At 32.3% G+C, this 62,449-nt stretch overlaps 2 protein-coding genes across 2 annotated transcripts; one reads left to right on the top strand and one right to left on the bottom strand.

The window, feature by feature from the left end:
• The first annotated feature begins 30,896 nt into the window (after positions 1-30,896).
• LOC113375774 lies at positions 30,897-34,021 on the top strand. The gene is made up of 5 exons (XM_026615721.1): positions 30,897-31,639; positions 31,712-31,956; positions 32,463-32,833; positions 32,947-33,454; positions 33,699-34,021. Exons 1-5 carry the CDS (start codon positions 30,897-30,899, stop codon positions 34,019-34,021), a joined length of 2,190 nt encoding a protein of 729 aa, XP_026471506.1.
• An 11,707-nt stretch (positions 34,022-45,728) lies between these two features.
• Positions 45,729-46,181, bottom strand: LOC113375775 (activity-regulated cytoskeleton associated protein 2). Its single transcript, XM_026615722.1, has one exon. The coding sequence runs from the start codon at positions 46,179-46,181 to the stop codon at positions 45,729-45,731; it is 453 nt and encodes a 150-aa protein (XP_026471507.1).
• Between the last annotated feature and the right edge of the window lie 16,268 nt (positions 46,182-62,449).

Here is a 62,449-nt window from a genome sequence, read left to right on the forward strand (position 1 = left end):
AGTGTAATATCTTGAAAATATTCTCTGAAGATTTCAACTTGACTACAAACACTAAAAACTAAACACAAAGGCCATTGGATGCTGCACGTGTGAAAGTGGTAGATCAGCGCGCCCACGAGATCAAGCGGGAGGGCAGAATGCTTCGTAGGCAACACCAAATAGAAATTTTGGAAACCTCCACAATTGCTGAAGAACTGTTATATGGCCCAGGAATAGATGACTCGGTGTAAGTAAATTAATAATTCGTATTTCTATACGTAATTCCAATGTATAACTTGAACGCGTTTTTCTCAAAACTATGTTTTTTGAAACGGTGACCACTGTAACTCAAAAACCGTTTAGTAGATTTCAACGAAATTTATACAGCTTTTAGAATACATAATAAACTCGGGCCTGATCAAAGGATTTTTATTTTTTCAAAAATTTGAATTTTTTAAGACCAATTAAGTGTTGATTTTTTACCCAAAAATCTAGAAATTTTTTATCAGATGCTGCTATTTTATTAATTTTTGCAAAAAAAGGAAAACTTTCGATCAGGCCCAGGATTAACTATTTATAAAACTATTTTTTTATTTGATTGATTTTAGATGAATCTACAAGGAGTTATGATGGTAACCGCCAGGACCGTTTTTCGGAACAGGGTCAACAAAAACAGCTATAACTTTGGGAATACTCTTTTTTTTCTGAAATTTTTGTTACTTCAAGTCAAAATATTGTATAATAATGTATTAATATTTTTGTAGAAAAACATAGTTTAATAATATAAAAAAATACTGAAAACACTCATTTTTTCGTGCCTCCAAGTACCCCTAACCCCATTTCCAACGTGCAAGATTTGAGTACGAAACAAAATTAATTGAACGAGCAGAATCAAACGCACTTTCAAATAAATGAGTGTAGAATCTTCAAAGCATTTTCTAGAATTCTGTACAAAATTAAGAGAAATGGGTAAGTAGCAGTTTTAGAATTTATATTTCGATTTGAATGATTCAAAAAACTTTCTTCTTGTTTTGACAATTTTTTTTCAAAAATTTTATTTTTTTGCAGAACGAAAATAATTTAGGTTTTAATTTTAATTCTGGCTTAAGTTTTAAAGCTCACTTATATACTTCAAATAAATAATTTTAACTTTGTGATTCAGTTTATATAACTCTTATAAATATAAACAAATGTTACAGTATTTATAATAATCTATATGAAAACACTAAATATTTTTCGAAAATATTTCGCTACGGTGCGGAAAGTTCCAGCAATTTGCCCTAAGGCACGATGCCATACACGACTAGTTGCAGTTTTAAATTCAATAAGTTTAGATGAAAATCTTTTGCTAAATACAATATGACATAATTGAAAGAATCTTGCATGTATTCTCTATAGAAAACAACAATACGAAAATAATTTTTATTTTATTTTATTGAAGAAAACAATTTTGACAATAAAAGAGTTAATTATTAAAAAATATGAGTAGGTAATGCGTTTTTTTTCTTCCATCATATAGGTGATGACTAATATAATACTCGCAAACTAACCAGTGCGGCACCCTGGGTTTACACTACACATGATATTATATCTCGTGCTATCATTGTAACGGATGACAAAATTAAGATAAAAATTGATAATAATCGATTAATTGATTTTGGATGTCATTTTGTATGCCATAAATCTTATTTCCATGCTTATTCAAATGCATTAAAATATATTGAATAGTAGCACAAGGCAAGAAAGCATGAAAGCAGAAGTTTGACAAGGAAAATTCATTTAAGTGAATAAAAAATGATTAGTGGAAATAAAACTGTAATGAAAATAATAAACAGAAAAAGGAAATGGAATCATTGATGATTTGTGGTGCCGCTGCTATGAAAACTACCATTTATTATTATTATATTGAATATGAAACATTAGAAACAGTAATAATTAATAAAAATATGACATTGATGAAATTTGTCCACGCCATACAAAAATTGCAGATTAACTATTTTGAACACATTTAAATAATTCTTTTGTGTTACTTTTGTTACTAGTTATATTTTATGTTAAATTTGTTGAATTATTAATTACATGTAACTGATATTACAGAAACTTAATTCCAAAAATAATATAACAAAATTGTTGTAATATAGTTATTTGTAATAATATTGTAATTATTGTAAAATTGTGATTTTGAATTTTAATATATTAATAAATAAATTTTGATATTTTATAATGACTATTTATTTCAATAAAATATAGCCTTAGTGGTACTACAAAGCGTAGAATATCATAATTTCAATATTAAACATTCTTCGAATCCTCGTGTTCTCGTAATATCACACCCGTCGAGGTGGTTTCATGATATTACACCCGACCGGTGTGTTTGTCAAAACACGCCAAAAATTAGATCAAAATGACTACATAGAAATATCACCCTTATCGAGTTTTAGTACACGACATACGTTTGCTGTGTAAATTCCTCAACATTATTTTGAGGAGATTTGAGGCAAAACGGTGGTAGTAATTTTTATAAAAATCTGTAACTTTATAGTATTATTATCAAATATTATTTTGATTTTTTTACTTCAATACATGCTTTTTTTCTGCACTATATACCTATTGTCACAAAACATCTCATATTTGGTCATGAGGCACTGATTTTAGTAGACATTTTTTTATTTTTTAACTTTCCGTAAGTTATTTTAATCGTCCAAAAATTAAAATTGAAAATTTTTGCATTTCTCGACGTTTTGAAGATTTCTCAACATTTTGGCATACCTCAGAAAAAATCGATGTAACATAATTCTTGGAGCTCTAGTGCGTCTGCCCAAATATGTGTTCCATAAGTGAGCACTTACACAACTACTGATGAAAGTGTAAGTCTTCTGCTCTGCTTTGGTCCGCCGATGTTAAGCATCAATCGTGCAATACAAAAACTACTGATGCTTTGTCACTTACTTGTATTATGCTGCTTGAAATTTAGTCGGGAGTCAAGCATCACTCCCAAGTATTGGATGTAAGATTGTGATATGATCTCTTGTTTACCGACTTTCAGTTTAATGGTCTTAATGTTTTTTCTGCTGGTGATGAGTACTGCTTCCGTCTTTTGTTTAGCTAGTTGAGGTCTAACAGTATTCATCTACCGATTTACTTTCTCGTAGGTAATGTCGAAAATATGACGTATTTCGTCTACATCACTACGGCTACATCGTCCGTATATGCCACTAGTTTGTCGCGTTCTTCGAATCTTTAATCTCAAAACTCCATCATACATAACATTCCACAGAAGTGATCCAAAGACTGAGCCTTGAGGAACACCTCCGATGATATTGTATTCTTTTGGACCGTTCATCGTGTCGAACTTCAGAACCCTATCCGTAAAATAGCTTGCCACTATTTTACATATGTAACCCGGTAAATTCTTTTCTTCAAGAGCTTGCATTATGCAGTCCCAATTTGCGCAGTTGAAAGCGTTCTTGATGTCTAGTGTGGCCACAAGGCAGTACTCTTTTGTATATCCCTTCCATTTTGTTCTATCGATTGTTTTTCTGGCCGTATCGACAACTAGTTTTATTGCGTCCAGGGTTGATCGTCCTTTCCGAAATCCATACTGTTTGTCCGCCAGAAGTGGGTCAATGACTGCCTCAATACTTTGGTGAATTATCCGTTCCAATATCTTACCAGCCGTATCTAGCATGCAGAGTGGACGGTAAGATGACGGCTCTTCGGGCGGCTTATTTTTCTTAGGAAGAAGTACAAGCAACTGTTGCTCCCACTTTCTGGGAAAAGTCCCTTCTTTCAGGCATGTGTTGTAAACGTCTAGAAATAGCGACGGCGCCGCCTTACTAATGGTTTTCAGTGCAATGTTAGGAATACCATATAATTCTGGCGCTTTATTATTTCCTATACGGTTACATGCCTCCATTAACTTTTCTTCAGTGACTAGTAGGATGCCATTTAGTTTACTTGATGCCAACTGGTAGCTGAAACTGCGTTGCTGTGGAAACAGCGCAGTTACATCTTTCTAAAGAAAGTGAGGACACGCAGGTGACTGCACTTGTTGCTTTTTCAGCAGTGTCATAGCCTACCCCAAACGTCTTTGTCTACCTCGTAAATGAGATCTTTCTAGCATCTTTGTTTACTTTTTTGATGGCCTTATTCAATTCTCGACGAGATTTTTTGTACTCTGCGATTAGTTCCACGCTGTTAGGTCTCTTATAGCCACGCTAAGCTATTCTTCTTTTTTGTGGCATTCTTTACGAAGGACACGGATGTTATCATTTCACCAATAGACGGAAGGTTTTAAATTTATGCCACCCTTTCTAGGCATACTGGCATCACAAGCCTGGGTCATTCTTTTCACCAGGGTTTCCGTGCATTCAGTGTTGATTGGGTTACCGTCAACGGCTATTAGCAATGCACCTCGGTCAAAAGATTTTGCTTTGCAACCAGCGCAGTTAACTTACTTGATAGGTCTTTCAAGATTCTGTTTGGATGATATTTGCCAAAGTATTGCATTGTGGTCGCTGGCTGTGTACATATTCATTACCCTTCAGTTACAGTTACCTCTGACGAGACTAGTGCTGACAAAAGTGAGGTCTATAATTGAGCTTGCGCCGCCTTTGTTGTAGGTCGGCGTATCGCCACTATTAAGCAGGACAATGTTTAGTTTACTAAAAGTTTCTAGTAATGCTTTTTCTCGTGCATTTGTGTACTTGTTGCCCCAGTCTACTGCCCAGGAGTTGAAGTCTCCAGCTATCGCAACTAGATGATATTGCTTAGCGTCCTCGGTCAGTCGATCCAGAAAGTCAGTAAATTCCACAAAGAAGAAGCTAGATGGTGCATAGCAGCTGTAGAAGCGGATGCCATCTTTTGTTGCTGATACAAATCCAACGCTGCGTTTGGTAATTGTGTCCTTGGAGGTAAGCTTGTTACTGGACCAAATAACAGCTTTAGTGGTTGTGTCCGTTTCCCATAGTTTGCCAGTTAGATGCTTGTATGGCTCTGCTAGAAACACAAGATCACGCTTCAGCTCTCGTACTGTCTGCATAAACAGATCATGTGCAGTTTCACAACGATTTAAATTTAGCTGCAGTATTTTCATGCCTTTTTAATTGATGCCTTCTCGAGTGCCTCATTATATACCGGACATCTGTAGGTTCCTGCATGGTGGGCAGCATCCTCTGCGCTTCGGTGTTTAGCGCATAGTGCACATTTTGCTGGGTTTGGACAACTGGCGATCTTGTGTCTTTCTTGTCCGCACCTAATGAAAAGTTTTTTTTTTTTTTTTATTGGCTTTTGATGTACATCATAAGGCCAGATGCCATTCTTACAATTGTTTAATATACATTCTTATTGTATCATCAACTTATAGATTAATTTTAGTATTATTAATAAAATTAAATATATATTTATAAATTTTTAAATTATTACTAGCTACTAATGATTGTACATTAATTGGGAAAATAACATTTTCTTTAACTAAGTTCAATATTAATGTTCTTCTTTCGTTTTGGAATAAGTTGCATTCCCAAAACAGGTGGTCTATTGTTTCCTCTCCGCTTCCGCAATCGCATGCTGAGTCCGTTATGATTCTAATTCTTTTCAAGTGGTTCTTGCAGAAGGTGTGTCCAAACCTCAGTCTACAGATGATCGAGATGAAAATTCTACTTTCTTCCACGTTTTCAAACCAAGTATTTTGCGATACCTTATTCTTTGTTAATGCGTATGTGATACCTTTTATTCTTGTCGATTCTGCAAAGAATGTTTGCCATCTTTCTACACACTGTTGTTTGATTACGTTATTTAATTCTAAGGATGGAATTTTGTCACAATCTTCGCCGCTATGGCAAGCTTCTTTTGCTAACGCATCTACTATCTCGTTTCCTTTTATATTGGCGTGTCCTTCAAGCCATACTAAGATCATTGACTTTTCTTCTACATTTTTTTCCTTGAGAATGTTTTAAATTTCATATATCAATATATTTGTATGCTTGCTTGGATTGTTTATTGCGATTAGACTCGATTTGCTATCACTGAAAATGATCAATTTATTTACATTTTTGTCTCTAACATAATTTGTTGCTACATGTAATGCCATCAGCTCCGCTATAAAAATGGAGGCAAACTTTTGGTAGTTTAATTTTTTTCCGATATTTGTGATTAGGTATATATATTGCACAACCAGTTCCATCTTCCATTTTTGAACCATCAGTATATATGTGAAGATGGTTGCGCCATTTTGAGTTTACTTTGTTTTCAAATTCCCAATTCTTTATTTGATTATTTTTAATAGATTCTTCTATTAAGTTAGCATCTGTTTTGGCATAGGTATTTTTATATGAACAATATTGTGGAAATTGGTAATAAGGTTTGATTTCGCAAAGTTTTACATGTTCCTCATACGGTTTAAGGTCATAAAAGCTCGTTATTAAAGGAGGAGTTGGTCTGTTTGTCCAATATGGTTTAGTTATATGTAATCTTGCCAATTCTTCTAGTTGCTTTGGAATGTTATGACAAGCATTATTCAATTTTTAAAATCTTATAGCCAATAATCGTCTTCTTATATCTAGCGGCGTTTCACCTGCTTCCGTCAGTAGAGCGTTAATTGGGGTCGAGCGGATGGCTCCTAGACAGGTCCTAATGGCCGAATATTGTATTTTGTCTAGTTGATATTTTTCTTTTTGCCTCAAAGCACCATAAATGAAGCATCCGTAATCTAGCTGTGACCTTATCATATTTTTATATAGTAACAGACATGCTCCTGGGTGAGCACCCCATTTGGTACTGGTTACTTTACGAATGATGTTTAGCCCTTTTTTGCATTTTGCATTTAGTTCCTGAATATAATGATTAAATGTCGTCTTTGTATCAAATGTTAAGCCCAAAATTTTAATTTTATTTTTTATCGTGATTTCTTTATTGTTTATTTTTATATTATTTGTACTACTAGGATAACGATGTCTTGTGAATATTGTAGCTGCACACTTGTTCTGAGATATATTTAAATTATTTAGGATTAACCATTTTTCAATGTCTTTAATTCCATCATTCATTTCTGCTATACACGATGTTAAAGTCGGTCTAGATATGTATATATAGATATCGTCTGCGTATTGCAATGTCTTAATGCTTGTGTGAAGAATATTATGAAAATCTGCGTTGTAAATGTTAAATAATATAGGACTAAGTATAGAGCCTTGAGCTATTCCTTTACATGCAACTCTTGGTCCTATCAATCCGTCAACCTGTCTTAAGTATACATGTCTTTGCGATATTGTTGTCAGAATTATATTAATTAGTTTTTGTGGAATATTTATATTTCTTAATTTTGTATGCAGTATATTATGGTCTATATTGAAATATGCTTTATCAATGTCTATTGATACTAATAATAGATAATGATTCATTGAGTTTGATATGTGTATGTCATTAGTCAGTGTGCTCAGTAAATCCACAGTTCCCATTCCTGCTCTGAATCCAAACATCGCGTCGTTAAAAATTCGTTTATTTTCTACATACCATTCTATACGTTCTTTCAACATTCTTTCAAAAGTTTTAAAAACACATGAAAGTAATGAAATTGGTCTATAGGAAATCGGTAATGTTGGATTTTTATTAGGTTTAAGACAAGGTACTAATATAACACTTCTCCATTCTTTAGGGATCCAATTGTTTGCAACTATATCATTAAATATGTTTATTAATTTGATCTTTAGGCAGATAGGAGACTCTTTAATCATTTTATAATATATTTGGTCAAAACCTGGAGCAGAGTTTTTTCTTTTTTTTTAGCGTCTTCTCCATTTCTTTTAAAGTAAAGGGTGCAATTAATTCGTTGTTCTCATCTGAAAAAAAAATTTTCTGTCTCTATTTGTTTATTAACTGCAAAATCTGGAGTGAAGTTTTTTAGAATATCTTGTCCCAAGTCTACTGATATGGGTTTTGCTGTATTTATCATGTTATTTTTATTATTTAGCATTTTAATCTTATTCCATTATAAAGTAGGATTTGAATTTTTATTTATTGAGCTAATGAATTCAATCCATTTTTGCTTTTTTTTATTTTTTAAAAGTCTTTTCGTCAGAGCGTTGGTTTTTTGAAAGTTGATGTAGTTTTTATAATTGTATTGCATGCGTAGTTTGCGGTATGCATCTTTCCTGCTAGATATGAGTGCGTCGCATTCTTGATCCCACCACACTGAGGGTTTGAATAACGTTCTTTTTGTGATCTTAAATTTTTTTATATTCTTTTCTGCCGCTTTTTCTATAATTCGGATTACATGTTCGTATTTAAAATTTTCCTTTTCCCTAAATATAGACATAACAATCGTGTTATGTCTTCAGCATATCCTTGCCAATTAGCTTTCTTAATGTTCCACTTTTTTGTGGGGATAATATTTATGTAAGTTGGGAATTCCACATCTATGTTTATAATGATTGGAAGATGGTCAGAACCCAATGCTTCTGTACTTATTTCCCATTTGATAGCATCCATGAAATTATTCGAACAAAACGATAAATCTATACTTGTAGCATTACAATGATTTTTTTTTCATAGTAGTCGGTTGAAAGTCATTTAGAATTATTAATGAATAGTCTTCTATCATTTCGTATAATTTTTTCCCAGTTTTGTTTGTCATGCTGCTTCCCCATGCCAAGTGGTGACTATTGAAGTCTCCTACAAGAAGGATTTTTTCTGAGAAATTTGTTATTATGTTTCTCAATTCAGAAAATTCTATCTCAGCTCTGGTTGAACAGTATACTGAAATTAAACAAAAAGGTATTTCTGTTTTTTTTTAACACGGCGCATATTTGCATGTTTTCATTTTGGTTTATAAGTTCATATTTTTCACATTCTATATTATTTTTTACTAATATAGCAGTGCCGCCGTATCCATCATTTCTGTCTTTCTTGAATATTTTGTATCCTTTGAATTTGTACTCTACATCGGGCTTGAACCACGTTGCAGAAAAAGCGGCTATGACGATGTTCTTTTCCCATAAGAAATATTCAATGCTTTCTTTATTAGCAACTAATGATCTACAATTATATTGAAGGATTTTCAATGTCCTTTATTTTTTCTGGTAGATGAATTTATTTTACTTTCGATGTCTTGGACTATATCCTTCAGAACTTGTAGAACATCACCTTTCTTCTCTCTAAATTTGTATTTTATGTTTGAAATAATTTTTTCCAATGGAAACTCTTCTTCGTCAGACTTTTTACGAGGTATTTGTTGATGTATTTTACTATTTGATTTGTTCATTTTGTCTCTTCTTATTTTCCCATTACTTATGAAGTCTTTTCTTGATTCTCGCTCAGTGATATTTTTCGATGTTGACTTAGTCGCAATATTAATTCTAGATTGTTTTTGATCAGTTGTTGTTCGATTATTAATTATTCCTGTCGGACTTGTTTCCGCAAGACATTCCGTTTGTTTTGCCGGAAGATCCGGGAATGTTGATTTGTCTCCGGAATCAAATCCCACATCATTGGCATATGATTTATTATTTAATAGATATTTAGCTTCCATGTAACTTAAGTTATTTTCCTCCATTGTCATTTTTATTTTGCAGTGTTCTTCATATTTAGGACATGTTTTATCCATGGCTTTATGATCCTCTTGACACAGAGCACAAGTCGGATTTTTTTGTTTGTTTGTACAGTCTTTATATTTATGTTCCTCTGAACAATGACTGCTCTGAACAATTGGTTAGTCACGTGACCATACCTTTGACAGTTAAAACACTGGATCATTCTGTTATAGGTAGCTACCCTGCATTTTACTGCAAATATTGATATCTTCTCAGGCAGTTTCTGTCCTCTAAATGTTACAATGCAAACCCGTGTTGATTTGCGTTCATTATCAATTTTTTATGAATTCTTTTTACCTCCAAAATGGGTACTTCCGAGTATAAATTGGTAATAATTTCTTCCTCTGTCAGGTCAGAGTCTACATCATATATGACCCCTTTCCTAATTAGCAAGTGTGTTGATATAAAAGTTTTTAAATTATTTTCAATATATATATTTATATCATTGTTAATTAAGTAGTTGGCTATTGTGTAGTCATTAACCGTTATTTTTATGCGATTCCTTCCTATTGCTTTAATGTCTAATATTGAATTTGTAAATTGAGGAATTTTTTTAAAAATTAGTCTTCCTATTGTCATTTGTTTTAAGTTACCACTGATACTGTTCATGGATTTCACATAAATGGAATATGGTCCGATATCATTTTCGGAATATTTAAAATTTTTATATTTATTTGGGGAAATTATCGTATTTGTTTCTCGAATACTAGCAGCATTCTGATTATTTTCGGACAATTGTTTACATTGCTCCATATTACTCGTATTTATTTTATTCACTATTTCATTATCAATTTCATTTAAATTAGAATTTTGATTTAATTCATCACTATCGTTCATAGAATTTGATTCTTCATCTGTGTCTGCTTCCATGCTTTCATGCCAATTTTTAACCTTTTTCTTCGAGATAAATTCATTATAATTATTTCTATAAGTATTTCTGAGTTAACTTTCTTCTTTCCGTCTGTTTTAGCATTTTTAATAACTTTACTTTTATTGACGATACTCTTTTTTACACTTAATGCTTTATTACATAAATCAATTTCTTGTTTATTATTAATAATTTCTTTAATTGCACTATTTTCACTACATTTTTGCTATGACTCAATGCCATCTGAAATGGATGCATTCATTGCATTTGCAATGCTCGCACCCGTATTATGCACTATTATGTCACTCCCATTGTTATCTTGCGATAACAATCTACCGTTCTGCCCGTACGGGCCCGATTGTATACAATGTATATCACTCACTATTATTTGTTTCTTTGATCTTACCTGCTCGACGATCTAAACTGTAATGAAAAGTTGGAACGGATCACTTTACTTTTGCACTGGAATCCGTGATGCCCAAAAAACCAACATTTGTAACACTGGGTTAGCCTATTAGTTGTTCTTATACAGCAAATTACCCAGCCAATTCGGATTTTTTCGATTTCTTCAAACAATTTCTGCGCCGTGACTGCTGGTAACGTTACTGTAGCAACCTGGGTGCCTCTGTAGGCTTTACGTAACTTGATTGCCTCCACCGGTGTTTCACTGGCTTCTTCAAGTGCATTTTTTAGGGAAGTGTGAATATCGGCCTTAGTTTTATCGTCATCAATATCTCTGATTTCAAATATTTCTTGTGGCCCTCTGCAAAACACTTTGGCGTCATCTTTAAGGATGTAATTGTAAGCAACATGGCTCCGGTCCTGGTCTTGTGAATCTAACCTACTTTCGTTCGGACCTGCTCGTCAGGTATGTCCTGTCTTAGGCGACGTAGTATTTCGGCATACTTTGCTTTTTCTGCTGGTCGAATTAGAACTACGTCTGGTTTGAGAAATTTTTGCGTTTTCTTCCTGCGTTTTGTTTGGCTCTAAGTTGTGCCACGGTCTTCGGTGGACTTGGTTTCATGTCTTTCTTTTTCACGACCGGACCGTACGTCGGGTCTGGGGAGTTCCGGTCTTTTCTCTTTCCAGTGCTCAATTTTTTTTTTATTTCTTCGGCTCCGGTGTCTCTCGCTTCATCAATTACCACAACAGTTTGGCTGTTTTTCTTTGGCGTGGGATGCCGTAGGTTCTCCAACCATCGATTATCGAGGTCAAGAAAACGCGTCATGGCAGTTGCAACACTACTCGTTTTTGTTTTATTCTCCATGTGAATGTTGGTTTTTGACTTATTCTCCTTGTGCAGGTCAGTTAGAAGTGTTTCGAGGCGTTTCAGTGCCTCCATCCTTTGATTTTCCACGCTCTTTTTTATACTCCCAATAGCATTTCTCGACAGCGAAGCCATGACGTTCACTTCGCTGTCCAAACGGTCGCATGATGACGACGACTTCGGGCCCGTTCGCAAACCCTCGGCCTCAGTACCGGACTGAGGTATCCCTTCTTCATAATCATTGACATTCTTTCGCTTTGCATGATCAGGTGATGTGACCAACCCTACCTACATGTAGGGGAGTTTTGTACGCGAGAGCTATTTTATTTTACTCTTACCCTATTCTGACACTCTTACCCTTTATTTCACTCTTACCCTATGTTCCTAACCGCTGGGAGGGTTTTCTCCTCAGCCCCGAGTCTGTTTGTGTGTGTGTGTGTGTGTGTGTTTTCTGTGTCCGCATGATCGTTCACGTTTTCGGGCGCACGGAACAACCAATTTGAATGGTTCAGAAAACATTCGACTCCTATTGATATGGAGATGTGCTGATTAGTTTTTGGCAAAGGCAGGTCCAGCAGTTACGGATAAACGGAGCAAAAAGTGCAGAAAATAGAAATCGAGTTTTTGAGAGAACGGAGCTTCCAGTTCCAGGAAAGTTCCAGCAATTTGCCTTAAGGTACAGTGCCATACACCCCACTAGTTTTCTTCAATTTTGGCGGTATAAATTAGTGCAACTACGATGCAATTTAGGATTAGTGCAATTTCCGTTTTATTTTACTTAAGTTCTTCTAAAACAAAAAGTGGTTTTGCTAGCTTAATATTAAAGCTAACAGCGCTACGTGTTTTTTATAAACGTCACGTGGTTTTTTGTATGAATTAGAACAAAATAATGCAGGTCCGGATGGATTTTACAAATTTAGCCTAATATAGGTTATTGCAAAAACCAAACCAATTGCATCAGGGCAAATAACACATATCAAACAAACAATTATCTCACTAAGTTCAGAAAAACTCCTAGCTATTTTATCATTGTAGTTTGTTCTGTGTTGTATTTTTGTTGAATTTCAAAAATTTGTTTTTACCCCATAGGAGGGGTAAAATTGTAAGTTAAAACTAGCGCCGACACGAGATAAGACACTTTTTTTACAAAATGATTAATTGTTAAATAATGAATATTAGTCATGCAGCAATTTTTACTTAAATACATAGAGCAATAGGTACAGCATCCATCTACTTTTATTTTGTAGAACAAGCAGTGAATCTCATGATATAATGATTTTATAAAATGTTACAACAATAATGATTTCAAAAAATATTACAAAAACCCCTAGCTCCTCTATATTTAAATTTTCAAACTTAAAGTCAAAATTGATGTTGTTTTATATTCCGATTAACTATTAATTTACTTATCTAATACGTATTTATTTAAAGAACAAAAAATTGCAATAGTTTGGCTTATGATACTTTGCATGCATCACTTGTTATTTATTAACTTCCCGAAGAAGAAGGTCATGTTTTCATAAAAAAATCTGATTGGCTAATCGACGTTTCAAGCCATGCTGAATCGAATGAGACCAAATTTTGAAAAAGTATGTGTGTGTGCGTGTGCGTGAACAGAATTTTTGCCTTGAATCGACGTTTTCTCAAAAGCAGCTGAACCGATTTCAAAAATTTAAAAACTATTCGATGCATCTCGATGAGGACTAGCGTTTATCAATTTTGCGCGACGATCAGTCAAGCCGATTATTTGTAAATAGCAGAAAAGTGAAAAACTTTTTAGCCCGTAATTCTGAATTGATTTTGAAAATTGAAAAAACCGTTCGAATGATATTGGTTGGGAAAGATACTGATTAGTTTTTGGTAAAGATCGGCCAGTCCCTTTTCTTGTAATAAAAAGTTGAAATTTTTTTTTCGACTGTAGATACCATAGTTCTGTAGAAGTTTGCTGAAATTGGTATCGTTTAGTTGGCGTTTGTCAAAATTAAAACTTTCATTAACATTTCCTCAAAAACGGCTAGACTGATTTCAAAAATTTAAAAACCAATCGATGTATTTCGCTGTGAATTATCTTTTCTCAGTTTTGTGCGACGATCAGCTGAGCCATTTTTTTGTAACTTAAAAAAAACTGTTAAACTTTTCACCCATATTTCAGCTCATACTACCGAATAGATTTAAAAAAATCAAAAACTGTTCGAAAAATATTAGCTGAGAATGATACTGATTAGTTTTAGGCGAAAATCTACCAAGCCGTTTCTTGTAATTAACTGTTGAAATAAAAATTTAATCCGATTTTTATGGAACTTTTCTTGACGATATATATCATGGTCTTATAAAACTTACTGAAATATTATGGCCTTACGAGAAGTATTTTAATTTTAAAACTTCATCAAAGATTGAGAAAATGAGTTAAAATTAAAATTAGACGATTTATTTGCTATAACTGGGAGTACTTGGTCTTAATAAACCTACCAAATCATTAAAGTCCTGCTGAAACTGGTTCAAGTATAAAAAATATTGATTTTTGGAAATTTGCTTTTAAAAAATACTCCGAGTTAACGTGTTCGTTTGTTTTCAATTATGTGTAATAAATTCACTCGGAATACTTTTAATCACTTATAAATTAATTTGTTTTTTCATTGATTAAGTCGTACATTTACACATATGGGGAAGTTTATGTAACTTGCCTCAAGGCAAAATACGAATGCAATACCGACAAAAAAATTCCGGTATTTTTATTATCTTAACAAAATTAAAAGTTACTAGTACAAATATAGAAAATTATATATACAATTACAACTATATTCAACTAAACAAATAAAAAGCAATAAGATTATTTTTTAACTTCGTGTAGGGCAAGTTATAGTAATCGCAAAACAGGTGGTCTATTGTTTCCTCTCCGCTTCCGCAATCGCATGCTGAGTCCGTTATGATTCTAATTCTTTTCAAGTGGTTCTTGCAGAAGGTGTGTCCAAACCTCAGTCTACAGATGATCGAGATGAAAATTCTACTTTCTTCCACGTTTTCAGACCAAGTATTTTGCGATACCTTATTCTTTGTTAATGCGTATGTGATACCTTTTATTCTTGTCGATTCTGCAAAGAATGTTTGCCATCTTTCTACACACTGTTGTTTGATTACGTTATTTAATTCTAAGGATGGAATTTTGTCACAATCTTCGCCGCTATGGCAAGCTTCTTTTGCTAACGCATCTACTATCTCGTTTCCTTTTATATTGGCGTGTCCTTCAAGCCATACTAAGATCATTGACTTTTCTCCTACATTTCTTTCCTTGAGAATGTTTTAAATTTCATATATCAATATATTTGTATGCTTGCTTGGATTGTTTATTGCGATTAGACTCGATTTGCTATCACTGAAAATGATCAATTTATTTACATTTTTGTCTCTAACATAATTTGTTGCTACATGTAATGCCATCAGCTCCGCTATAAAAATGGAGGCAAACTTTTAGTAGTTTAATTTTTTTCCGATATTTGTGATTAGGTATATATATTGCACAACCAGTTCCATCTTCCATTTTTGAACCATCAGTATATATGTGAAGATGGTTGCGCCATTTTGAGTTTACTTTGGTTTCAAATTCCCAATTCTTTATTTGATTATTTTTAATAGATTCTTCTATTAAGTTAGCATCTGTTTTGGCATAGGTATTTTTATATGAATAATATTGTGGAAATTGGTAATAAGGTTTGATTTCGCAAAGTTTTACATGTTCCTCATACGGTTTAAGGTCATAAAAGCTCGTTATTAAAGGAGGAGTTGGTCTGTCCAATATGGTTTAGTTATATGTAATCTTGCCAATTCTTCTAGTTGCTTTGGAATGTTATGACAAGCATTATTCAATTTTTTAACTAAAAATCTTATAGCCAATAATCGTCTTCTTATATCTAGCGGCGTTTCACCTGCTTCCGTCAGTAGAGCGTTAATTGGGGTCGAGCGGATGGCTCCTAGACAGGTCCTAATGGCCGAATATTGTATTTTGTCTAGTTGATATTTTTCTTTTTGCCTCAAAGCACCATAAATGAAGCATCCGTGATCTAGCTGTGACCTTATCATATTTTTATATAGTAACAGACATGCTCCTAGGTGAGCACCCCATTTGGTACTGGTTACTTTACGAATGATGTTTATCCCTTTTTTGCATGATGCATTTAGTTCCTGAATATGATGATTAAATGTCGTCTTTGTATCAAATGTTAAGCCCAAAATTTTAATTTTATTTTTTATCGTGATTTCTTTATTGTTTATTTTTATATTATTTGTACTACTAGGATAACGATGTCTTATGAATATTGTAGCTGCACACTTGTTCTGAGATATATTTAAATTATTTAGGATTAACCATTTTTCAACGTCTTTAATTCCATCATTCATTTCTGCTATACACGATGTTAAAGTCGGTCTAGATATGTATATATAGATATCGTCTGCGTATTGCAATGTTTTAATGCTTGTGTGAAGAATATTATGAAAATCTGCGGTGTAAATGTTAAATAATATAGGACTAAGTATAGAGCCTTGAGCTATTCCTTTACATGCAACTCTTGGTCCTATCAATCCGTCAACCTGTCTTAAGTATACATGTCTTTGCGATATTGTTGTCAGAATTATGTTAATTAGTTTTTGTGGAATATTTATATTTCTTAATTTTGTATGCAGTATATTATGGTCTATATTGTCATATGCTTTATCAATGTCTATTGATACTAATAATAGATAATGATTCATTGAGTTTGATATGTGTATGTCATTGGTCAGTGTGCTCAGTAAATCCACAGTTCCCATTCCTGCTCTGAATCCAAACATCGCGTCGTTAAAAATTCGTTTATTTTCTACATACCATTCTATACGTTCTTTCAACATTCTTTCAAAAGTTTTAAAAACACATGAAAGTAATGAAATTGGTCTATAGGAAATCGGTAATGTTGGATTTTTATTAGGTTTAAGACAAGGTACTAATATAACACTTCTCCATTCTTTAGGGATCCAATTGTTTGCAACTATATCATTAAATATGTTTATTAATTTGATCTTTAGGCAGATAGGAGACTCTTTAATCATTTTATAATATATTTGGTCAAAACCTGGAGCAGAGTTTTTTCTTTTTTTTTTAGCGTCTTCTCCATTTCTTTTAAAGTAAAGGGTGCAATTAATTCGTTGTTCTCATCTGAAATATTTTCTGTCTCTATTTGTTTATTAACTGCAAAATCTGGAGTGAAGTTTTTTAGAATATCTTGTCCCAAGTCTACTGATATGGGTTTTGCTGTATTTATTAGTGATGTGCCAAGTCGAATCAAGTGATTCGAATCATTCGAATCAAGCCTTTAACGACTTGATTCGAATCAGATTTTACATGATTCGAATCAACTCGCATCAAGCCGCAAAATATTTACTGTGATAAAATATGTATTAACACAAATTTTTTATAAATATAAAATTTTTCATAAATATAAATATAAAAAAATGTTTTGATTTAATTCAATATTATAATAATAATAATATAAAAAATAAATAATGAATTAAATCATGCGAGCCACCCGACTTTAATATGCTTAAATGTATCAGCCAACTCCAATCGTCTTTGTGTGACTTTAACCGCATTCATCGACTAACTATATCATCCGACTTCATATGACTCAAACCGAATCAAGCGGCGATATGAGTTATTCCGACTTCATGACTCAAACCGAATCAAGCGGCGATATGAGTTGTTCCGACTTCATATGAGCCAACTCGAATCAAGCGGCGATATGAGTTGTTCCGACTTCATATGAGCCAACTCGAATCAAGCGGCGTTATGAGTTGTTCCGACTTCATGAGCCAAACCGAATCAAGCGGCGTTACGAGTTATTCCGACTTCAATTCTGATTCGAATCATCCCGACTTCAAGCCGTTCGAGCGATATGAGTTAACCGTATGGGCGATACAATGCGTCGTCGTTCTTGCGTGTTTATTTATTTTACGGAGCGCTGAGAGCGATTTTGTTCGTGAAATATCAATACCCAATTTTGATAATAATTAAGTGTTTTAGATTTTAAATGTTATCAGAATAAACCACTCGAAATTATGAAACGAGTTTCGGGAATCTTTCAATATAATTCTCTTTTGAAACAATTACTAAACACCAGAAAGTCAGTAAATATGTTAACTTCTGATTATGTAAGTAATGGCAAATTCACATTAATGAAATTAACTTTCAGCTCTCAGTTTAGATGCGATCCTTTACTGATTACATAGTAAAATAAACAATCGACCCATGATTCCAAATATTATTTTATATGCTTTAGTGATGCACAATTGTTTGGTAATCTATTATTGTAAATTAATTTGAAGATATGTTTTAGCCGTCCTCAAAATTACATCATTTTCAATAATTTTCAGAATATACTTTTTGATAGTGATTTATGTTTACAATTTCTACTTTGTCGGTTATATTGGTTAAACTGATAATTTTGATTATAAATTTGGATCACTTTTACTAAATTAATACATCCATGATTTTTTTTTGTCCATATATATACTTGATTCGAGTTGATTCGAATCATGATTTGAATCAGGTTTTTTTCTGATTCGAATCATTCGAATCGGGAATTTTTCGAGTCGGCACATCACTAGTATTTATCATGTTATTTTTATTATTTAGCAATTTAATCTTATTCCATTTTAAAGTAGGATTTGAATTTTTATTTATTGAGCTAATGAATTCAATCCATTTTTGCTTTTTTTTATTTTTTAAAAGTCTTTTCGTCAGAGCGTTGGTTTTTTGAAAGTTGATGTAGTTTTCATAATTGTATTGCATGCGTAGTTTGCGGTATGCTTCTTTCCTGCTAGATATGAGTGCGTCGCATTCTTGATCTCACCACACTGAGGGTTTGAATAACGTTTTTTTTTGTGATCTTAAATTTTTTTATATTCTTTTCTGCCGCTATTTCTATAATTCGGATTACATGTTCGTATTTAAAATTCTCCTTTTCCCTAAATATAGGCGATTGTAACAATCGTGTTATGTCTTCAGCATATCCTTGCCAATTTGCTTTCTTAATGTTCCACTTTTTTGTGGGGATAATATTTATGTAAGTTGGGAATTCCACATCTATGTTTATAATGATTGGAAGATGGTCAGAACCCAATGCTTCTGTACTTATTTCCCATTTGATAGCATCCATGAAATTATTCGAACAAAACGATAAATCTATACTTGTAGCATTACAATGATTTTTTTTTCATAGTAGTCGGTTGAAAGTCATTTAGAATTATTAATGAATAGTCTTCTATCATTTCGTATAATTTTTTCCCAGTTTTGTTTGTCATGTTGCTTCCCCATGCCAAGTGGTGACTATTGAAGTCTCCTACAAGAAGGATTTTTCTGAGAAATTTGTTATTATGTTTCTCAATTCAGAAAATTCTATCTCAGCTCTGGTTGAACAGTATACTGAAATTAAACAAAAAGGTATTTCTGTTTTTTTTAACACGGCGCATATTTGCATGTTTTCATTTTGGTTTATAAGTTCATATTTTTCACATTCTATATTATTTTTTACTAATATAGCAGTGCCGCCGTATTCATCATTTCTGTCTTTCTTGAATATTTTGTATCCTTTGAATTTGTACTCTACATCGGGCTTGAACCACGTTTCAGAAAAAGCGGCTATGGCGATGTTCTTTTCCCATAAGAAATATTCAATGCTTTCTTTATTAGCAACTAATGATCTACAATTATATTGAAGGATTTTCAATGTCCTTTATTTTTTCTGGTAGATGAATTTATTTTACTTTCGATGTCTTGGACTATATCCTTCAGAACTTGTAGAACATCACCTTTCTTCTCTCTAAATTTGTATTTTATGTTTGATATAATTTTTTCCAATGGAAACTCTTCTTCGTCAGACTTTTTACGAGGTATTTGTTGATGTACTTTACTATTTGATTTGTTCATTTTGTCTCTTCTTATTTTCCCATTACTTATGAAGTCTTTTCTTGATTCTTGCTCAGTGATATTTTTCGATGTTGACTTAGTCGCAATATTAATTCTAGATTGTTTTTGATCAGATATTGTTCGATTATTAATTATTCCTGTCGGACTTGTTTCCGCAAGACATTCCGTTTGTTTTGCCGGAATATCCGGGAATGTTGATTTGTCTCCGGAATCAAATCCCACAGCATTGGCATATGATTTATTATTTAATAGATATTTAGCTTCCATGTAACTTAAGTTATTTTCCTCCATTGTCATTTTTATTTTGCAGTATTCTTCATATTTAGGACATGTTTTATCCATGGCTTTATGATCCTCTTGACACAGAGCACAAGTCGGATTTTTTTGTTTGTTTGTACAGTCTTTATATTTATGTTCCTCTGAACAATGACTGCATCTTGCTTTGCTTTTGCATTGGTTAGTCACGTGACCATACCTTTGACAGTTAAAACACTGGATCATTCTGTTATAGGTAGCTACCCTGCATTTTACTGCAAATATTGATATCTTCTCAGGCAGTTTCTGTCCTCTAAATGTTACAATGCAAACCCGTGTTGATTTGCGTTCATTATCAATTTTTTTATGAATTCTTTTTACCTCCAAAATGGGTACTTCCGAGTATAAATTGGTAATAATTTCTTCCTCTGTTAGGTCAGAGTCTACATCATATATGACTCCTTTCCTAAGTGTGTTGATATAAAAGTTTTTAAATTATTTTCAATAAATATATCATTATTAATTAAGTAGTTGGCTATTGTGTAGTCATTAACCGTTATTTTTATGCGATTCCTTCCTATTGCTTTAATGTCTAATATTGAATTTGTAAATTGAGGAATTTTTTTAAAAATTAGTCTTCCTATTGTCATTTGTTTTAAGTTACCACTGATACTGTTCATGGATTTCACATAAATGGAATATGGTCCGATATCATTTTCGGAATATTTTAAATTTTTATATTTATTTGGGGAAATTATCGTAACTTTTTCTTGAATACTAGCAGCATTCTGATTATTTTCGGACAATTGTTCACATTGCTCCATATTACTCGTATTTATTTTATTCACCATTTCATTATCAATTTCATTTAAATTAGAATTTTGATTTAATTCATCACTATCGTTCATAGAATTTGATTCTTCATCTGTATCTGCTTCCATGCTTTCATGCCAATTTTTAACCTTTTTCTTCGAGATAAATTCATTATAATTATTTATTATTTTAACATTTTCTGTCGTTTTAATCGATTTTTTTAGTATTTCTGAGTTAACTTTCTTCTTTCCGTCTGTTTTAGCATTTTTAATAACTTTACTTTTATTGACGATACTCTTTTTTACACTTAATGCTTTATTACATAAATCAATTTCTTGTTTATTATTAATAATTTCTTTAATTGCACTATTTTCACTACATTTTTGCGATGACTCAATGCCATCTGAAATGGATGCATTCATTGCATTTGCAATGCTCGCACCCGTATTATGCACTATTATGTCACTCCCATTGTTATCTTGCGATAACAATCTACCGCTCTGCCCGTACGGGCCCGATTGTATACAATGTATATCACTCACTATTATTTGTTTCTTTGATCTTACCTGCTCGACGATCTAAACTGTAATGAAAAGTTGGAACGGATCACTTTACTTTTGCACTGGAATCCGTGATGCCCAAAAAACCAACATTTGTAACACTGGGTTAGCCTATTAGTTGTTCTTATACAGCAAATTACCCAGCCAATTCAGATTTTTTCGATTTCTTCAAACAATTTCTGCGCCGTGACTGCTGGTAACGTTACTGTAGCAACCTGGGTGCCTCTGTAGGCTTTACGTAACTTGATTGCCTCCACCGGTGTTTCACTGGCTTCTTCAAGTGCATTTTTTAGGGAAGTGTGAATATCGGTCTTAGTTTTATCGTCATCAATATCTCTGATTTCAAATATTTCTTGTGGCCCTCTGCAAAACACTTTGGCGTCATCTTTAAGGATGTAATTGTAAGCAACATGGCTCCGGTCCTGGTCTTGTTAATCTAACCTACCTTCGTTCGGACCTGCTCGTCAGGTATGTCCTATCTTAGGCGACGTAGTATTTCGGCATACTTTGCTTTTTCTGCTGGTCGAATTAGAACTACGTCTGGTTTGAGAAATTTTTGCGTTTTCTTCCTCTTAGGTTCCGCTTGGCGCTCTTTTGGCTGCTGCTTTGCAAGCTGTTCTTTGGCTAGCCTTCTTTTTTATTTTTTGGATTGAACCTTATGCCAATCAGTCACTTCGTTTTGTTTGGCTCTCTGTTGTGCCACGGTCTTCGGTGGACTTGGTTTCATGTCTTTCTTTTTCACGACCGGACCGTACGTTGGGTCTGGGGAGTTCCGGTCTTTTCTCTTTCCAGTGCTCAATTTTTTTTTATTTCTTCGGCTCCGGTGTCTCTTGCTTCATCAATTACCACAACAGTTTGGCTGTTTTTCTTTGGCGTGGGATGCCGTAGGTTCTCCAACCATCGATTATCGAGGTCAAGAAAACGCGTCATGGCAGTTGCAACACTACTCGTTTTTGTTTTATTCTCCATGTGAATGTTGGTTTTTGACTTATTCTCCTTGTGCGGGTCAGTTAGAAGTGTTTCGAGGCGTTTCAGTGCCTCCATCCTTTGATTTTCCACGCTCTTTTTTATACTCCCAATAGCATTTCTCGACAGCGAAGCCATGACGTTCACTACGCTGTCCAAACGGTCGCATGATGACGACGACTTCGGGCCCGTTCGCAAACCCTCGGCCTCAGTACCGGACTGAGGTATCCCTTCTTCATAATCATTGACATTCTTTCGCTTTGCATGATCAGGTGAAGTGACCAACCCTACCTACATGTAGGGGAGTTTTGTACGCGAGAGCTATTTTATTTCACTCTTACCCTATTCTGACACTCTTACCCTTTATTTCACTCTAACCCTATGTTCCTAACCGCTGGGAGGGTTTTCTCCTCAGCCCCGAGTCTGTTTGTGTGTGTGTGTGTGTGTTTTCTGTGTCCGCATGATCGTTCACGTTTTCGGGCGCACGGAACAACCAATTTGAATGGTTCAGAAAACATTCGACTACTATTGATATGGAGATGTGCTGATTAGTTTTTGGCAAAGGCAGGTCCAGCAGTTGCGGATAAACGGAGCAAAAAGTGCAGAAAATAGAAATCGAGTTTTTGAGAGAACGGAGCTTCCAGTTCCAGGAAAGTTCCAACAATTTGCCTTAAGGTACAGTGCCATACACCCCACTAATTTTCTTCAATTTTGGCGGTATAAATTAGTGCAACTACGATGCAATTTAGGATTAGTGCAATTTCCGTTTTATTTTACTTAAGTTCTTATAAAACAAAAAGTGGTTTTGCTAGCTTAATATTAAAGCTAACAGCGCTACGTGTTTTTTATAAACGTCACGTGGTTTTTTGTATGAATTAGAACAAAATAATGCAGGTCCGGATGGATTTTACAAATTTAGCCTAATATAGGTTATTGCAAAAACCAAACCAATTGCATCAGGGCAAATAACACATATCAAACAAACAATTATCTCACTAAGTTCAGAAAAACTCCTAGCTATTTTATCATTGTAGTTTGTTCTGTGTTGTATTTTTGTTGAATTTCAAAAATTTGTTTTTACCCCATAGGAGGGGTAAAATTGTAAGTTAAAACTAGCGCCGACACGAGATAAGACACTTTTTTTACAAAATGATTAATTGTTAAATAATGAATATTAGTCATGCAGCAATTTTTACTTAAATACATAGAGCAATAGGTACAGCATCCATCTACTTTTATTTTGTAGAACAAGCAGTGAATCTCATGATATAATGATGTTATAAAATGTTACAACAATAATGATTTCAAAAAATATTACAAAAACCCCTAGCTCCTCTATATTTAAATTTTCAAACTTAAAGTCAAAATTGATGTTGTTTTATATTCCGATTAACTATTAATTTACTTATCTAATACGTATTTATTTAAAGAACAAAAAATTGCAATAGTTTGGCTTATGATACTTTGCATGCATCACTTGTTATTTATTAACTTCCCGAAGTAGAAGGTCATGTTTTCATAAAAAAATCCGATTGGCTAATCGACGTTTCAAGCCATTCTGAATCGAATGAGACCAAATTTTGAAAAAGTATGTGTGTGTGCGTGTGCGTGAACAGAATTTTTGCCTTGAATCGACGTTTTCTCAAAAGCAGCTGAACCGATTTCAAAAATTTAAAAACTATTCGATGCATCTCGATGACGACTAGCGTTTATCAATTTTGCGCGACGATCAGTCAAGCCGATTATTTGTAAATAGCAGAAAAGTAAAAAACTTTTTAGCCCGTAATTCTGAATTGATTTTGAAAATTCCAAAACCGTTCGAAAGATATTGGTTGGGAAAGATACTGATTAGTTTTTGGTAAAGATCGGCCAGTCCCTTTTCTTGTAATAAAGTGTTGAAATTTTTTTTTCGACTGTAGATACCATAGTTCTGTAGAAGTTTGCTGAAATTGGTATCGTTTAGTTGGCGTTTGTCAAAATTAGAACTTTCATTAACATTTCCTCAAAAATGGCTAGACTGATTTCAAAAATTTAAAAACCAATCGATGTATTTCGCTGTGAATTATCTTTTCTCAGTTTTGTGCGACGATCAGCTGAGCCATTTTTTTGTAACTTAAAAAAAACTGTTAAACTTTTCACCCATATTTCAGCTCATACTACCGAATAGATTTAAAAAAATCAAAAACTGTTCGAAAAATATTAGCTGAGAATGATACTGATTAGTTTTAGGCGAAAATCTACCAAGCCGTTTCTTGTAATTAACTGTTGAAATAAAAATTTAATCCGATTTTTATGGAACTTTTCTTGACGATATATATCATGGTCTTATAAAACTTACTGAAATATTATGGCCTTACGAGAAGTATTTTAATTTTAAAACTTCATCAAAGATTGAGAAAATGAGTTAAAATTAAAATTAGACGATTTACTTGGTATAACTGGAAGTACTTGGTCTTAATAAACCTACCAAATCATTAAAGTCCTGCTGAAACTGGTTCAATTATAAAAAATATTGATTTTTGGAAATTTGCTTTTAAAAAATACTCCGAGTTAACGTGTTCGTTCGTTTTCAATTATGTGTAATAAATTCACTCGGAATACTTTTAATCACTTATAAATTAATTTGTTTTTTTATTGATTAAGTCGAACATTTACACATGTGGGGAAGTTTATGTAACTTGCCTCAAGGCAAAATCGAATGCAATACCGACAAAAAAATTCCGGTATTTTTATTATCTTAACAAAATTAAAAGTTACTAGTACAAATATAGAAAATTATATATACAATTACAACTATATTCAACTAAACAAATAAAAAGCAATAAGATTATTTTTTAACTTCGTGTAGGGCAAGTTATAGTAATCGCAAAAAAATCGAAAATAAATTTTTTTATATATCTTTACGTTTCAAAGGTTTCTGAACATTCTGGCATACTTTAGAAAAAATGTATGTATGTGTGTGTGTGTGTTCGGATACAAATTTTCGTCGACGATTTTGGGAACACCGATTAACCGACTTAAATAATTCAAAAAGCATTAGATTCATATTGATAAGGAGACGTGCTGCATAGTTTTTGGCGAAGGCAGCTCTAGCCGTTCCCAAGATACGAGGCAAAAAGTGCCAAAAACGGTAAATCACTTTTTAAAAGAACGGAGCGTCCGATTTTAATAATTTAAAAAACATTTTACTTGACAAGATAAAGAATTGATCAAATTTTCATAAAGGCAGGTATAGCGGTTTCGGAGACCTAACAAAAAAAGTAAAAAAAAAATGCCATTTGGCGGTCAAAAATGATCATTAGACATATGCACATCAAATTATCAGATATTTTATAGAGATTTTAACAATAAGTAGACATTTTGTTTGCATTCCTATGGGTTCCGTACCAATATTTATTCTTTACACGGTGAAGCGGCGCTTACGCGCTTTGACATTTTGTGTCTAAAGCAGTACGATTGCTTTGAAAATAAGTTCAGAATTTCCAAAATATGTCAAAATAAAGAAAACATTTTTTTTCAAAAAAAGTGATTTTTTATCAAATTCCCAGTTTCTCAAAAATCTAATTTTTTCGAAGTAATTTTTTTTCAAAAATGTTAATCGTTTTTAAAAAAATAATAATATTAGGTACGGGAAGTTCCAGCAATTTGCCTTAAGGCCAGATGCCATGCGCCCCACTAATTTAATAATATTTTAACAAAATTATATCGAATTGAATTAACTCATCATCAGTATCAAGTATAATATATTAAGTACTTTTCACCAAAATTAAACGTATGAGTAAGAAAGACCGAAAACTCATAAAAGATCATATTACATTATTATAATAAACTGTATTGTTTGTATCCGATGTGTCAAATTAGCATAATTTCCAATATTTTAAAGACTTTAAAAAGTAATTTTGGTACTAATGTGAGATCCGATACTTTATCAAGATAATAACATACTATGATTGTTGAGTATTTTTATTCAAAACAATATAATGGATCTATTTTATTTTCAAACTGCGACACGTTTTAAATAAAATAATATTTTATAATTGTAATGAAAAGCAAAAATATTTAGTAAATATTCTCACTTCGAGCAGTCTGTTGTCAGGCTGCAGTGACAACGATTTTCACTTGGAAATATAGATAGCAATATGTTCCCAAGTGAAAATAGCCCTAATACGGCATTGCTGCATCAATAAAAAGTCATCACTATTACAATAATTGTAATAATAAAAATTCAGCACATAGAGATGAGACTAGAGCGGTCGCATGACACATGACACATGAGTAACAACATTCTAAGTCGCGCAACACACAGGCAACGCAACATGAAGTGTGCAACTAACGTTTGCAAGTCTGCAATACTACTAGAATATCAAATCTTGCAACCCTTTGCAAGAAGGGATGAAATTCGACTACTAAAAACCTCTCTCTTCTTCCCGCCTTCACCGAGTAAACATATCCAAGAAGAATTATTATTATCAATCAAATATTTTGTATTTCAAGTAACCAGTAAATTAGTGTATTTTCAAAGAGTTATTACTTTTTGATTATAAACAATTATATATTTTTATTTAGACGCACAACGTCTAAAGTAAAAATACGTGCTAAAAATAATAATATTAAACTCAAAAATGTCTACAGAAAAACTAGACTAATCACAAATTAACTTGGACGCAACAGAACTCGGGCTGAAGGAGCGCTACGGCGAAAAAACTCCAGAAATCAATTTGGGATATCTCTTCAACATGGGTAAGCAGATTCTTTTGCCGTTTATGGAAGATTCACTGGATCTATGGTTCCTCATCATTGAGTCGGAGTTTCAGGCTTGGAGAATAAAATCCGACGACATCAAGTACACATCGGTACTGAAAGCATCAGACAGGACGACACTGAACACGATTGCCGATGTTCTTCGTGACACATCGGCAAAAGAAATGTAATATATTAATGTAATAGAAAATATTAAAAAAGTAATAATAAACTGCTTATCTAAGTTCAGGTCATAAGAACTTGACAAATTGCTAAAAAGCTTGTCATTAGATAGTAAAAAACGTTCCCAACTACTGAGAGAGATGACGGTATTGGTCAAGAAAGAGATTAGCTATGATATTATACACAAGTTAAGGCTGGAACGATTACCACACAACATCAGAACGCATTTTGTAATAACAGAAAAGTCAGACTTGGACACAATTGCTAAACTTGTTGACAAACCTCAAACAACGTATGTGGTTCCAACTACGTCATGGCAACCAGCAAGGACTCCACAGACAGTAAATTAGACGAATTAAATAATATTCTCATATCTGCTCTTAAAGATATACGGGAACTAAAAGATGTGCAACTAGCACAGCAATAAGAAATAGAGCAGCTGATGTCCCAACCCAGTCAATACAATCGGTCCACCCAATATCACAGGAGATCGAGATCAAGAAAACCATCAAAAAGTCATGTTTGCTACTACCACATAAGGTTTGGTGCCAAGAGCAAAAAGTGCACTCAACCATGCCTGTTCAGCAGCAAAATAAATTCGAAAAACTAAACCCACCATCCAGCACAGGAGCGTGTAAAGATGGTGACATATATTTTTTAAACACCAAGCTCTGATTGAACATAATTTGTAAAAAAAAACTCACAATTTTTTCTTATAGACTCAGGATCCATTCTATCAATTTTACCAGCAAGCAAGTATCGATGTGGACAACAAAGGGACGATCTGGTACTGTTTGCAGCAAATTCGAGTCCAATACACACATAGAAAAAAAAAACATGTGAAACTCGATATCTCATTAGGACGGAGTTTCACATGGCCCTTCATCATTGCTGATGTGTCAACAGCAATCATCGGAGCTGAATTCTTAAGCCATTTCAACCTGCTGCTTGACCTCAAAGAAAAAAGATTAATTGATCTCATAACAAAATTTATATCAAATGGACAAATGCTACCATCAAGTTTGTATAATATTTCTACTATTAATCTAACCAATCAGTACAAGCATCTATTAAAAAATCACATTGACATCACTAAACCACAACATATCTTTAAATGCAAGGAACCAAGCATGGCACAAAATATTATTACCACAGGACCGCCAGACCGAAAAAGCAGCAGCAGCAAGAATGGATTTTCAGGAATTACTAAATACAGAAATACTTCGACCGTCAAGTAGAAAATGGGGCAGTCCTATACACATGACGCAAAAGAAAAACGGAAAATACAGGTTGTGCGGTGATTATCGTAAATTAAATGACAACACTGTACCCGATAAATACCTTCCACCACTCATTCAAAATGTGTTTCCATTACTTTATGATATAAAAATATTCTCAACACTGGATCTATTCAAAGCTTACCATCAGGTACCTATGGATGAGGAAAGCATCCAAAAAACAGCGATCATAACACCATGGGGACTTTATAAATATTTAGCAATGCCTTTTGGACTAAAGCAGTGATTCCCAACCTTTTTTGGGCCCGTCCCACCTTATGGTTTACAAAAACGTTATGCCCCCCATACAATTTTTTTGTTTCTGAAAAAATGTGAATGATAACTTTCAAGATGATATCGCTATTAAATTGTTATTAAACATCATAACGGAATAAGCCATTTCGGAAAATAAGAATTTCGGAATAAGCCAAAAAACGGAAATTTCAAACTAGTTTTATTTATTAAATGCAATACTTTTTACTTATTTATTTATTGATTGTTTTTTCGAAATTTATTTAATGCAATACTTAAGCTAAAATAAAGATTTTATATTAGGTTGTAACTTACTAAGCTTTTTATTTTTGTCAATAAATTTTAGCAAATTTTTGTACATATGATTACATTTGGGCATCTGGTTTCAGTTTCTTCATAAAACCATTTCTTAACGAATCCACTTAGCTAGTTGACATTTTCTTAACTCAGAACGGAAATATATCTATATTTTATATATTAATTTATACGAGGTCTGTTCAAAAAGTACCCGGAATTTTCGTTTTTTCAAAAAAATATTTATTTATTCGTCTACATTAATGTGGTCCCCTTCAAAGTAGTCCCCCCCAAATATAATACACTTATGCCAGCGTTTTTTCCAATTTTCGAAGCACCCTTGATATTCACTTTTTGATATGTCCTTGAGCACTCTCAGCGATTTTCTTCAATCGAGGAAAACCGCCGTTCTTTCATGGGTCTCTTCAACTTTGGGAATAGGAAAAAGTCACACGGAGCCATATCTGGTGAATTTTTGCACTTTGCAACACTTTATTTCATTTTTTACGCAAAATTTAATACAAATTCTTTGACTTTTCAATTCTTCCATTGTAAAAATCGCCGAGCTCAGAAAAACACGTCGAACCTTAGCGACTACCACAGACAAAGTAAACAGTGAATATAGCTGAAAATTTCATCATACTTTAGGGGCATGTATACCAACACAATAAAAAAAAAATTTGACAATCAGACACTCCAGACCCGCGAAATTTAATTATTAGTAATTCCGGGTACTTTTTGAACACACCTCGTATATATATACATTTATATGTATATATATATATATATATATATATATATATATATATATATAATATTGTATTCTGTCATTTGAATATAACGGCCAAGAGTGTCTATCCTGACGTGTATGTGCTCTACGGTGTGTCATATGCAGAGTGTCTGATCCTTGGCGGAACAAAAGTGTGTATCTGTGTGCGAGTCGGTGTCTGGCGGTAACTTGAGTGTTGAACAGTTCGGCGTTGTGTTAATTTGGTAGATTATTAAATGTATTTGCATGAAGTAAAAGGTGTTCTATTAATTAAATAATACTAGAGTAAATCTAGTTTAAAGCTCAGAAGTGGGATTGAATCGAAACGTGGAGAATTTTATTAGAGAACATCATTGGTGTGGATTATTGAGATAGGCGATTTCAATAATCTTTTTTTTTTGGAGTGCCCGTGTTAATAATCAGGCGGATTATAATTACGGGGTGCGATAGAAAGCAAGGTGTACTTCGCTATCGTACAAGTGCAGGTGTTATTTTGTAAGTTTTGTAAGTTTTGTGTGTTTGTGTTGTTGTGCTAAAGTGAGGTTAACACGTGGTTAACCAAAATAAGAACAGAGTGGAGAAAAAATATCAAAAGCAGGGCGTGATATTGACGTTGGCGAGTCGCGGAGCTGCGATATTTGTAATTAAAAACTCGAGATTGTGAAAATAAAATAAGATTTGGTGAGATGGCTACTGGTGGTGATGCTGAGAGCTTGGTGCCCGAAGCCTTAAGAGTGCTATCGTTGACGGACTTGATTACCCTTATTAGGGCGACAACCAGTGATAAAAACGAGAGCATCTCGAGTAGCGAGTTGTTGGCGACGATACCGATATTCGACGGGTCGTCTGAGCAATGCATCGAGGCGTGGTTTGAATGGGTTGAGGCCGTCCGGGATGCATACGAGGTGCCTAAGAAAAAGATGGCGGTGCTGATAATATCGAAGCTGTCGGGGCGGGCGAGACAATTGTATGACAGTAAGGCAGAGTATGCAACATATTCATACGATGAGCTCAAGAGGGCACTAACAGCGTTTTAAAAAATGAAGAAGACAGGATGACTAGAATGAAGCGGTTTGAGTCTCGGAGGTGGCGAAAATAAGAACCGTTTAGCGCATACTTTCAGGAGAAGATGGCGCTAGGAAATAGGTTAGGCTTTATGGAGTCCGATTTGCTGGCTTATATGATAGACGGCTTCGACAACCCGCCACTGCAGGCTCAAGCCAAAATGAACCAATTTAAGGATTTAGCAACCTTGCTAGGTGTAATGAACGAGCTGACAGCGGAGGAACGCGGATTCAATATGATGCCGCCTAAGAGGGTACAGCCAACAGTGTTTCCTAGAGTGGAACCACAAGGCACATATCCTCCGGTGAGGTGTTTTAATTGTGGTGGAGTGGGACATATGGCCTCCAGGTGTATCATACCGAAAAATGATGGAGTGGCGTGCTACAAATGTGGCTCAAAGGAGCATCAGCAGAGGTTTTGCAAAATTGTCCGGAATACGGCGCAGGTTGCGCCGGACAGCACCACACTATTAGTAAACCCCATACCGGCCTACAAGGTGAAAACGAGAGTGTTTGACGTTGAGTTCGATAGTGTGATAGACTCGGGCTCAGCGATATCAATTATCAAGCGGTCTTGTGTGCCTAATGGAGTACCAGTGGAGGCATGGAGCGCAGGAGCCGGGTTCGAGGGCATTAACCATGCGAGGTTAGATGTTGAAGATATTGCGAAACTACGGCTGACGTTTCCGGAGCATGGAGCAGAAGTGCCACTAACTTTGCATGTAATACCAGAAAATACTATGAATGCGTCATGTTTATTGGGGCGAGACATGATTCAGCACAAAGATTTGGAGGTAAATATTGGAAGGTAAGTGTATATAGTTAATAAAAATGCAGGAGTTAATGAAATATTGGCGATTGATGAGATTATTACAGACAGAGTGAGTTTAAATATATCGGAGGAAAACGACTATGGCGTGGTAGCGACAGTAGAAGACCTGGTAAGAAAGGAATATTTGGAGAGTGAGAAACCGGACGAACCAGAGACTGCATTCGAAATGTCAATTGTACTGAAGCCGAGTGCCTCACCATTTTATGTAGTGCCCAGGAGGATATCGTTCTATGAAAGAGGTCAGGTGGGTGCCATCATACAAGATTTGTTGGATAGGGAAATTATAAGGGAAAGTAATTCGGAATGTTGTTCACCGATAGTGATAGTACGGAAAAAGGATGGTAAAATTAGATTGTGTGTTGACTATAGGGAACTTAACAAACGGGTGGTGGCGATCCTTACCCCAGTCCAAGAATAGATGATTGCTTGGACTCGCTTAAGTCTAAGAGGTATTTTACGAAGCTAGATCTGAAAGACGCTTTCTTTCATGTGGTGGTGGCTGAGACTAGTAGAAAATACACAAGCTTTGTGTGTGCACAGGGACAATATGAATACAACCGTATGCCATTTGGATATTGTAATAGCCCGAATGTATTTATAAGACATGTAAGTGACATTTTTCGTCGTTTTATAGTGAACTGTGAAGTGATAGTGTATATGGACGATTTATTAATCGCCACAGAAACAATTGAGAAGAAAATTGAAGTGTTGCGTAGGGTGTTAAAAGTGATTAGTAGAAATAAACTAGAATTAAAATTAGGTAAGTGTAGTTTTGTGTTTAGGAGCATTGATTATTTAGGTTACCATATAGACGTGAATGGCATAAGGCCGAGTGATGCAAACATTGAGGCGATTGTAGATATACCCATTCCAAAGATATTCAGAAAGTTAAGGAGCTTTATAGGCCTAGCCAGTTATTTCCGTAAGTTTATTAAGGACTTTAGTGTTAAGTGTAAGCCATTGTATGATTTGTGTAAGAATGGTGAAAACTTTGTGATTGACGGTGATGTAGTGGAAGCCATAAACAATATTAAGAATGAATTAGTGAATAAACCAGTGTTAGCGATTTACTCACCTAGTGCGATAACAGAACTACATGCGGACGGTAGTGCGAAGGGTTATGGAGCAGTACTTGTGCAAAAGCGAAATCGCACCCAGTCTGCTACTATAGTAAGAGATCCACGTTGTCGGAGTCAAAGCTGCACAGTTTCGAATTGGAGATGTTAGCTATTGTAAATGCCTTGCAAAGGTTTCATTTCTATTTATTTGGAATTCATTTTAAGCTGGTGACCGATTGTAACATCCTGAAGCTGGCTCTACAGAAGAAGGAAATAAATCCAAAATTATTGAGGTGGTCGCTAGTATTGTCGAATTATGACTATGAGCTAGAGCATCGCGCAGCGGCAAGGATGCAGCACGTCGATGCACTTAGCAGGTGCCATGAACTACTAGTAATCGAAGAGAACAGCTTTGACCGAGTAGTGGCGATAAGACAAGGCCAGGATCCGTTGATTAGGCAAATTCGAGATGGTTTGGAGAGAGAACAGCATCAGCTGTATAAACTAAGGGACGGATTAGTGTACAGAAAGTTCAAGGAGAGGCTTTTATTTTTGGTGCCGTCATTAATGGTAGGAGAGGTGTCTAGATTAATGCATGAACAGCTAGGGCATGCAGGCGTAGAGAGGACGGCGATGACATTGAGAAAACAATATTGGTTCAGCAATATGAACCAGATAGTAAATGAGGTTATACATAAATGCTTAAAGTGTATTGCCTTTTCAAGCTGGAAGGGTGAGTCTCGAGGAAGGTTACACAATATCCCGAAGGGTATGCTGCCTTTCAAGACAATTCATGTGGATCATTTGGGTCCACTACAGAAAACTAGAAAAGGCAATAAACACGTTCTGATGGTGATATATGCGTTTACAAAATATTGCAAATTATACCCATGCAAAACCACATCAGCAAAGGAGGTAGTTGGCTGGTTGACTCAGTATTCTGAGTGTTATAGTGTAGTAGTGTTATACATTTTTAGAGGAGCGAGACGTAAAATTAGTGCACATAGCTGCAGGAGCGCCTAGGGCGAATGGAAAGGTGGAAAGAGCAAACCGAACAATCGTTCCAATGTTGGCGAAATACATAGAAGATTTAAGCGGTTGGGACGCAGTTCTGTATAAGGTAGAATACGTCTTGAATAATGCGGTGTGTAAGAGCACGGGTGAGACCCCCAATATTCTATTATTTGGAGTGACACAATGGAGAGAAGTTAGGGATGAAGTGAGAGATTATCTGCTGCAGAATGAGTCGTATGACAAGGACGAAATTAGAAAGCAGACGATAGAAAGGGGGCAAGATTAGAATAAAAGATACCATGATAAGCGCAGTAAGGAGGCGGAGAAGTATAAGATTGGAGATATGGTAATGATCACCAATGTGGACACTGCTATTGGCGTGAACAAGAAATTGTTACAAAAGTATAAGGGACCATATTTAGTTAAGAAGGTGCTGGACCATGACCGGTATGCCATAGGCATGTAGAGGGATTCCAAGTAACGCAGATGCCAATGGAAACCATAATTGATCCAAGCAGAATGCGATTATGGTTTAGGCCAGAAAAGGATTATGGCCTCGAATGGAGTGAGGGTTCTGAACTAGAAGAAGAACAGACTGATGTGAGTAGTGAGGGTGTTGTTAGTGACAACGAATGAACTTGTAGCTCGGACTAAGTGTATGAACAATGAGTTAGTAGAGACAATAAGTGAATGAAATATGATTTATGTTGTAATGAAATATGATTTATGTTGTAATGGTTTTATAATTTGTGTTGTAATATTAGATTTAGATTACTGTTGTATTAGATCTCATCAGTCGGGGACGCCTGTGAGGTCAAGATTGGCCGAACTATAATATTGTATGTCTGTCATTTGAATATAACGGCCAAGAGTGTCTATCCTGACGTGTATGTGCTCTATGGTGTGTCATATGCGGAGTGTCTGATCCTTGGCGGAACAGAAGTGTGTATCTGTGTGCGAGTCGGTGTCTGGCGGTAACTTGAGTATTGAACAGTTCGGCGTTGTGTTAATTTAGTGGATTATTAAATGTATTTGTATGAAGTAAAAGGTGTTTTATTAATTAAATAATACTAGAGTAAATCTAGATCAAAATATATAATCATATTTTATATAATTAATTTTTTGTTAAATCTTATTTAGTTAATAGGTTGGCAACTAATTAAGTGCGCGTCTTTCGTTAGAAAATCAAGGACAATTTTTGCGTGGAATTAAATAACTTTGCTCTGTATACCATTTTGATCGATGACCTTTTGTAATTTTCCAAGAGGCATCATTATCCCAAGTTTATAAAACTTCTAGTTTTTATTAGCAAAAACTGAATTAGGTACAATTTGACACCATCATGATTTTTTTTTAATTCAAGGGTTTTAAACAGTTGGTTTGTGGTCCTGAATATTTGGTGGATGTGGAGAAAAATTTCAACCCACCCCTAATAATTTTTAAACATAACCAAATTTTTTCTATTAGCCGAATCGATTATTGCTTTAATTTGGTTTTTTCAAAACTTTAACTGGACGATCAGAGCAGCATTGAGTGGAAAATCACCAGAATGACATTTTCAAAACCAATTTTAACATACCTGTTTTCTAAGGCAAGGCAAGGTTGAATACTAGGACTGTCCCGGCGAAACCGGAACACCTTATTATTAGTTGAATCTAAGAAGCATTTTTTAGTTAATTGTTTTACCGATACTATACTACATTACATTAAAATCACAAAAAATTTCAAATTCCCCCCTAAAAAGTACAAATTGCCCCCCGGTGGGACGTGCGCCCCACGTTGGGAAACACTGGACTAAAGAATGCGACACAAACATTTCAAAGATTTATAAACCACATTTTCAGAGGATTTGAATTTGTATTCATTTATATAGATGACATTCTTATCATGTCCAAGGATGAACAGGAATATCAAAAACACCTACGTTTAGTATTTGAAAAACTACAGTAACACTCACTGTCAATCAATACTGAAAAACGCAGACTAGGTCAAACAGAAGTTGATTTTCTTGGATAGAGGAACAATACCAAGGGCTACACACCATGCACAGACAGAATAACCAAAATTTTAAAATTTCCAAAGCCAACAACAGTGGTAGAACTTCAACGATTCATTAGCATGGCCAATTATTACAAGAAGTCAATACCAGGATCAGCAAGAATTTAGATACCACTCAATGCCTATTTAACAAAATCAAAGAAAAGTGACAAAACACCTATATTGTGGAACCCGAAAGCTGAAAAAGCCTTTGAAGAACTCAAGAGAATTTTATCAAACAGCACGTTATTGCACTATCCTGTAGCATCAGCCAATCTTTGCCTCACCACGGATGCATCCACCATAGTCATTGGAGCAGTTCTGGAGCAGAAGAAAAATGGAACCTGGTGCCCCCTTGGATTTCACTCCAGAAAACTCATCACAGCTGAACGAACTGAACGCATTCCACCTATGACCGGGAACTTTTTGCCATATTTGCTGCAATAAAATTCTTTAAACATCTATTAGAAGGTAGGTATTTTGCAATCAGAACTGATCACAAACCGATTATCTATGCCTTCCAACAAAGACTGGAGAAAGCTTCTGGCAGGCAGCGACGGTAACTGGAGTACATTTTACAGTTTTCCACAGACATAGTTTATGTAAAAGGTGATCAAAATATAGTTGCTGACACTTTTTTCAGAATTAATACAGTTCTAATGCCTACCAAACTCACTGCAGAAGAAATAGCAAAATACTAAGAAACAGGCACAGAACTAAGCACTTTACTGGTCAGAAATACATCTCTACAACTGAAAAAAGTTACCATTGATTCGCATGCAGTATATTGTCATCTGGATACTAAATTTATCAAACATTATTTTCCACAGAATCTACGTAAGCTGGCTTTCAATGTGTTCAAGTATCAAAACTACATCAAAGTAAGTACGAAAAAGATATGTTTGGACTGGTATTGCAAGAGACATCAACAATTGGACTAAGCAGTGTACTGCATGCCAAAAGTCTAAAGTTCACAGGCACAATCATCTTTTACCAGAACATATACCAATTCCAAAACAAAGATTTAGTCATTTATACATTGATATTATTATGTTACCAAACCACAATGAATACCAGTACTGCTTGATTATCATTGACAGATTTACTAGGTGGCCGGAGGCCATACCTCTCGAAGACATATCAGCTGATACCGTGGTACAAGCATTATTCACTCATTGGATATCTAGATTTGGATCACCTACTACAATTACTTCCGACCAGGGCACGCAGTTCGAAGCAGCATTATTTAAGTCTCTAGCTCAGACAATAGGTGCAAAGAAAATACGCACTACAGCTTTCCACCCACATTCAAACGATCTTGTCGAACGATGGCACAGAACATTAAAAGCAGCATTAATATATTCACCTGAACCCTGAACTACGGTGCTACCATCTATACTTCTGGGCCTTCGTAACTCACTCAAAGATGATATCCAAGCATCTCCAGCAGAAATGGTGTACATAACGCCACTAAAAAACCTCGTAAATGGCACAGAGAAAAACGTCTCCGTAGACAGACTAAAACCGGCATATATTACCAAGACCGACGATGAATTCCAAAAAGATCCTTCAAAGAAAACTTGCTCGAAAAGAGTAAGATTAAAAACATTTTTTTTAAATTACATATTTCACTTCAGGCTCTCCGCATGACACATGACACATGAGTAACAACGTTCTAAGTCGCGCAACACACAGGCAACTTTACATGAAGTGTGCAACTAACGTTTGCAAGTCTGCAATACTACTAGAATATCAAATCTTGCAACCCCTTGCAAGAAGGGATGAAATTGGACTACTGAAAACCTCCCTCTTCCTTCCGCATTCACCGAGTGAATATAACCAAGAAGAATTATTATTATCAATTAAATATTTTGTATTTCAAGTAATCAATAAATTAGTATATTTTCAAAGTGTTATTACCTTTTGATTATAAACAATTATGTATTTTTATTTAGACGCACAACGTCTAAAAGACAACTATTTGGGTTGCCATCTATAATAAAACAAACGTAGTTTGTAAGAAATTCATCACAATAGCTCATAGAACCCATAAGTTCTGGTCGCTGTTCAAATAAATTAAATAAAAAAAATAGTAATTGTTATGATTAATATGTATAAACTCAAAAAATAAAGAATACACACTGGTAATCTTTATTTTGTTGATTGTGAGTATTTATGATATAAAATATTTTGGCGCAGATGACACTTTAAAACCCGTTACATTTTTACATAAGATGAAAGAAACATCGTTATCTATCGCTCCGATTCTATTTATTGTAACACGATATGAGGCCTTTTAGAAAGCAATAAATATTGAGTTTAATGACTAGTTGAGATAATATTATGACATTTGTTTATCCTATAGAATCGCTTAAAGATATAGCTGTGTATGCGATTATGAAATTTAAAGATAAATTTGTCCCGAGAAATTTAAACTTGTGTGTAATATGTATCAATTAGCGCTTATATAAAAATACCAAAAATATCGGTATTTTTAGGGTAAATGCCGGTATTAATACCACCGAAAAAAGCAACCGATTTGAATGATTCAAAAAACATTCGATTTCTGTTGATAAGAAAATGTGCTGATTGATTTTTGGTGGAGACAGGTCCATCCGTTTCGAAGATACGGGGCAAAAAGTGCCAAAAACGGCAATTCAGTTTTTGATAGAACGCAATACCCGGTTTGAATGATTTAAAAAAAATGTTGTTTGTATTGACGAAATGAAGAATTGAGAATTTTTTTTTTCTAAGGCAGGTCTAGCGGTTTCGGAGATACAGAGAAAAAAGTAAAAAAAAATATATTTGGCTGTCAAAAATCATCATTATACATATGCACATCAAATTATCAGATATTTGATAAAATTTTTAAAAATTAGTACAATTTTTTTACAATTTTGTTGAGTTCCGTACCAACATTATTAGATATTATTGTTTCGGTTCATGCAAATTTCAAAATTTTCGGATCTTTTTTTCTAAATTTTCAAAAATGTACTCAATAAATATATATAAAGGTTTTATACTTCAAATATAAATTTTAAATTAACAATTCAGTTTAAGCATGTATATAATTTAAATGTGTTATTCTAATCGTAAGAAATATATCCTCGGATGGAAATATTCAGCACCTTTTGCTAATGTAACCTTTCTCAAGTGTTTTGAGCGATAAGATCGTCAATGTATATTTTATGAACGATAAAATATATAGTGATTATATTTATCTATTGATTATATATATCTAGTGATTATATTTATCTATTTGTTTAAAACGTTTCAAATGTTTAAAACAATTGTTATTAATCATCAATATTGATTACTATATATTATTACTAATAACTATATACTGAGTTTTTTCCTCAAATATATAATTCTGGTACGGAAAGTTCCAGCTATTTGCCTTAAGGCACGATAACATGCACCACTAGTTTATATAGTTCAAACAGATGTCTTTGACATTTTCGACAATGTGGACTAACCGATTTTTATTATTGGAATTTCGGTTTGTACTCGATCGCGAGGCGTTTTTGCAAAAGGCACGTTTTGAAGGTATGGAGCCTTATGGAGAAATGGAGCGGAAAGGATGTAAAAGTGGTCATTCAGTTTTGAGAGAACGGATCATCCGTTTAAAATTTGAAAAACTTTTTGCTTGTGTAGACGTTGTGCAAAAAATGCTTTTACAAAGAAGTTTGTGAAAATTTTCAAAAAAAAACAATATTTACAAGAAAAATTAGATTCCAAAAATTTCAAATTTTTGAATTTTTTCATTTTCAAAAAAAAATCTAAATTTTAAAAAATTTAAAAAAATATCAATATTTAAAGTATATTTAAAAAAAATAAAATATTTTCTAAAATATCCAAATTCTAAGAAAAATAAAAAATGTCGATTTTTTCCAAAAGCTTTTTTCGATATTCGATTTTTGGAGCTTTTATAAAAATTTCAAAATCTTGAAAAAATTTCAAACTTATCAAAAAATTCAAATTTGGTAAATAATATGAACTTGTAAACATATACATAGATTGTTTGTAAAATATGCTCATCGCCCAATTCAATAAATGCTTATAAATTTACGCTATGTATTTATAATAAACTATCTGACCCGGCAAACGTTGTTTTGCTAAGTAACGTATTTCTAAACAATTTGTAAAGAATAAAAAATAGAATACTTCACTTTAGGAGTGTAAGGATGTGTTGTTTGAATGGTACAGACAATGAGGTATTATAAACACAATAAACCCCAAAGTCTACTTGTATAATAATGAATTATATAATTCATAATAACAATATTCGTCCATATTTTGTTAATACAATCAAACTCGAAGTTTTATACATTTTCTATAAATATATGGTATAATTCATTCCAAGTCTTTTCTAGTCTTCAGCCATGGTCAATGTTCAGTTGGTCATTTTTGCCCCACACAGATGTAAGTTTTTAAAATGGTTACATATAAAAACTGTTAAATTTCTCTCAAAATTAACAATACATTTTATAAAACAATTAAATAGCGTATAATTAAGACTTATATTAAGGTCTCGTGAACTAAATCACAGTGCTCACAACCCCCCAAAAAACTAACAACAAAAGAAAATACTTTTGTTGTGGATTTTTAAAGATTACCGTTTATCAACTGATAGCAAAGACATAAGAATCAAGGTTAAAACTGGTTATACATCTTTTTCCCTCAACTTTCAAATATTGTTGTTGAACGATGTTTAACTTTACTGGTTTTTGAAATATTGGTGGTGGACCTTATTAACCCCGGATCTTCATATATTACTAGCCATTCTTCAATAAATTCATAGAAAACTTTTCCAGTTTATTCTTCAAAATTAGTGGAAAATAACCATTAGTGAATTGTATTTTACATTGCATTATCCAATGATTGCTGAAGTTTTTCATCTTTTTCAATTTGTAGAAAGATTTAATGAAACATGAACGATACCTGACTGTGTCTAAAATGCAAATGGATTTTGACATATCGTTTGGAAGGAATTCCTTCAAAATTGTAGGACGTCAGTCAGTTCTAGCAAAGGAACTGGTGATATATTTAGTTGAATGCGAGCATATAATCAATTTTTAAAATATTTTATTCCAGAGAACTTGTAATTTTGTGCATTGACACTTTTACGGATGTGTGTTCCAAAATTATATTATCAACTGAATCCTCTTATTAAAGTTGTGGTCTGTTATATCTGGGGATAAGTTATTCGACAAAATGTCCCCTTCGATCGATTCCAAACTTAGGTTCTTAATTTAAATATTCTAAATGAAATAATAATGTAATCTAAAAAATGTTTTATATATAAAATTATGCAAATTAGTCCATTACAAGCACCGAGTTTGAAAAAAATATGATTTGCAAAAAAGAGTGCTATAACGCCAAAAAAATGCATTTTCAAATTACCATTTGAAAAAAGTTGATATTTTGAGTTTCTATTAACACTTGCTGCCCGCTTATTAACGTTTTTGTGTATGAATAAAACTATAAACAAAACTACTTACTACAATCAAATAATATTTACCTAAAACTTCTTATTAAATGTAATTAAAAATCATCTGGCAAAACCATTTGACATTTGAAGTATGAGTCGCAGTCCGTTGTTTTATTTGAATTACGCTTCTACAAAAATTTTCAAATTAAAAATGTAAAGTTTTTACAAGGTATTAAAATGAAATCTCACCCTTCTCATAACTTAATGATTACCACGAATTCATTAAAACTAAGACTGGCCCAATCCGTACAGCTATTTTAAAGTTTATCCCGGATTGATATATCTTCTATATATAAAAATAAGTCGGGTTTTCCTTCCTGACGAAATAACTCCAGAACGCACGAACCGATTTCGACAATTTTGCATTCGTTGGTAAGGTCTCGAGCTCCGCAAGGTATGTAGCTAAGAAAATTAATGTTGCATGGCATCGTGCCTTAATGCAAATTGCTGGAAATTCACGCATCGTAATTAAAAATTTGAGTAATGATTTTTAGTGAGAATTATCAGAATTATGCTTAGTTAAGTCCACAAACAATTCTTGCCGCAAAGTATAATGATGTACACGCACTGAGTTTCACCATTCAATCCAAAATTGCTGGCAATTTGGTTTGACTTCGAACGATTGCAATTTCCAGTTCGTCTTACATTCGCAATAGCAAGTTACAAGGCCAATCGCTTAATGTTTGCGAGATAAATTTCAAATAGATTATTTAGAAAATCATTGTTTTTCACATAGGCAGTTATACGTTGCCCGTTCACGAGTTGGAAAACCATCCGCTTTGTTTGTGTTAACGTCAGACCAAAAAACAAAAAATGTGATTTACCAAAGATCACTTCCATCAAAACGGATAATATGCGGATTCACTTCCATTTACTTATAGAAGTTCAACTAAAAAACACTTCATTTTTGTAATCGAAATAAATTCATTACTGTTGTGCAATAAAATCAAATTTTTCCTTTTCAAACAAAAAATTTTTTCATCTTTCTCACGAAACCATCTAGTGGCAAAACGGAGTTCGTCGGGTTTGCTAGTAGCTATATAAAATGGACATTTCTTTTTTATGGATTTGCTTGCACTCATGTACATTTTTAACATGAGTACATATTGTAATAAATTTCAATGTGTTTATTTTGATATTCCTTTTTTTGCAACCATGTGTCCAAATAGTGGCATCTTTGTTATCACTTTGACTTCTTTGCTCTGGAAGTAATTGGGAAAAGACCCAATCAATAACAGCATTAGTATGTGAACAACATAAGGAAAATTCTGTAAAAATTTTAATATTATGTGCGATATGTTTAACTATTTTAATTTTTTCATTGCAAATTGGATTGCTGGAAAAAGTTCTTTCTATGCATTGGAAGGCCATTTGAATGATGAAATTATGTAATATAATGCAAGTTCGTACTGCTGATAAATTCCATTCTTTTGTGATATTTGTTGCCTTCTGTAAACTGTGACAATTGTCAAACCCTAAAAATATAAATGTCATGGACCATAAAACTGCAAAACTCATTATAGTATTGTAATCAATAACTTGTATTGTAAATAGATTGTACTGTAAATATTTGTAATGGTTACTTCCATATCTACTTAAACTGTACTAACGTTAATATCACATGTCATAATGCGCTGTTTATAAGCAATTTGCCGAAGATCTTGTATTTGTATGTACACATAATTGAAAATTTTATGAATATGATTTTCAAAATAAGAATATGTGTCATAATCCTATTTTCTTATTTATATCGCTGTCTATTTTAAATCGCAATAAATGATTAGAGAAAAATGTCTATGTTGACCCTTTCGATGAATTCCAAATTTAGGATCTGAATTTCAATAATCTAAATGCAATAATAATATAATTCAAAAAATGTTTTAGTAACACATTATTTACATTAAATCAATAAGTACTTTTAGAGCACAGCGTTTGAAATAAATAGAATGTGTCAAAAAGGAATACAGATGGCAGTGAGCAAACAAATGGTCACTTGAGAATTAAATAAAAACTTTATATAAAATCAAAATAAGCATTCTTATTAACATTTAAAAATATATATACTTTTTCAATATTAATTAAATTTTAAAATTAAAAGAATAACAACACTATCTAACACTGAACATAATCTGTTTTAACTTCAAAACCATTTGACATATGAGTAGGCGATTCATCTGTCATCACGAATAATATTGTGTGGGAACCCATTTAAATCATGTTCTGTTTACCAAAAATTTTCAAATTAAAAATGTGAAGTTTCTACGCGATTTTAAAATATTATCTCGCCTTTAGGGCCATCTCTGGATTGGCACGAATTTTTCAAGGCTAAGACTGGCCGAATCGGTTTAGCCGTTTCCGTGTTTTACCGGATCATTTGATCGAGAGCTTTATTTAAATATATAAGATAATCTATTTCAAATAATTTAAAACAATTATTGATTATGTTTATTTATTGAATGTTTAATTACGGTACGAAAAGTTTCAGCAATTTTCCTTAAGGCACAATGCACTGCGCCCCAAGTCCATTTCAATTTTTGGACGATTACAATAACTTACCCTACGGGAAGTTAAATGTGGATATCGTTTAGTCGGGTAAATTCAAGATGCTTAAGGTTTATTCCGTCTCTTACAGATACAAATAAGAAATAGATAAAAACAAGAAAAATATTAAAAATATTTTTGCAAGATGATTATAATAAATGAGTTATCTAATACAACTTACTCTTTAAATAATTAAACCCATTTAGACCTCTAAACGAATATTACAGTAACGTATTTATAGTTAAAATAGTGTTAAATGTTATTGAATTTATAGATATTTTATAACTTAACATTCAATTTTCCAAAGCAACTTTAAAGCAAAATTTTACAACACAAAGATAAAGGTCATTATTAAATGATCTATTATCATCCAATAACTTTTATATTGATGTTTGTATTATATTACTAAATATTTTTCACAATTTTTACTTTGGAATATATCGTTGAAAATATAGTTCTATAACTATTTGTGCTTCATGCCATGCATAATTTATTTGTCATATTTGTTTTTTATAAAATTGTTTTTTTTTTATAAAATCGATTTAATCATTCTGAAGGAGAAATTTGCTTTTACCAGCAAATCCAGCTTGCTAATTTATGTTTTCTCGACGATTCAAAATTTTCTTAAGCACTTGACCAAAATTTTGAAAAATGTAAGTGTGTGCTGATTTTTAGAAATTTATTCAAAAACGGCTGCTTCGATTTAAAATTATTTAAATATATTCTAAATAGCTCGATAAATGGAGGACCTAGTTGCTTGTTGTAATATTTTTTTTTAAATTATAATATCTTAAGATTTACTGATTATATTTTCACTAAATAAAAATAGGTATATTCTGTACTATTTCTCTATCAATTTAAGAAACGATAATTTTATAACTCTGGTTCATTATTTTACAATTAATCTTCTATGTTGGTGTTACAATTTACGTCGCCTTTGGGGCTACTGAAAATGCCAACAAAAAAAGTAACTGCAACAGAAAAAACGACAATCTCTATTTTTTGTCTTTTGTTTGTTTTTAATAAAATTGTCATTTTTCGAAAGTAAATGCAGCACATTATATAAAATAGTACAAATATTATATGATGAAAACATCTTTTCCGAAACTGTTTTATATTTTACTTAAACATAGCACTCTGTCAGATCTAGTTTCTCACTTCTCACATGTATAATATTATTGTAAAGAGATATTTGTACTATAAAATAACTGAGACAGCTTTGGAGTAGTGTTCTTGTATTTAAATATATATACAAATATTTACAAAGTTATAGTAAGTTCTGACAAGAGGCAAGATTAGTAAAGTCTTCTTATCGCTGGAAGGATCGTAGCCAAGCTTCTAGATTGAGCCAGTCACCAAACGTTTGAGTGTTCATTTCCGTGTATCTCAACCTTACTGGGTATATCGGGGTGGATGTTTCGTTGCCTTTTTATTCCTTCAGAGCAGACGTATGGTATACTCCTATAATCTGCTTTTTATCCGTGTTAGAGCCTATTTCATATGTTGTAACTCCTTTCTTGCTTGTTACAACGTATGGACCGTCATTTTTCGGGGCAAATTTTGATGTTTTGCCCTCTTTGGCTTTGTTTATAATTTGTGAATTAATCAGCACTTGGAGACTTAGTGCTCCTTAGACTTAGGTTTGTATGTCAGTTCCTTTGTTATTTCCTTGTCTGCATACGTTTTCCTGTATTCTTGCTCACGTTTATTAACTTCTTTTGCCTGTTGTATCGTTTTTGCCAACATTTTCAGGCGTGGTGTGTTTTTTGCCACAAAAATTTTGTTTTCCACGATTGCCTTTAAGTCGCGGTTTGCGTCATCTGGGCCCTCCCCCTCGAGTGAAGCTGTACTGATTGCATTTCTGCTAGCGCCTGTTCGTAGGATATAGCGTGTTCCATGCTCCGTTTGTTTCCTGGGAGGTTTTCTATGTGCGTTGATTAATTTCCTCATTCTCAGCCTTTTTTTCACACACAAAAAGATCGGTCGCCATGATTTCGTCTTGATGCTTTCCAAATATTTCTAAGTAAATCTGGTATGGCGCCTTCTTCGGTGAGAATGCTTTTTGTAATAGTTCAAGCGCGTGCTTCCAGTTATTTGCTTGCTCTTTGTTCCCTTTCCACCATAGTGCAGCAGTATCCGTTAGAAGAAGCGGTAATCCTTTTATCGCATTTTCGTCGCTTATCCCTTCTATTTCTTTGTATATCGCCACCGTTGTCAAGAAATGGTCCACTTCAGCTGGGTCTCTGTTTCCGCTGAATCGCGTACTGCAGTTAGCGAAGCTCCCACTCTTCTGCGGCTGTGTCGTAGGCTGTTGCACTGTATGTAACTGTACTACAGCGTTTAATATACACTGTAGCTGCTCTTCTGTCAGACTCATTTTGTTGCGTGGGCTTGTTCTTCTTTTATTCGAATTAGACTCCGTCTTGCTTATCTTGTCCCGTCGTTGGGCGCCAATTGTTAAGGGATATTTGTACTATAAAATAACTGAGACAGCTTTAGAGTAGTGTTTTTGTATTTAAATATATATACAAATATTTACAAAGTTATAGTAAGTTCTGACAAGAGGCAAGATTAGTAAAATCTTCTTATCGCTGGAAGGATCGTAGCCAAGCTTCTAGATTGAGCCAGTCACCAAACGTTTGAGTGTGTATTTCCGTGTATCTCAACATACTATATTCACTTGGAACGTCGGTTCAGACTCTCTCAAGTTGCTTTAATAAGTGTTCCTACTGTGTGTACTAACTTATTGGCGCGCTGAGAGCTGATCCGCAAAGAGACAGATTCTGAAACGGGGCTCTGGTTTTATACTCTGGAGGTCCGTCAAAGCCCATCCCTTGTTGCTCTGGGGGTAGGTGGTGGACATTCTCCCATCTCGTTCCATCTTCCCTGTCTGCGATGGTTTGTTCTTTTTCCTTATCTCGTCTTGGTCTTTGGTGGTCATGTCCTTTTCTGACCTGTGCTCATACTTGGACATGACCCCGTCGCGATGATGCAATTTGTGTTTGTGTGCTCATGCAATATCTTCTTTCTCTCATAACCGACGTGCTCGCCTGTTCTCGCGCACGTCGAACTACCCTCTCAGTGTGCCTCGATGCGTCTCGGTGCGCCTACAACTACTAGTGACAAGTGCACATATACCGTTACTTGTCGCGACACTGTTTACTTAGCATGGGCCGCACTGGAGTGTTTTTATCTAAATATTTAACATGCTACACTATTTATATCCCTTATTATTTGCTATCCCTGGGGCGTTAGCTAATTTTCTGTGAAGAAGGTTGTAGATCAAATAAGTTTGAGAATCACTGATGTATGTGTTGAATTATGAAAGTTCATTAAAGTTTGACATAATAGTCTGCGTTTAGGACCTACATACGCGACTTTGTGCACTATACTATTATATATTAATACTAGCAAACCCGACGAACTCCGTTTTTCCACCAGTTGGTTTCGTGAGAAAGATGAAGAATTTTTTTGTTTGTTTTATATTTGAAAAGGAAAAAATTGTTTTTATTACACAACAGTAATGAATTTGTTTCGATTACAACAATGAAGTGTTTTTACACATTTTTGGTTTTTTGGTCTGACGTTAACACAAACAAAGCGGATGGTTTTCTAACTCGTGAACAGGCAACGTATAACTGCCCATATGAAAAACAATAATTTTCTAAATAATCCCGCATAATTTTAAATTTATCCCGCAAACACTAAGCAATTGGCCTTGCGACCTGTTGTCATTGCGAACGCGAGGCAAACTGAAAATTGTAATTGTTTGAAGTCAAACGGAAGACCAGTCGATATCATTGGATGTCACCAAAATGTCAGCAATTTTTGATTGAAGTGCGTGTACATCATTATTCTTTGCGACAAGAATTGCTCGTTGACTTAACCAAGCATAACTCTGATAATTCTCACTAATGTTATTACTCGAATTTTTAATTACGGTGCGTGAAGTTCCACCATTTTGCATTGAGGCACATCAATTTAAAATTAACAATTATTGATTATTTTCATTACTCGAATTTTTAATTACGGTGCGTGACGTTCCAGCAATTTGCATTGAGGCATGATGCCATGCACCATTAATTTTCGTAGCTATAAAGCTTGCGGAGCCCGAGGCCTTTCTAACAAATGCAAAATTGTCGAAATCAGTTCGTGCGTTCTGGAGTTATATCGTCAGGAAGAAAAATCCGACTTATTTTTATATATGTAGATAATGACACTTATCATTATTGTTTTTGAATGATATTTATTAGAAATCGCAATAATTAGTTTTTATTAAAATCAAAAGCTGCATTTTTAAAATAAGCATTTGAAAATTTTATCTGAATTGCTAAATCTAATGTCTCATTGAAAAAGTCGATTTTTCACACGTATGGGAAAGTTCACCCAACATGCCAAGGCAAAATATCATTTACACTTATACTAGTTTGGTTTTGACCAACAGTGTGGTATAAAAACTATATTTATATATATATATATATATATATATATATATATATATATACTAGCTGACCCGACAGACGTTGTTCTGTATCTACGTCTACAATTTTTCAATATTTTATACTAATATTTACTGCTTAGTTAAAAATAATAATTACTGTTTTTTGAATTACTATTTACACCAATATATGAGTGTTAATGTAATTTGTCAAATCTTGTTCACATGTGCTCTATTCAACTTACGATCAACAAAATTATTGCTCTGTGAATTTTTTTACTGTGCTCCAATTTACTTGATATTTTGGAAATAGGCTATCTTTATCTTAAGTTCAGAAGTGAAAACAATTTGCACTCTGTCACCATCCACCGCATGAATTGGATTATTACTCTTTTAATTCTGATTTTATCAGAACTTGTAATACACTATTGTAAAGGTGATTAAATGAGCTACAACTTTCTATATCATAAATTTTACCGTAACTTCTCTTATTGTGAAACGTCGAAGGGTTAAAGGGCTCGAAAGAACTCTGGTTGGACAGCCGCGCACTCCTTAATTAATAGTTCTATCAATATTTGTGTAATGGAAAAATAATAAACAACAATACTTAGTCAGAAAAATACCTCGAATTTTCATATATATAAACTTTTATAAGTATTCTTTCAGAGATATTATAATGAGAAATTGGATGTTTTTTTTTAATGTTTTTTTTTTCATGAAATCATGAGTTTTTTGAAAATCGTTTGTACTAAAGTTGTGGTATTTTCTAGAATCCATCAAGATCTCTTAAACCAAGTTGATTCTAGATGGAATACGATTATTTGTAAATTTGATGGAAATGGCACTATTTGATTTAAATGTAAAAACTTTACATTTACAGATGCATGTTATATTATTTGCATGTTATATTAATTCAATTTTTGGCACATTTCAGCTGCTTTTCGGCATTAATAATGTAGACATTACATTTTCCTTATTCATAATCATGAATTTATTATATTTTAATATTGCCTTAGCCTATAAGTGAATAGAAATGTTTGGCAAATGACAGTCTTCAATTGTTTTTAATGTCAAACTAAGCTTCAAATATTTTCAAGGGCAAACAATGATAAGCGGTTTTTTGTAATTTTTTCTATTTATTTCTACAATCTAACTATATTTCTATGAATCAAAACATTCTAAAAAATTTCCCGAACAAATTTCAGGAAGATTCATGAAAATCCGAATTATAGTTTAGGAGGATTGATGAAACTTACATTGTTACAGAAGAATTTTATACATATATATATATATATATATATATATATATATATATATATATATATATATATATATTTTGTTGAGTCTATAACCTAATATGATAAAGACAAGTTCTGCAAATAAATGAAGATTTATGATTTATTTCAGACAAACATTGATAGTGCGTTTGACTTTTAACCCAAATGTATGTATCAATAATATGAAAGGACGCACACTTAGATTCATTCATCAGTCGCATGTTTCATATTTCGATATGAATAACAGTGTTTGTGCGTAGTACCGCGTAGTATCATTTGTCGATAGATTAAACAAATTAACATCTAACGTTTTAAATGCGTAATAATAATTTATATTAGAGCTTTCTGAACCCATATTATCAAAGCGTAATTTTACACTCCGTTCACCTACATTGTATAAAGAACATCATTCTACAATATACTTTATAAACTTTTGCTATAGTAAATAATTTGCTTAAGAAAAAAATTGCGACCTATGTGAGGTAAAATTCACCATTTTATGAAAAAACTAGTGGTGCATGACATTGTGTCTTGAAGCAAATTGCTGGAACTTTCCATACGGTTGTGAAATATTCGTAAAATATTAAGTATTTTCGAAGTGATACCCAGTTCAACGTCTTCATTTGTTCCGGGAGAAAGTTTGTTATGCAAAAAATGCGCTATACAAAACGTGTTTTTTACATTAAAATAAAATTAATTCGTTTTGTAGTTTGAAATATGGTCATAGAAAATAAGATATATTTCACATATAATTAAGACATTTTAAAAAAATATTGCTTATTTGCAAAATAAATTATTATGACAGTCGTCCTGCTTCTTTTTTTGCCCTTTTAGCTTTTGAGTTTTCAAATAAAACTGTCTATAGTTTTTCTTTATTTCTCTTCTTTCAGACCTACCACAAATAATAGGTAAGCTCATCATTGTACAACTTTCTCATCATCTTAAAATCAATCACGATAGAAAAGTAAACATTTACGAATTATTGGAACGCCCGCACCGAAAAAATAAGTTCGTTATGCGCAAAAATCATTGTGCAAGGCGTACGTTATGCGGGGTATCCCTGTGTATTATTATAAATACTGCATCTTTTATTATTTTCATTTTATAGACGTTATATTTTTTTAAATTAAACTATATAATTGAGCTTAAGAACTTTAGACAGATTATATTAATCACTTCCCCAGTAGAAATACATCTGAGCTGGAGATGTTTTTAATGCAAGCTAAATGTTTACGCGTGTAGCTATGTTGAGCCCACGTTCACAACGTACGATTAATGGGAGCGGTATATGAGACGGCAAATATTAGATTTACATGAATTTTCCATATTGCTAAATGTGGAATGAATATGAGCGATATATGATATGTTTTACATATGATTTTTCCATATTGCTGAATGTGAGCGATATATGAAACGCTGAATATGAGTTTTACATGGTTAATTCATATTGCTAAATGTAAGCTGTGTATGAGATTACTAAATATTGTAGGATTTAGAATATAGAATTATTCACATACAAATCATTTAAGATTTTGCTAATAAAGAACGAATGTGGAATATGTTTTTTCTTCTATTGCTCTCTCTCTCTCTCTCTCTCTCTCTATATATATATATATATATATATATATATATATATATATATATATATAAGTTATGTTCAAATACAATATTATAAAATATGTTTTGCCATTGATAAAAATTAAAACAGTAACAATATAATACAAATATTATTATTAAATACAATATTAGCTGCAGTTATATTTAAATTATTATTATCGAAAATAATTATATAAAAATAAATTTGGGCTTGACAAAATATTGTCGATAATAATCTTTTGAATGTTTATATTGGGTCGCCTATATCCACACAAGTCTCCTTTGCCTATTATATACAATATATTTGTCCATGTATGCGTGCCCAAGGGGCTGCGAATCCGTCTTGCAAGTTGCAACGCATGTTCTGTCCCTTTCAACTACCCTCTTTCTGCCCAGCTGCGATCAGTTATGGCTAAATATATACCGTTATGTGTACATCAGTTATATATACAAATTCGGTAACGATTTATTAACCAAAATTATTAAATTTATAAATTTTTTAAACTATTCCATATCGTAAAGTTCGACAGATTGCGACTCTGATTTTTGACTCACTAGCCTAGCATAAAAACGTCGCCGCTTATTATATAGTATATAATATATAAACAATGAAGATATATATATATATATATACATATATATATATATATACATATATATATATATATATATAACACTAATAATTTATAGATTACGTTTTTGAAGGAACGTGAAAACTGGCTGTCATTAAAAACGCTGGAAAAATGTCTTGAAAGATGTACTGTCTGATATCTATTTTCGCATAAATAAATAATTTAATAAATAAATAATATATATATATATACATATATTTATATATATATATATATATATATACGCTCACTAACTCATATTTTTATTGTATTAAATATAAATATTTGATGGAACCGCACGTTAATCATCAGTGTGCGAAATTCGACAAACACACACTCATAGAAACGCGTCTTCACTGCACATGGTACTGCAGGAGAAAGTTCTCGAAGCGTTGTTCGAAAAATTTGTTAAATCTTCAAGTAATAAACAATAATAATAGTGTGTACACTGTGATAAAATTAATAAAAGTTAATGTGTGGATAAAATATTATTTTGTGAAATTAAAAACGAAACTTGGTGTGTGAAATTGTAGTGATTAATAGAATCAATGGTGTATAATATGAAATAATAATTTGTTATAACCTCACTAACATGGAAAATCAAGTGAACAGACAAGTGGACTCTTAATATCTGAAATGATTAGTACTTATACACAAACAAACATTAATTATGGCACGAAAAGTTGTATCATAAATATCAAATATATTTTTAATATTTTATATCCTATAATAATGAAAAATAATATGTAGACTGCAATAAAATTAATTATGGCGCAAAATGTTATATTATATATACTAAATACATTTTAAATATATATAATATTTAAAATATATTTAGTATGTAATGTTATATTATAGATACTAAATATATTTTAAATATTATATATCCTATAATCATGAAAAATGATTTAAAAATTTTAATAATGATAAAATTCAATATATTGACTATTTAAAAAATGTACATATTTACTCAGAATACATAAAATTTTTTTTATTAATGGTGTTTGTTCAATATTAATTAAATAATATTTAATATTTCAGAATATAGGGTCAATAATTTTGAATATGGTTTATATAAATTCTTCAATATGGTATAAATATTATTTCCACATATTCTCCTTTCGTTCGGAATATGAGCGTAATATAAAAAAATGTTAAGCAATTCGTATAAGCTAAATATCATATTCCCGCATTCGTCCCTCATTACGAATCTGAGCGGAATATGACCGAATGTTAAAATCATATGGGCTCAATATTTGTATATCATATTTAGCTTACATAAAAATCATATTCAGATCAGATTCATTGCTACTAGGGTTATATCTTAACTTTACTATCATTAGTAAACCTAATTATGTACGGATAACCATTCAAATTTTGCAATAATAATAACAAAAGGAAGAGTTTGATCAGCGTTTTCATAGAGTGCAGTTCCTCTAACAATTTAGCCCTGCTTGCCTTGAAAGGACTGCATTCTAGTATGATGTGTTCAGATGATTCAATTGGTGCTCCACAAAGACACGATTCTGATACTATTAGAATAAGTAGAATAAGAACATAAATGTAAGTTTGTTATTTATAAATGTATGTGACTGTATTATTTTTAGAGCCCAAATAAATTGAATTAAAAAAAATAATGGTAACAGTTTTTACACAACTATAAAAGTTTTGTAAACTTATTTTTCCGTTAATTCCAAAAAAAAGCTTTTAAATTTGTGAGTTTTAAATTTTAACCTATAACATCACGAAAGCGACTTTTGATACCGCTTTTGACTATCATATTTTTTCAAATTTTTATGAATTTTTAACTTCCCGAAGGAGAAGTTTATGTTTTTATCAAAAAATAAGATTTGCTAATTTTATGTGTTCTCGACGTTTCAAGTCATTCTGAATTGAATGAGACCAAATTTGAAAATAGTAAATGTGTATGTGTGTGTTTGTGAACAGAATGTCGATCTTTCGTCGACGTTTTATCAAAAACAGATGGTTAAATTTAAAAAATTCAAAAGCCATTCGATGCAACTCGATAAGGCCTTGCGTTTGTCAGTTTTGCGCAGGAAAAGTGCAAAATTTTTCGTCCACGTTTCAGGTCGCAATTCAAAATTCATTTTAAAACTTTTCGAGAGATATTATTTTGGAATCTGCTGATTAGTCTTGGACAAAGGTCAGCCGAGCCGTTTTTTTGTAATTATCCGTTGAAAATTTTTTATCAATAATTTTTTTTATGTTGATAACAGTTTACGGTCTTAAAAAACATACTAAAATATTACGGTCTGACAAAAAATTTTGTTTTTGTTGATGATATGCAGAAACAATTAGTTTTTAAAGGCAGGTCGGAGATACGAGGCAAAAAATGGCTAAAAGTTCAATTTTTTTTTTTGAAAAAATGACAAAAACTTACATTTTAAAAGAATATCAAGAATTTAAAAATACACCCAGGCCTCGCTATACGGCCGCTCTTTATACGGCCTTTCGCTATAACGGCCCTCTTTAATTAAGGAACGTTTTCGATATACGGCCTAAAATATTTTGCTATAACGGCTGTTTTAACTTCCCGTAGGGCAAGTTACAGTAATCGCAAAAAAATCGAAAATGAAAATTTTTATATATCTATACGTTTCAAAGGTTCAAACGTTTTGGAAAAACTATAATATCAAGGATGCTGTTGAAAACATTAGTGAATCCTGGAAGAAATTGAAATCGACAACAAGGAACCATGTTTGGAAAAAAAATTGCCCAGAATGTATAAAAAACTACCGATGCAGAAGTTAATTTCCTTCCTGAAGTTAGACAAAACATTTTGAATTTAGCACCTGATCTCGGTTTTGAAGATTTAAACGAATCTGATGTGCTGGATCTACTTGCAGCTGATAGGGAACCCCTTTCATATGAGGAACTCATTCAGTTGCAAGCAGAGGTGGCAATTGATGAAGATACAGAACCTGTTGTATCTAAACAGCTAACATCAAAAATCATGTCAAGCGCTTTTTCATATTTTGAACAAGGAATAAATACTCTCCTTGAAAACGATCCTGACGTCGAACGTAGCGCTAATGTCTCTCGAGGAATTAACTCAGCCATTAGTTGTTATAAATCATTAAAGGAAGAAATAGACAAGAAGGCAAGACAAACAACTTTAGACATTTTTAAATTTTTCAACCCACCAGCGCAAAATGATGGTGACAGTGATCTGTAGGTTTTAGTTGTTTCATTTTTATTTAAAAATTATGGAATGTTTTTGAAGTTTTTTATTTTATGTTTTTAAATTTATGTTCTTGTTAAATATGTTTATAATTCAAACAAAATGAAAAAATAAAATGCATTTTGATTGATAAACCATATTATATATTTATTACATTTGGAACCGATCCCATTGCATTTGTATTAGAATAATTGATTCGTTACACGGCTTTTCGCTTTACGGCCAAGTTTTGCGGAACGTATCTAGGCCGTAAAGCGAGGCCCCAGCGTATATTCTAATTTTCAATCTATTTTTTTTAAAAAAAATACATATAAAACAACTCAATTTTTTTATACAATCTTCAAAAACTTCAAAATTTTCAAAAAGTCTAATTTTTCAAATATTTTCAAAATTAAAAAAAAAATTAATACTGTCAAAAAAATCTAATTAAATGAGCTAACCTAATTAGAAGCTTCTTATTTATATTTAATTTATATTAGTTATGCGCAGGCGAAGCCAATTGTTAACTTTTGAAAAATTTGATTTGATTTATATATATATATATATATATATATATATATATATATATATATATATATATATTTCAAAGTAACTAGCAGCCCATTCGTCGAAATAAAAAAGGTAAAAAGTATTAAAAACTTTTATTTATACGTTTCGACACAAGATGCGTGTCATCATTCAGCAACTACAACAATTTGAAAATTTTATTAACAAATATAAACACAAAAATAGATTAATTATAACATAGAGAAACATTATACACACCACAGGACAAAAACACTCAAAAAAAATTTATTTTAAAAAAATTAACCTTATAACATATTAGAAATAAACATTTTTTTGGAAAAAAAATTTATTCACAAAAAAACAAATCTCCAAATCATTAGGTTTTTCTTTAAAAGTCTTTCATCCCAGGTTTCCCAAGTTGTATTGTCTCCCTAAAGTTCACAAACCTAATTTACCTCTCAGACCTATAGTTTCCGACTTGAATTCTCCCTTAAGTAAACTCTCCAAACATATCAGCTCCATTCTCTCTAAGGTTTCTGTTTTATCAAAATTTAATGTTTCCAATTCTTTTAATTTAGTAAAAAATTTAAATAATTTTACAATTCCTTCCAATTCTTCCTTTTTTAGTTTTGATGTCATTTCCCTTTTCACGAATATTCCTTGGGATTTGGCTTTAGAAGCTGTTTCTGCCCGTTGGAACGATATCTAACCGCACACTTCGATTGACTTGGTTTGGTTCAAGACGATTTTAAATTTCATTTTTGTTAACACTTACTTTTGTTTTGATGATCAATTTTATTCGCAGATTTTTAGTTTACCCATGGGGTCTAGTATTAGCCCCCCTGTGGCTGATTTAACACTACAAATTTTAGAAAATTTTGTTTTATCTAATCTTTCTGTTTCACCTCACCTTTATTATAGATATGTTGATGACGTTCTGTTGTGCCTTGACGATTCTCACATTGTAGACACATTAGACTCTTTTAATTCTTTTAATAAACATTTGCAATTCACCTGTGAGATTGAGTCGGATGACTCTATTAGTTTTTTAGACCTAAGAATTACTAAAAATAAAGAAAACAATTCTGTCCTGACTGATTGGTATTAGAAACCAACGTGGTCAGGAAGATATTTAAATTTTCTGTCTTTCATTCGCGTTCCATTAAAATTTCTGTCATTATTTCTCTTATAGACAGGGCTATTTTACTTAGTAACAGTATGTTTTGGGAAAAAAAATTGACCCTTATTCGTTCTGTTCTCAAAGATAATAGTTACCCTTCGCACTTGGTCAACAACGTCATTAATAATAGATTAAATTATTTACAAACGAATTTTAATAATTCATTTTCACCTTCTTGTTCAAATTCAATAGCTTCTTCTTCATCCCAATACAAAGGTACTATCTGATTACCATTTTTAAGCGTTTTTTCGTATTTTTTAAAAAAGTTATTTGCTTCAGAAGGATTACGTTTAGTTTTTAGTTTTGATAATACTTTTAATTGCCTTTTTTGGTTCTTAAGTCTGGAACCCCGTCTGATAGGGTCACCGATTCTGTTTACAGGTTGGATTGCAATGATTGCAATATGTGTTATATTGGGGAAAGTTCCCAGTATATTTATAAGAGAGTTAATCAAAATAATTAAAATCCAAACCAATTCAAAACGATGTTTCCAGATCATATGCTCAATCTCAATCACACTTTTAACACTTCACATCCTGTTATTCTTTATATAAAAAAAAATAGTGACCTTAGAAAATTTGCTGAATCCCTTTTTATTTCATTAAATTCCTCTTGTGTTAATAAACGCAATTCATCCTACCATTTACATGACAGTTACCAGCTAATTATTGATTTTATTAAAAAAACAAAAAAATAATTTGCTATTCTCCTTATATTATTTTTTACAATTTTGTTTTTTCTTGTTCAAACTTTTACATGTTTTACATTTTCCTTTGGATCAAATCCACTTCAACCACTTGTACGAGGCGTTCGAGCCACTTGCATTTGTCCTTCGAATATTCCCCTTTCATTCCTATCAATACGTCTAGTGAAATATTACCGTCTAGTAGTTTGCTCGGTATGGGCGTGTTTCTCGCTTCATAATGTTACATTTCAAAACTTTTAGTCAAATTAGTTTTCAAATCTTTTAATTATTCATAATTTTTTCCAAAAATATGTTTCTTTCTAATATGTTATAAGGTTAATTTTTCTAAAATAAAATTTTTTTGAATGTTTTTGTCCTGTGGTGTGTATAATGTTTCTCTATGTTAAATTAATCTATTTTTGTGTTTATATTTGTTAATAAAATTTTCAAATTGTTGTAGTTGCTGAATGATGAGACGCATCTTGTGTCGAAACGTATAAATAAAAGTTTTTAATACTTTTTAACTTTTTTATTTCGACGAATGGGCTGCTAGTTACTTTGAAATATGTTTCAACGTCGAAAAAACCATCAAGATATATATATATATATATATATATATATATATATATATATATATATATATTATGTTTCATTGACTTTGAATCATTCTTAATCGGTTTAAAAGACTAAAATGAAGATATATGCATATCTATGTATGTGCATGGGCTCCAAATTTGACCGTTTGTCAACGTTTTCTCCAAAATTATTTAAATGTCATTTGCTTACTCGATAAGTAGGTACTCTCGTTGATCGCCTGCGCCGGTTGTTTATAATTAGAAAGTAAATGCAACATTTTTTGTACAAATTTTGCCAACATTAACTGATTTTGAAAATTAAACACATGTTTGAAGAATATTAATTGCTTAGCTTTGGCTCAAAATAGACCGGGCAGTTTTTATTATAATTCTTTGTAGAAAAAAAAATTAATGGCTTTACCTAGTTTATTTTATAAATCAAAAGCAAGTATTGAGCGTTGGCGTATTAAATAAAATAATTTTATAAAATTCATAGAATTTTTATCATATACGTATAGTCAAATGTTTTGTTTAGTACAAATAAGATTTCTTTTGAGGTTTACCTGAAAAACTTAAAATTCATCTAAGCGACAATTTTAAGTGTACTTTACAAATTTTATTAAAAAAATTAAATTTAATTTTATTTGTTAACTCTTCGAAAAAGTGGTTTATGTTTTTGCCAAAAAATCCGATTTTGAAAATTTAAAAACTGTTCGAATGATACTGGTTGGAAATGATACTGGTTAGTAGATTTGGTAAAGAGGCTTGGCCGATCTTTACCAAAAAGTAACTAATCAGTATTATCAGTTATCTTGCAATTCACAGCTGAATTTATTTTTTAACAATTTCTTTTTAACTTTTTTAGAAATTACTACGACATGTTCAATTTTAAAAGTTTATCAAAGTTTAAAAAAGGTTTTTTTACATTTATTAAAATTACGCATTTCGTATACCATTTCTTAGAAACTGTTGCATCTATTTTAAAAATTTAAAAACCATTAGACGTAACTAGTGTTAGAAGTATCGAGGCAAAGTATCGATACCGAGTACTGAAAAAAAATCGAGGCAAAATATCGATACCAAAAAAGTATCGTGGCAAATGTATCAATACTACTCAGTATCGAATATTGAGTACTTTTCATCAAAATCAAGCATAAGTGCAAGAAAGATCTAAAACTCACTCATCAGAATCATTTTCAATATTTTGAGAAGTTTAATCAGGGGCGCAATTAGCGCCGTATCAGCCGTATCAAAAATACGGGGCGCCCGAGCCGAGGGAGCCCCCAACGAGCGCAATCCGAAAGCAAAACAACAAGTTTCAACAAATCTATAAAACTAATTCAGATCTGACATTCTTAATCGAAAATTGGAATTTGGAATTTTTATAGTTATATTTGTAACATTTTTATGTTTGTTGTTGTTACTACTTGAATTGTCTGCGTGACGCGCAAGTTTATAGTTAGATTTTCATAAATACGATCAACTAATTTATTTTTAGATTTATCTCTTCACTGTTTCAAATGATTAGTTTTGTTTCTAAAATTTTACAACATGCCAGTAATGTCTTACAAGAAACTAGTATTTTATTAAGTAATTTTTTGAATAGACTGTGCTAATTAAGATATGAAAATTTATTGAATTAGTTTGCTAAAGAAGTCCAAATAATATGCAAAAAAGATGGATTGCAATAACTATTCTAAAGAACAAAAAACAAAAGATAATGAAGCGTTATTATGATGAGTTATCATAATATGAGAAAATGTTAGACTCGAAATCTCATTTTATTGTATACTATTGCTGTTTGGATATTTATTAATTTTACAATGAAAACAAAGATTTTAAAACCATTGCCACATGAGTAGTAACATTTGTCTTTTTGAAATCGAGAATTAATAAACATTTCCTAAAAACAGTCGACTGAATTACTGTAAAGAAATACTTTGAAGTATGAAGTTTTGAATACAGAAATCTAAGAAATTTATTTCGTTAAGGTATAATGATAGGATGCAATAGACTTGCATCCAGTTTTCTCAACGAAATAACAGTATGCATTTTATTCTTGGCCCTTCTAGTCACAATCGCAACTGCTAAAAAAAAAAAAAAAAAATTCAAACTAATTAAAAATTACGTAAAGACTTTAGTACAGAAAGATCTACTAGACCTGTATGTTCATAGAGACAGAAACTTTATAAAATTTAAAGATCACTAAATAATTCAGTTTTTTTAAAAAAAGACAAGGAGAGTGAATATATATATCTGGAATCATTTGTGAAAAATTCAGAAAATTAGAAAAAATTAGATAGATAAATAAATATTCTTCTAATTTTATGTATTTTTATATTTTGTAAAAAAAAAAAAATTTAAGGGGGGGCTCAAACAAATTTTGATACGGGGCCCCGCCGAGGCACGCTACGCCCCTGAGTTTAATACAATAATTTTTCGATACTAATTTCAAATTCGACTTAGATCACAAATAAAAATACTCAAAAATTATAAAATACTATCGTTTTGTGATGAAAGAATTCATTTATGACTTTAGTATCGGCTAATTTACATAAAAAAATACTCAGTAATTACGAAATAGTATCGTTTTGTGACGAAAGTATTCATTTACGAATTTAGTATCGGGAAATTTATATCAAAAAGAAAAATACTTATTAATTAAAAAATAGTTTCGTTTTGTGACGAGAGTAATTATTTATGAATTTTGTATCGGCTAATTTACATCAAAAATAAAAATACTTAATAATTACGTAATAGTATCGTTTTGTGACGAAAGTATTCATTTATGAATTTAGTGTCGGCTAATTTATATTAAAAAGAAAAATACTCATCAATAAAAAATAGTATCGTTTTTTGACAAAAGTATTCATTTATGAATTTAGTATCGGCTAATTTACACCAAAAAGAAAAATACTCAGTAATTACGAAATAGTATTGTTTTGTGAAAAAGTATTCATTTATGAATTTAGTATCGGCTAATTTACACCAAAAAGAAAAATACTCAGTAATTACAAAATAGTATTGTTTTGTGACAAAAGTATTCATTTATGAATTTAGTATCGGCTAATTAATATCAAAAAAAAAACTCATTAATTAAAAAATAGTATCATTTTGTAACAAAAGTATTCATTTATGAATTTAGTATCGGCTAATTTATATCAAAAAGAAAAATACTCAGTAATTACGAAATAGTTTTGTTTTGTGACAAAAGTATTCATTTACGAATTTAGTATCGGTTAATTAATTTTAAAAGGAAAAATACTCATTAATTAAAAAATAGTATCGTTTTGTGACAAAAGTATTCATTTATGAATTTAGTATCGGCTAATTTATATCTAAAAGCATATCATTTATTAAAAAAAGTATTGGCTTAGAAATGAGAATCGGAAATATAATAATTTTATTGGAAATACTTAGCGATTATAAAGTAGTATTTATTTTAGAAAAACAAGTATCGGCTTTAAAAATTAGAATCGAAAATCGAATTTTATAATAAAATAATCAACCAAAGTTGGTTGCGTGACAATTTCGTAGACAACAAGATTTTTGCATACAATATACAAAACTTATTGTTGATAAACATATGTTCTTGGGGGTAGCAGAAATTATATTATCGAAATACGCAATCTTAAACTCTAATTCTTTTATTTATTGTTAATCAGTGGCTTCGAACTGGTCATTCATAAACATTTTCTTTAACAAAAACCATATCGCACTCGACTTTTCGCTTGTTTTGTTCGTTATTCATGAAGAGCGGTGCGACTGCGACACAAGAGAATGAGTGGTGTTCATAAAATGCGGTCGAACTTTTGAAACTTATTTAATGCGATACTTAAGCATGCTGCACAAATATTTTATATTAGGTTATAACTTGCTGGGCTTTAAACTCAAGTTTCCACGTTGTGTTATTTCAAGTCTATTTTTATTTCATCAATAAATTATAGCAAATATTTGTACATGTGGTTACATTTGGGCATTTGGTTTCACTTTCTTCTTCATAAAGCCATTTCTAAACGAGTCTACTTAGCTCATTTGACATTTTATTATCTCAGAACAAAATTATATCTAATTTTTATATATATATTTTTTGTTAAATCATATTTATATTTTAAAACCAAAACGGAAATTTGTAGTTATCAGCTTGACAACTAAGCAAGTGCGCATTTTTGTTAGTCAATGACAGTTTTTGCGTGAAATTAAATAACTTTATTCTGTAATGTATTGGCCTTTTTTATTTTCTTATAAAGTACAATCTGTCTAAATACAAAGACATTGAGTAAATAGTTTGTCAAATAACATAGAATTTTAAAAGAATGCCAGTGGTTCACCTTTTATTAATATACTAAATTATATCTTAATTAAATTTCGGTATTATAAAGAAAAGAATATACTCAAATATATGCATACAATTATAAACAAAGTACATTACATCGACTACATATACACATACATACACATACCTAAGTATTGGCCAAATTGATCGATGACTATTTGTTATCTTCCAGGAAGCATCATTATCCCATGTATATAAAATTGAATTAGGAAATTCTACACGATCATTTTTTTAAATT

Source organism: Ctenocephalides felis, unplaced genomic scaffold (genome assembly GCF_003426905.1).
Source record: "Ctenocephalides felis isolate EL2017-DRISC unplaced genomic scaffold, ASM342690v1 CF-g0.4_SCAFFOLD_01886, whole genome shotgun sequence".
NCBI classification, from domain to species: Eukaryota; Metazoa; Arthropoda; class Insecta; order Siphonaptera; family Pulicidae; genus Ctenocephalides; species Ctenocephalides felis.

What these genes read in the sequence shown, in the direction of transcription:
- LOC113375774 (XM_026615721.1), top strand. Translation starts at nt 30,897, where the DNA reads ATGGCGCTAGGAAATAGGTTAGGCTTTATGGAGTCCGATTTGCTGGCT. An exon ending in TTGGAGGTAAATATTGGAAG is followed by an intron (nt 31,640 to 31,711) that starts GTAAGTGTATAT and finishes TATTACAGACAG; the next exon opens with AGTGAGTTTAAATATATCGG. An exon ending in GCACCCAGTCTGCTACTATA is followed by an intron (nt 32,834 to 32,946) that starts GTAAGAGATCCA and finishes ATTCATTTTAAG; the next exon opens with CTGGTGACCGATTGTAACAT.
- LOC113375775 (XM_026615722.1), bottom strand. Translation starts at nt 46,181, where the DNA reads ATGAGTCTGACAGAAGAGCAGCTACAGTGTATATTAAACGCTGTAGTA.